This window comes from Bos javanicus, chromosome 13 (genome assembly GCF_032452875.1).
Source record: "Bos javanicus breed banteng chromosome 13, ARS-OSU_banteng_1.0, whole genome shotgun sequence".
NCBI lineage: Eukaryota > Metazoa > Chordata > Mammalia > Artiodactyla > Bovidae > Bos > Bos javanicus.
In genome coordinates, this window is record NC_083880.1 from 44,986,329 (window position 1) to 45,058,417 (window position 72,089).

The 72,089-nt window shown below is 46.8% G+C and overlaps 2 long non-coding RNA genes across 2 annotated transcripts; both read right to left on the bottom strand.

Moving 5' to 3' along the window:
- Positions 1–23,013: 23,013 nt before the first annotated feature.
- On the bottom strand, positions 23,014–32,724 carry LOC133259271 (uncharacterized). The gene is made up of 2 exons (XR_009740340.1): positions 31,974–32,724; positions 23,014–24,582 (listed from the first exon to the last, which is right to left on the bottom strand). It is a non-coding gene; the product is annotated as an uncharacterized LOC133259271 (long non-coding RNA).
- Positions 32,725–50,910: 18,186 nt separating this feature from the next.
- LOC133259272 (uncharacterized) lies at positions 50,911–58,187 on the bottom strand. Its single transcript, XR_009740341.1, has 4 exons — positions 56,559–58,187; positions 55,681–55,868; positions 54,487–54,661; positions 50,911–52,231 (listed from the first exon to the last, which is right to left on the bottom strand). It is a non-coding gene; the product is annotated as an uncharacterized LOC133259272 (long non-coding RNA).
- Between the last annotated feature and the right edge of the window lie 13,902 nt (positions 58,188–72,089).

The following is a 72,089-nucleotide window of genomic DNA, read 5'->3' on the forward strand; positions in this document are numbered from 1 at the left end:
ATGGAGCTTTCCCTCCTAAATGCCAGTGTTTCTCACAAGAGTGATCCTACTTCATTTTCAGAGTTTTCCCCACATATACTATTTCTTAGAAAATAACCAGCTTAAAATAATGAATGTGCCAAAGAGACACATTTTCAGGTGGCAGATTAGCTCCCAGAGACACACTGCAGCTCACATCCTTGTTTGTCTAGACGGATGCTTAGCTTAATTGAATGCAAGTGTTATTTCTCAGCTACCAAAACCTCAGTCCCCACCACTCTAGTTGGCCTCATTACGGGGGATAATTTGTCTTAAAATCAATCTATTTTAGAATTCCTAAGACTCAAGTGGCTCCTGTCTGGCAAGGGCATAATTTAATATGACCACCTGAACACGAACACCCAGTTCTTGGGGATCTACCGGTGTTGGTTTTATCAGCTGGACGACGTCAGTGTTCAGTTGAATAATAACATCTTCAGGGAGAGTGGGCCTTGCTCGTTTCTGTGAAATATGATCTAATCTGGGACCAAGTGCTGGTCTCACAAACAGTGTTTGTCCAAGCCCCTCAGGAACAGGATGTGATCAGCAAAGTGAGTGATTTCTCTTTAACACAGAGTAATCTGTTCGCTCTCGTGTAAACAGCATTCAATTTTTCTTGGCATAATGGCTTCCTCTTTAGATGAAATGGGCCTTTTGTACTTATGAAAAATGCGTATAATTTTGGCCACTGGCTGAGATAACTTAGCTTTCTGAATTCAGATATTTTTAGAGTGCATATAAAATAGCGACTAGTAATTAATAGACTATCGATTGGTTCACCCTCGTCTAATTACAGAGTGCATATAAATCATAAGGTGTTTTGCAATTAGGAAAACCCATATGAAATAACAAAATGTTATCTTAACTTTAACAAGCGTGGGCTAATGCATCACGGAATACTTGCTCTAGCATAGGTGTACCTGTGGGGAATGACTCTCCATTTATCACACGCAAGGCAGACTTCTTGTTTTTGTGGACACGGCTGCACTGGAAGAAGGTGCCTGGATGAAGGCAGGTGAAATCCTGCCCTGATATCCCCAAAATGTTTGTTTCTCCTCCAGGGATTTTCTGTGTCTTCTTCCTGTCCCCAAAACCGGCAGAGCCTCACTTTGTACCTCTACGCAGGCTCCGTTATTTCAGCAGTGCCAGCCAGGATCTCAGCATTTATGCAGCTTTCAGCACCCCCATCACACACACCTTATAAATGATCAGCTGCAAAGCAGATTTGAACCAGCTGAGGACAACGTTGGAATAAACAAACCTCAGCCTAAGAGTGGTTACTCTTTTTATGATGAGTTTTCCCCATTTATTTTTAAAATAAGTAGAACACTTTTATTTACACTTGCCATCTATTTCATAGAAAAAATATGGAAGAGAATTGTGCTACTCTTTTGTGGGGGGTGGGGCTTATATTGCTTCTACAATAATTAGATACTGGAAAGATTTTTTTATATTGGATGGCTATGCAGTTATTAGAGTTTTTCCTTTCATTACCTGCTCCCATTTGTGTGTATGTGAAGTTAAAAGGCTCTGAACTTTCATTATTTGGTTGAATGGTGTCTTTAAACATTTAGTTTAGAGCTGGAAGGGATTTTCAGGTCATTAAATCCAGTAGTCATTTGTGAAATGAGGGAAGTAAGCAGGAGATAAGTAGTTGAAGGGGTTCAGGACCTGTCACCCCAAAACGGGCCACTTTGTGTGTAACTGAAGGTGAGGTCGAGCTACTTGCTGCTCAAAAGCCTGTAAAGAGGCAAGGTTGGCAGAAAGGACAGTTTGCTTTCTTTCAGATGCCAGCAACAGGGGAGGGGTGGACTCCTGTCCAAAGGCCAGCTCCTCGCCACTGACAACCAGGAGGCTTTTATATATGCAGAGAGAGGGGGCTTCATGAAGAAACAGCAGTGTGTTCTGACAGTCAACTTGAAGTTGGTAATCAGTGGTCTGACCAGCATCATCTTGATTATTTTAAGCACAGTTAGCCTTCAGTTCCAGGGTCAGTTTGTTTCCATTTCTTGAGGCAAATTCTCAGAATTATGGCAGCTTATGTCATGGCTACAGTCTGGTCATCCTGTATTTAACTTCTCCATCTGGTGGGCATTTCAGTATCAGTAAGACCACTCATAGAATGTGGCTCCGAGTATTATCGACAGCCCTTGAGGAGGAACTAAAGGTCCTTGACTTTGTTCACTGACTAAGTTTTCTCCTGTTTGACTAGCTTCCCTTTGCTTCTGCGTGTTCTTACCTCTCTGATAAAACATATTCTTTGGTTAAAGTTTTTCTGAAGACAAAAGGCAGGTGGAGGACATGGCTAGGGGGTCGGGGGGGAGCCCTACAAGGACCATAGGGTCCTGCTCCGTTTCAGGTGTACTGACTATCTTGAGCTGGAGGCACCTTAAGGGCACAGATGCAGGGGGGCTTCCCCTGAACCCCCTCATCTGCCAGAATAGGGAGCCTTCACAGGAACTCGGGGTCACAGGTCCCTTCCTGGGAGCTTCACCATCGGAAAGAATGCCTCTTGTCTCAGGAGGATCCTAGAAGTGGCCCCACACCCAGACAGACCCTGCCACCAGCTGCCACCCTCCCTCCATCCTCCAAGGGCCCCTCACCTTCCCTGGAGACTCTGTGCTCTCAGAGGGGCCCGCCCCCACCCCTGTAAGGATGGTGTGCGAGCTCTCATAGTTTCCCACCATTTGGGTATTCACTTGTTCTTCTCTGTAATACACCCAAGCGTATAATACTAAACCAAGGGCATGTAACATTTCTCCAGTCAGTTAGTGTGTAGCCAGTTTATTCCATAAGACCCACAGGAGGGTAGAGGGAAGGCTTTCCTTCCCTACAAACTTCCCAAGATCATGAGCCTCCTAAGCTGCAGAGCTGAGGCTCAAATGCAGGACCCAGGGTCGAAGCCTGACACGTGCTGTGGCTCCCTACCAAGGTCACCCTCGGTGCCAGGCATGGGGTCCCACAGCCAGACAGAGACCTCAGACCCAGGTTCCATCTGTCCACAGCTCTGTGCCTGCTGCTGTCCTGCTGACTCAGGTGACGTGGCCCAGACCCACAAATGTGTGTGTGACTTCCAAAGGTATGGGGCGTCCCAGGATTCAGAGAATGGACTTCACTAGAAAATGTGGTCACTTCTGCCTTCTGATGAATAGAAATCCATGTGAATTTAAGGACTCGACCAGCTTCCCAGGTGGCTCAGTGGTAAAGAATCTGCCTGCCAATGCAGGAGGCATGGGTTCAATCCCTGGTTCAGAAAGGTCCCTGGAGGAGGAAATGGCTACCCACCCCAGTATTCTTGTCTAGAGAATCCCATGGACAACGGAGCCTGGCGAGCTACAGTCCATGGGGTCACAAAGAGTCGGACACAACTGAACGACTAAACAACAGTAACAAAAAGGACTTGATAGAAAACAAATCATTTAGGAACAGTTCAAATGACCTAAATCACTTTGAGTATGGAGGGTTTATGGGAAAAAAAAGTGCGTATGAAATATTCATTTTTATGTGCACTCCGGCACTATCCAAACATTTATTTTTTAAACTGGAAGATTAGGCAAAAATTTTATTCTCAACTTATAAAGACAGACTAAGAATTAGTAGGTTGACCTGTGAGTAACGGTTAATACACCAGTTATCTTAGTCCATTCGTGCTGCTACAGCAAACGCCACGGATAACGGCTTAAGTAGCAGACATTCTCCTGAGGCTGCGGTCTGCAATGCGGCACTGCCAGTGTCTGGTGAGACCCCTCCTGGCCCACGGACAGCGTCTCCCCTGTCTCCTCGCCTGGCAGACCGATAGGGAGCTCTGATACCCCTCTCCTTATAAGAGCATCATTCCCATCCGGTTGGCTTCCTCCCTGTGACCTCATCTAACCCTCATCACCTCCTGAGACCCCACCTCCAATTGTCATCCCACTGGGGGGCAGGGCTTCAACACGTGGGTTTGGGGGGGACACAAACCTTCAGTGCCCAGTCCCCATCAGCATTTCAAAGGGTGACACCCCCTGAAGAACATTCTTAACACCTCCGCCCACTCTGACTCCAGACCCCTGCTTCCCCAGCACCTCCAGGGTTCTTCAGGAAAAGCTCTCCTTGTCTGCGCTCTCTCTCTCTCTCCACACGCTCCCTTCTCCAGGGGTTCTGTTTACTTACATCTCCCACCTCTCAGATTTCTGCTCCTTTGTCCACCAGCCCTTTCTCCCCACCTGATAGGAGTATTTAGCATGTTTTATGTTTGTTGATTAAAGTGTGTTCCCTGGCCCTGAAGTTAAGAAGAACTGAGTTGGAAATTTCCTAGTCCTCCCAGACACTTTGGTTCTCAGAGGGTGCTGCCTGGACCAGCCTCACTGGAGAGATTTGGAACAGTCCTGGCTCAATGGATCTGGGTTGAGCCAGCATCTGCATTTCTAGCAAGCCGCCTATGGTGCTGATGTTGTTCTGAAAGTAGCCCTGGTCACAGAGAACACGCTGGTTTCCCCTTGGTTGAACCAATTGGTGGCTGTAAGGGAAAGAGTCCAAAGTAGCACCCTGTGCCCAAGGAAAGCCAGTTTGAGCATAAATGTGACTAAGAATAATGATCTCTGCATGGCTGGTGGTGATCTCTATATTGTCTTTCTCTCACTAATGACCAAAGGTGAGATGACCTCTGCTACTGCTTAGTCCCTTCACTCATGTCCGACTCTTAGCGACCCCATGGACTGCAGCCCACCAGGCTCCTCCGTCCATGGATTCTCCAGGTGAGAGCACTGGTGTGGGGTGCCGTCTTTCTAGGCAGCTGCACTGCTCACATGGTTTCCCTGCTTTCCTGGAATTTTCAGGTTTCATGAATGTGTGACTGTGGCCCAAATTCAGATTACCTGGAGTTGATTCTGAATCATTTCAGCCTGTGGCACATCTGAAACTCTTCTGAAAAGCTCCTCTCAGTTATGGAGCAGGGTGGATAAATAAGCCAATAATAGCAGCTAGGTCTGTGCATCAAGTTGTGTCTGACTCTTTGCAACCCCATGGACTATAGCCCGCCAGTCTCCTCTGTCCAAGTATTCTTCAGGCAAGGGTACTGGAGTGGGCCCCACTCCAGTACTCTTGCCTGGAAAATCCCATGGACGGAGGAGCCTGGAAGGCTGCAGTCCATGGGGTCGCAAAGAGTCGGACACGACTGAGCAACTTCACTTTCACTTTCATGCATTGGAGAAGGAAATTGCAACCGACTCCAGTGTTCTTGCCTGGAGAATCCCAGGGACAGGGGAGCCTGGTGGGCTGCCATCTCTGGGGTCGCACAGAGTTGGACATGACTGAAGCGACTTAGCAGCAGCAGCAGCAGTAGCCATTTCCTACTCCAAAGGATCTTTCTGACCCAGGGATCAAAACTGGATCTCCTGAGTCTCCTGCATGGGCAGGCGAATTCTTTACTGCAGAGCCACCTGGGAAGCCACATCAGCTAAGCACTCTCTGCTTAATCAAGAATCACTCTATCAAGTGCTGTTACTCAGATGTCAGTTTTGATGAATGAGAAAGGGCAAAGCAGTATAACTCCAAATAACAGCTTATACCATCCTGTGTGGTTCCCATGATGGAGTGAGAAAATAACTGTGAAGGCATTTACTAATGTTCCACATTCATCTGCATCCCGAGTCCCATAACTTACTCTATATCGTTTTATGACGGTCTCCATTATCTTCGTGCTGGGTTGATTCACTTTACCGCTCCTGTGTTACTGTACTGATGTGGCAGCTTATTATTTAGAGTATTAATATTATTTGCAAAGTTCTGTTTGTTTCTGGAAACAAATCTAGGAGAACGATTTGACTGTCATTTCCAACCTCTGGATCAGATTTGTTATGTCAGATGTGTTTTCTATAATTTATGCATAATTCAGCAGCATGAAAATGCTTCTTTATACAAATAATAAAGATGTTACAAATGCGTGCCGGCTACACTCAACTTTTGAAAGCAGTTTCATACCTATTGTCCTGTTTCATCTTCACGACGCCCTGTGAGATGAGTATTTTCATCCCAAAATAGCTGAAATGAACTGCAGCGGAGAACTTGAGATAATGCAGATATTTGGTGCCAGAACTGAGAGTAAAACCGGCTTCTCTGGCTCATTGTTCCTTATTTTTCTGGCAGGAGGGTCACAGCTTTTTTCTCCCACTGAGCTCAGAGACCAGCTAAACACAGTCCTCTGGACACTCAACCTGTCGAAGACTTACATCGTCTCTAATTAAGAATGTCAGTAAACTTGGCCATCTCAAATCTTAGATATTTTGAATTTGCCACTCAGAAGTAAAATCATAAATATACTAACAGAATCAAACCAAAGCTGTATAATCTTTCACAGCTCACTTTATTTAACTCTTTATGTTGTGTTGGAGTATAACCAATTAACAATGTTGCGACAGTTTCAGGTGAACAACAAAGAGACTCAGCCATGCATACACATGTATCCCTTCTCTCCCAACCCCCGCTCCGATCCTGGCTGCCAGATAACCTTGAGCAGAGTTCCCTGTGCTATACAGTAGGTCCTTATTGATTATCCATTTTAAACATAGCAATGTGTACATGTCCATCACAAGCTCCCTAACTATGCCTTCTCCCCAACCTTCCCCCTTGATAACCATAAATTCCTTCTCCAAGTCTTTGAGTCTGTGCTTTGTAGATAAGTTCATTTGTATCATTTCTTTTTAGATTCCACAAATAAGGTATGCCATCCAATGTTTCTCCTTCTCTGTCTGACTTACTTCACTCAATGTGACACTCTCTAAGGCCATCCGTGTTGCTGAAGATGGCATTAATTCATCTGCTGAGTAATATTCCCTTGTATGTATGTACACCTTCTTTATCCAGTCCTCTGTCTATAGACATTTAGGTTGCTTCCTTGTTTTGGCTATCATAAACAATGCTACAGTGAACATCGGGATGCATGTATCTATTCAAGCCATGTTTCTCACTGGATATGCCCAGGAGTGGAATTGCAGTGTCATATGGTAGGTCCATATTTACATTTTTATGGAACCTCCATACTGTTCTCTATATTGGCTGTACTAATTTCCATTCCCACCAACAGTGTAGGAAGGTTCCATTCTCTCCATATCTTCTCCAGTATGCATTATTTGTAGTTTTCTAATGATGGTCACTCTGGCTGGTATGAGGTGATACCTCTTTGTAGTTTTGATTTGCATTTCCCTAATGATAAGTGATACTGAGCTTCTTTCCATGCTTCACAGCTCATTTTAGTGAGCATGTATTGCGAATCTGCTCTGTACTATGCCAAGCACGTGGGGGCCACAAAAATGACCAAAGCGTGGTTTCTAGTTGCTGGACACTGGCAGTCTGGGTGCATGGGATGGGTTTGGGGCAAAAGAAGCCCTACTGCCGCTACTGCTAAGTCACTTCAGTCGCGTCCGACTCTGTGCAACCCCATAGACGGCAGCCCACCAGGCTCCCCCGTCCCTGGGATTCTCCAGGCAAGAACACTGGAGTCGGTTGCCATTTCTTTCTCCAATGCATGAAAGTGAAAAGTGAAAGGGAAGTTGCTCAGTCGTGTCCGACCCTCAGCAACCCCATAGACTGCAACCTTCCAGGCTCCTCCATCCATGGGATTTTCCAGGCAGGAGTACTGGAGTGGGGTGCCATTGCCTTCTCCAAAAGAAGCCCTGGCTTACCATTAAGTCGTAAATTTACATTCCTACTAATGAAAGTGCTTACAAAGTGGGTTATTCACTTAATTGAGTAAAAACAAGTTTTGTCCTTTTTCCCCAGGTTAAGGAATTAGAAGTTAAAGACCACTCCTGACATGATACAGAAGTGAGTGCTATCCATCATGCTGTCTCTCTCTGCTCCAGGATTTGTGCACCATGCATAGGACTCTCCAACACAATGGCAGTCACACCTGGGTGCTGGAGAAAGAGTTTTCCCCGCTAGAATTTCCTCAGGAACTCCCTGAGGGAGCAATAATTTCTGCAGCCCAGTCATCACCCTGTCAGGACCCAACAAGTAACTATGCACAGTAATTAAGTAAGCACAACAGGAAAATTCAGATCTCGAGAGTTTGGGCTTTAGGGTTACAGATGTTCTTCTCTGCTGAGTTGTTCAGCAGTTCCTTGGGTCATAAATGTTTAATTTTTAATCTGCTTTTTATCGGTTTTGTGTAATGCAGACTGCTGGTATAGCCAAAGATTTTTTTTTCACTAGTGTGTTTTATGTGCCGGAAGTTTTTGATAAAGGCTTTAGTGAGATAAAATGAGGTGTATTCCCTTAAGAAAATGAACATCGCCCTACCTGAAAACACAGGTGAACATTCTTCTCATAGGACATGGGCTGTTTGGATCTCAATATTGTTTGCAGACTTCACACGATCCCGGGAAGTCACACGACTTGCAGGTGTGTTTCTGAAGCTTACATCATCTGTTTGCCCTGGAAATGTCCTCTGAAATGATCCAGGGGATGGAAACAATGGTTGTTCCAGGATATATTTATCTTTTATGACTCAAACAGCTGTCCCACTTTTCAGGAGACCTTGTGATATAGGCCTTATGTGCCAATGAAAGGTGAACTGTTAAAACACCACAAACAAGAGCTGGCAGAATCACCGGTGACATCACGTGTTTACATATCTACTAGTAGTTAAACCTGAATGTTAGTTGCCCTGGAAACATAATAGTCATTTCAACATGTTCTGGGCATGAAGCTTTGAGGTGAAATCTTCTGTTGGGGGTTCAGCACACAACCCAGCACGGGATCTGACAGCTTAAGCACCATTCAGTGCCTCCCCTTTAGCTTGATGGAACCAAGACCCTCCTCACTCTCTCCTGTCAGTGGGACTGTCCATGCATCAAAGGACAGGGCAGGCTAGTCATCACCCTTCAGCAAAGCGGACTGATGGCCAGACAGGGGAGGAAGCCAGCCCTGCGGCCAGAGACAGTTGTAGCAAAGGGTCAAAGACTGTGAACTGCAACCCAAGGACAGGTGGGCCCGCCAGTGGGCCACGGCCGAGCTGCGCTGGTGCTGCGTCAGCGCCTGATTCTTCAGAGGCCCATGCCTGGGACCCCTGGGAAAGCAGAGACCGCGCCCTGGCCACCAGTCCTCCTGACAGGGGTCTGGGAGACCCAGAGTGTCCAGAGTGGGCTGTGGAACCATAAACGGAATAATTGAAAGTTGCTCAGTCGTGTCCGACTCTTTGTGACTGCATGGACTAATACAGTCCATGGAATTCTTCAGGCCAGAATACTGGAGTGGGTAGCCTTTCCCTTCTCTAGTGGGTCTTCCCAACCCAGGAATCGAACTGGGGTCTCCTGCATTGCAGGGAGATTGTTCACCAACTGAGCTATCAGGGAAGCCCTATAAACTGAATAATCTTGCCTCAGACCAACAAAGTCCCACTTTCCCCACTTTTCCTAAAACCAAGACATCATGCTTTCTGTTTCCACGTCCGGAGTTGGCTTTCTGCCCCGTGGGCTCTGCCGCCTGCAGTTGCCAGGCCGTGGCCGTGTCCCCCTGCAGGGCTGGCTTGGGCTCAGGCATGGGTCCTCCCTGCTCTGGGCTCTCACCCAGGGTCCCGTGTGCTGCCAGTGAGTTTAAAACACGGCCCTTCCCTGCAGAGTTCTTGAGAGGCTGCGCCTTCCCCTCTGGTGCACTCTTCCTGGTGGAATCTGTTTTAAACTGACGGGCCAGTAGGAATCTCTGAGGCACTGTCAATTGTAGCACTTAGCAGCTATGTCACAGCACTTTGTCTGCCTACAGTATACAGACTCTACCTGTAACTCCAGGAGGTAGGACTGAAACTCCGAGGTTCTGTCTTCCACATCCAGCTCTTCATGAGTTGGAAGAATCAGTCGAAGTTGCCTAGTGTCTTTCATGGTCTCTCTCCCAGAGTAATAGAGGGGGAGCGGGCCAGCTTAGAGGTGGCACTGGAGCAGCGGGGGACCCCTTGGACACATTCAGGGGGCCTGTCAGGCTGAAACTGCTTGTGTGATTAGCTCAGCACTACTGTGCCTTCTCCCTCTCGTCATCTTGTGGATGGATGGAGGAGCACCCCAGAGGCTGTGCAGGATGGATGGAGGAGCACCCCAGAGGCTGTGCATGATGGATGGAGGAGCACCCCAGAGGCTGTGCAGGACGGACGGAAGAGCACCCCAGAGGCTGTGCAGGATGGACAGAGGAGCACCCCAGAGGCTGTGCAGGATGGATGGAGGAGCACCCCAGAGGCTTTGCAGGACGGATGGAGGAACAATCCAGAGGCTGTGTCCTCTGACAGCCTGCACATGGAGCCATGAGGCAGGCCCTTTCGAGGTGGTCGGATGACCCAGGCAAGGTATATAACTCCAGGCGGTGCTGTGTTGGTGGAGGAAAGGAGGGTTTTCGCAGTGAGGAGAGGACACTGTGAGTGCTGGAGGAGGGAGGCTGGGCTCACGTTGCTCCCTGTGACCTGCCGTGTCCTCATGTCCATGTTGGCAGGATCTCCTGGGTCAGCTCGGTCTCTCGAGTTAGGGTTTGGGAGGAGCTGGTCCAGCGAGTTAGTCCGCTGACCCACAAGACACGATGACCCTGGGCAGCCTCTCAAGCAAATGCAGTGGAGGGAGCTGCCACCAGAGCCACTGGGGTCACCTCGTGTGGAAGGCTCTGTCCTTGCGGATATGTCTCCTGTGCAGGGGACCTCAGGAGACAAGATGGAAAGACTGCATTTGCTATGCTCCAGTTGTAAATATTCCTTTCGTGTGCTTCTAAAAGAAGCTGTTTTAAGCAAACCCTGTATTTAGAAAAGCTGATATCCTTGGAGTTAGCTTTCTGCTTCACTGACTCAAGTTTCCTAGACCGAGTGTGCATTCTACTGGGATGAGACGTCCATCAGAACATGCCTGGGTCATGAGTGAGTCCACTATGGATGTTGTGTTACAATGCAGAGCTTTCCACACTGCACTGGGAGGGTGCCTCTCACGGCGAACTCATGCATTGCACGCATTGCTGTGTGATTAGTCAACATAGTACCCTCTCCTAATCTCTAGTAATTTTTCAGTATCAAACTTTTAAAGAGCAAGATGCAAAGCATCAAGTTTATAAATGCTAGAAACACAGTCAACACAATGGCATTGATACTTGTCTGTCAGTGAACATGCAGAAAGGAACAAGGAAAGATGATTGTATGAATGTAACTGTTGTTCAATCGTTCAGTCATGTCTGACTCTGTGACCCCATGGACTGTAGCACACCAGGCTTCCCTGTCCTTCCCTGTCTCCCAGAGTTCGCTCAAACTCATGTCCATTGAGTTGATGATGCCGTCCAACTATCTCATCCTCTGTTGCCACCTTCTTTCTCCTCCTGCCTTCAATCTCACTCAGCATCAGAGTCTTTTCCAATGAGTCAGTTCTTCATACCATGTGGCCCAAGTATTGGAGCTTCAGCTTCAGCATCAGTCCTTCCAATGAATATTCAGGGTTGATTTCCTTTAGGATTGACTGTTTGATCTCCTTACAGTCCAAGGGACTCTCGAGAGTCTTCTCTAGCACCACAGTTAGAAAGCATCAATTCTCTGGCACTCAGCCTTCTTTACCGTCCAACTCTCAGGTCTGGGTATCAGGGCAATATTAAACTAGCAGAGCCGCCTCTGGAAAGATGGCACAAAGTCTGCTGTTGCATACTGCCCTGCCCTCATTTGGCCCCGTGTAAAGAAGTCGATTTGCAAAGCTGGAAGAAGCCAACAAATGACCAAAATAACCCCTAATTGTGAGTGAAATTAAATATAACTACAACACTGAGCCCATAAGCATGGCAGTAATATAAAATGAAGTGGAGGAAGCCCTGCCATAGTAACAACTTAGCATCCACCAGATTGTAAAGCAAATCTGGGAGGAACCATTGAATGTGCACAGAGATGATTATCACCCGACATAATCTGCAGTGAGATATATTCATGGGCACTGAGAGAACCCCACAGTCTGAACGGTGATGTCTGTGAATGATGGCCAGGCACTGGTGGTGCTAAATTCAATTCCCCGGAGCCGATGGGGCCTGGTTCTCATATGCCTTGTGTGGCGGGGACCTGACATGAGCTAACCAATTGCAGGAGATAGGCCCTGTTACCCTACCAGTGGGGTCACTGGGTGGCAGCACTGGGGAAGACAGTGGCTGAGTCAGCCTGGGTTTTGACAGGAGCCCTGCCTTTAGAAAGCCCTTTGATCCTGCAAGTAACAACGCCCTTCTTGTCTGTCAGAATGTGGTATTTCCATCTCTCAGAGGCCTGGGTGGGATTAAAGGACTTTTAAACTTTCTTCGCAGATGTTACTTCCATCCATGGCAGTCACGACTGGGGGTAGGATGCTAGCCCTGGCCTTGCCTAGACCATCACCACTGTCCTGGTTTCATGGGCCAGAAATGCCTCGAATCACCCTCATCGTATCTTAGAACACCCTCATAACATCCACAAGCACCTGGGGGTATGTAAGCTGCTCCTGTGCCCGCAGGAGAACCTTGTCACTGGGCCATCCTGAGTCCACAGAGCATCCGAGTCCTGACCCCGTGCTGCTTCACCACCCTCCTTGCTCTCCCACTGGTCCATTCAGAACTCACTCCAGGGGGATGCCCAGGGGTCTCTCTTGTCTCACCCCAGGGTACCTTGAAGTTCATGTCTACTTAGGGTTTTCCTTCCCCTGCTACAAGTATGTGTGCAGTTAGACATATACCCCCTCTGTGGAGAAGGAAAACCTGAAAGCAACAGAGAAAACGCTCGAGGAGGGCACTGGGACCCTCCCGCTGGGGTGGGTGTCTGCACGACGTGGCGCCATCTCCAGGTTTCGGCAGTACAGAGGACACCATGATGGCCAGAGTATGAGGAACAAAAATAGAACCTCTGCTTTTAGCAGCGTTCACCATAAGTTGGAAGGACTGGCACTTTTATGCAAAAAGCAGCATCACCTTGCACCCTCTGAGGAGGAGTCACCCGATAAAGAACAGTTCCTGACACTGAGGGGCACAGCCGATGCAGGGCAGTCACCCTGGACCAGATGGCCTGGAATCTGGTTTGCACCATACATGCTGGCCACACCTCCTAAACTTCCAGTTGCATGGGCCTCAGACATTCCTCTTCCAAAATACACTTAAGCAGAAACCTGCCCAGAGAGCAGGCTTGGTACCCTGGGTGCTGCATCACATCCCTACTTGCACTCTGAGGCCCCTGGGAGCTACACCAGGGTCTCTGCCTGGTCTCTCCCGGGTCTCTGCCCATCTCTGGCATTCCATCACAGCAGCCTGAGCGGAGGAAGTCAGTGCCCTTCCCATCGTACCATGTCTTGTCTTCCCGAGATGAGCATCCCAGACCTTCTGTCTTCAGCCTGCTGCTGAGACCCACCCAGCTCCCAAAATGCTCTAACAGCCAAATCCCTGCCTTTAAGAGCACAGCCAAGAAGCAGAGCCAAACACTGGCGCAGCAGCTCGAGCCCCAGCCACTGCGATGAGGGCGAGGACACAGGAGCCAGACACAGGCTCAAGTTTTAAGGAACCCGCCCCGCTCCATGTCTTTGCTCCAGCCTGTTACTCATATCCTCCCAGAATGGCCTTCTGAAAGCTCTTCAGCACTGGCTCCACCTTGTAGTTCCTTTCCACATGAACTCAAATCCTGTCTTGTTTATGAGGCCTTTTCTGAGGCAGTCATAATTAGTCCCTCTCTCCTGTCATCTCCCAGGATACTGTGGCCATTCTGTTTTGTATGAAAGAAAATTGCAAAAAGTTTACCTTCCTTTTCGTAACACAAATTTCTAGAGATGAGAGCTGGATTTAATTAATTAGTCAAAGTACCTAGCCATGGGCCTCACATTCATTCACTTACCCATCCACTGGATTTTTTTCTTTTCTAATGAAACATTTACTAAGAGTCTACCATTTTTTATGTGCTTAAGAAACAGAAAATTCCTAAAGACATGTGGAAAATTCTTAAAGAGATGGGAATACCAGATCACCTTACCTGCCTCCTGAGAAATCTGTATCCTAGGTCAAGAAGCAACAGTTAGAACTGGACATGCAACAACAGACTGGTTCCAAATTGGGAAAGTAGTACATCAAGGCTGTATATTGTCACCTTGTTTATTTAACTTACATGCAGAGTACATCATGCGAAGTGCCAGGCTGGATGAAGCATAGGCTGGAATCCCGATTGCCGGGAGAAATATCAATAACCTCAGATACACAGATGACGCCACCCTTATGGCAGAAAGTGAAGAAGGACTAAAGAGCCTCTTGATGAAAGTGAAAGAGGAGAGTGAAAAAGTTGACATAAACTCAACATTCAGAAAACGAAGATCATGGCATCCAGTCCCATCACTTCATGGCAAATAGATGGGGAAACAATGGAAACAGTGACAGACTTTATTTGGGGGGGCTCCAAAATCACTGCAGATGGTGACTGCAAACATGAAATTAAAAGATGCTTGCTCCTTGGAAGAAGAGCTATGACCAACCTAGACAGCATATTAAAAAGCAGAGACATTACTTTGCCAACAAAGGTCCATCTAGTCAAAGCTATGGTTTTTCCAGTAGTCATGAATGGATGTGAGAGTTGGACCATAAAGAAAGTTGAGCAATGAAGAATTGATGCTTTTGAACTGTGGTATCTGAGAAGACTCTTGAGAATCCCAGAGGACTGTAAGGATATCCAACCAGTCCATCCTAAAGGAAATCAGTCCTGAATATTCATTAGAAGGACTGATGCTGAAGCTGAAACTCAGCTTTGGCCACCTGATGCAAAGAACTGACTCATTGGAAAAGACCCTGATGCTGGGAAAGATTGAAGACAGGAGGAGAAGGGGACGACAGAGGATGAGATGGTTGGATGGCATCACCAGCTCGATGAATGTGAGTTTGAGCAAGCTCCAGGCGTTGGTGATGGACAGGGAAGGCTGGTGTGCTGTAGTCCATGGGATCGCAAAGAGTCAGACATGAATGAGTGACTGAACTGAATTGAACTTAAGAAAAAAACCCAAAACAAAACACCTAATTGCTTTTTCAACTTCAGCATGTGATTTCCTCAATTCACAGACCCATAGCTGGACCTGGAGGAGTGGATGAGAGAGTCTCATTTTTATTTTAGAGTTGTCGATCCTCTCATATTTCTACCTATGATGCTGAATTATGCATAAAATAAGTACTGGCAGCATGTAAGAGATGAGGGAGAGGTTTGAACTGGAGTTGCTGAAGATCCCAAGAAGGTAGAATGTTTGCCTGGAGTGTGGACTGATCCTTGAATGATGAGTAAGCCTGAAGAAGTCATTCAAAGGGAGAATGAGGAGATTGAAAGCCCCAAGCCCTCAGACGTGCTCAGCAAGAAGGAGGAAACCAGAAGACAGGAGAGGCCTGTGGGGCAAACACACAAAGTTAGCACAAGGGGATAAGAGCCAGACTTTAAGACTTTGAAAGACAAGACTCTTTTTTATTTTTTTTTTAATGTAAGTATAGGTGATTCACAGTATTATGTCACTATCAGTATTCAGTTAGTGATTCAGAACTTTTGTAGATTATATTTCATTGTAGGTTATTATAGGCTATTAGGGGCTTCCCCAGTGTCTAAGAGAGTAAAGAATCTGCCTGTGATACAAAAGACCCAGGTTCAGTCCCTGGGTTGGGAAGATCCCCTGGAGAAGGGAATGGCTACCCACTCCAGTATTCTTGCCTGGAGAATCCCATGGACAGAGGTTGCCAAAAATCAGACATGACTCAGCAACTAACACACACACACACACACAGAGGCTATTAGAAGATATTGAGTATAATTCCCTGTGCTATATGATATATCCTTATCTATGTTATGTATAGTCATTTGTATCTGTTAATCCCATGCCCCTAATTCGTCCCTTCCCCATCCCTCTTCCTTTTGTTAACTGTAAGTTTTTTTTTTCTTCTGTATCTGTGAGTCTGTTTTGCATATATATCCATTTGTGTTATTTTTAGATTCCACATATAAGTGATACAAAAAATATTTGCCTTTGTCATCTGACTTATTTCACTAAACATAGTGTTCTCAAGATCTATCCATGTTGCTACAAATGGCATTATTTCATTCTTCTTATGGCTGAGTACTATTTCATTGTGTGTGTGTGTATATATATCACATCTTCTTAATCCAGTTGGCTATTGATGGACACTTGGTTTGCTTTCATGTCTTGGCTATTGTGAGTAGTGCTACAACAAACACTGGGGTTAGGATTCATGTATCTTTTTGAATTAGTGCTTTCGTTTTCTCTGGATGTAAACCCAGGAGTGGTATTGCTGGATCATATGATAGTTCTACTTTTAGTTTTTTAGGGAACTTCCATACTGTTCTCCATAGTGACTGCCCCAGTTGATATTCCCACCAACAGTGTAGGAGGTTTCCCTTTTCTCCACATCCCCACGAACACCTGATATCTGTAGACTTTTTGATGCTGGCCATTCAGGCAGGTGTGCAGTGATACCTCACTGTGGTTCTGATTTGCATTTCTCTAATAATTAGTGATATTGATCACCTTTTAATGTGCTAGCTGGACATCTGCATGCCCTCTTTGGAGAAATGTCTGTTGAAGTCTTCAGGCAGCTTTTGATTGGATTGTTTGGGGTTTTGATACTAGTTTGCATGAGCTGTTTATGTATTTTGGATATAACCCCTTCTTGGTCTCATCATTTGCAAATATTTACTCTCATTCCATGGGTTATCTTTTCATTTTGTCAATAGTTTTCTTTGCTGTGCAAAAGGTTTTAAGCTTAATTAAGTTCTATTTGTTCATTTTTGCTTTTATTTCTTTTGCTTTAGGAGACTGAGCCAAAAAATATTGCTACAATTTATGTCAAAGATCAAACCCTAAGCTAAGGTGTTGAGTCTCTAAAAATGGGAAATCAGGCATTGACTCTATTTAGTCTCCATCCTGGGAAGTTCACCCTGGCCCCAGAAGAATCCCTGTCTCCCCTGGGCTCTTCTCATGTCTGAGCCTCCTTGCAGGCCTCTGCAAGTTCCTGGAGTGACTGGTTGATCCCACTGACTCCTTACTGCCTCAGCACCCTCCTAATTTCAATATGTCTCATGGTGGGTGTGTGTTTTAGGGGTAGGGGTGGAGGAGTGAAGGATCAGAGAGGTAGGAGAAGGATATTTTCAGTTTATAGTGGTTTTGTGTTCATTCCCTCTTTCCTAAGCTCACACAAATCTATCTTCAGGTTTTCCCTCCCTAGAAATCTCTTATTTGGGGGGCTTCCCTGGTGGCTCAGTGGTGAAGAATCCACCTGCCAATGGAGGAGATGTGGGTTCCATCCTTGGGTCAGGACGATCCCCTGGAGAAGGAAATGGCAACCCATTCCAGGATTCTTGGGTGGAAAATTCCATGGGCAGAAAAGCCTGGTGGGTTACAGTCCATGGGGTCCTTAGAAATCTGCGTGCCACCAGTAGACACCTCAAGAAGACTCTGAGCTGGCCGTGTTATGCTCATCACACAGGTGGGGAAGCTAGTAGGCAGATGAAGCCATGAGCCCAACTTACATGGCAGACTGGCAGCTCATGCACCTCACGCCCACAGGGGTGTGGTGGGGGTGACTCCCGCTGGCCGGAACCACCCCCAGCGCGCTCCCTCTCACTGTTGCTACCCAAAGCCCACTTCCCCTCTGCAGACACAGTTTGTTTGAACCCATTAAAGGTGACGGAAAGGGTGCTCTCCAAACCCCTGCGGATACGGAGTTCCTTCTTCCTCTCTTCCTCACCTGCCTTTCCAAAACACCAGTGAGAAAAGGAGATCGGTGTAAGAATTGGAAACAGAAAAGAGTTATGGTCCCCAGGGTTAGGAGAAGGGAAGATTTGGGGGTTTTCTCAAATTATTTGAAATAATAAAAGAATGGGATTCAGGGAGCTGTGTTTTCTTTTTGTTCCAAAGCGTTTACTTACAGTGGAAGTGCTGAGATTCGGCCCTAAAGAGAAATGAAGTTACAAGATGTAAGGTTTACAGTGTCCGTGCCTTATAGTATAACATAGGTATTTTTAAAGTAAGTTACAATTTCCTTGATTGAAAAAATGTTGTCAGAATCTTTGTGTAGGTGGTGATTTGGAAATCTATTGATGTTTGGATAATGTGCAACAGTTGTTTTCATCATTTTAAAAAAATAACATTTCCAAAACTTGCTGTACAGACTTTTTGTAACATATTTGTGATTATTTTGCCAAGTCTATAAAGAATATACATATATTCATTAGATAACTTTTGCTTAGATGTACTTTGATGATTTTCTTGCCTGTCACTGACTTTTTTTTTATTGGCGTATAGCTGCTTTGTGTTAGTTTCTGCTGTACAACAAAGTGAATCAACCGCACATACGCATATATCCCCTCATGCTTGGGTTTTCTTCCCATTTAGGTCACCAGAGGGCACTGAGTGAATCCCTGTGCTATACAGTAGGTTCTCATTAGTTATCTGCTTTATTGATACATAGTATCAATAGTATGTATATGTCAATCCCAGTCTCCCAGTTCATCCCACCACCATCGCTTCTTGGTGTGCATACATTTGTTCTCTACATGTGTGTCACCATCTCTGCAGATAAGTTAATCTGTTCCATTTTTCTAGACTCCACATACATATGTTACTATATGTATGTATACATATACAATACTTGTTTTTTTTTTCTCACTCACCTTAATCTGTATGACTGTTTTCTAGGTCCATATGCACCTCTGCAAATGGCACAATTTATTTTTATGGCTGGGTAATATTCCATTGTATATAGGTACCACAGCTTACTTATCAGTTCCTCTGTTGATGGCTATTTAGCTTGCTTCCCTGTCTTGGCTACTGTAAATAGTGCTGCTATGCACATTGAAGTGCCTGTATCTTTGTGAATTGCGGTTTTCTCCCGGTGTATGCCCAGAAGTGGGATTGCTGGGTCATATGGTAGCCCTATTTTTAGTTTTTTAAGGAATCCATACTGTTCTCCATGGTGTCTACACCAATTTACATCCCAACCAACAGTGCAAGAGGGTTCCCTTTTCTGCACACCCTCTCCAGGATTTATTGTTTGTCGGTTTTTGGTGATGGCCATTCTGACTGGTGTGAGGTGACACCTCATTGTGGTTTCAATTTACATTTCTCTAATAATCAGTGATGCTGAACATCTTTTCATGTGTTTGTTGGCCATCTTTATGTCTTCTTTGGAGACGTGTCTGTTTTCCACCCATTTTTGATTGGGTTGTTTACGTTTTTGATATTGAGCTACATGAGCAATTTGTATATTTTGGAGATTAATCCTTTGTCAGTTGCTTCATTTGCAAATATTTTCTTCTCTTCTGAGGCCTGTCTTTTCATTTTATGGTTTCCTTTGCTGTGCCAAAGCTTGCTGTAATGTATGTCTCAGAGTGTTTTGCCTACATCTTCCTCTAAGACTTTTATAGTTTCCTGCCTTACAGTTAGGTGTTGAATTTATTTTGAGTTAATTTTTGTGTCGGGTGTAGGGAGTATTCTGATTTCATTCTTTTACATGTAGCTATTCAGTTTTCCCAGCACCACTTACTGAAGAGAATGTCTTTTCTCTGTTGCATATTTTTGTTTCCTTTGTCATAGATTAGGCGACCATACAGAGAAGGCAATGGCACCCCACTCCAGTACTCTTGCCTGGAAAATCCCATGGGCGGACGAGCCTGGTAGGCTGCAGTCCATGGGGTCGCTAAGAGTCGGACACAACTGAGCGACTTCACTTTCAATTTTCACTTTTCACTTTCATGCATTGGAGAAGGAAATGGCAACCCACTCCAGTGTTCTTGCCTGGAGAATCCCAGGGATGGGGGAGCCTGGTAGGCTGCCGTCTATGGGGTCGCACAGAGTCGGACACGACTGAAGCGACTTAGCAGCAGCAGCAGCAGGTGACCATAGGTGCATGGGTTTATCTTTTGGTTTCCTATCCTGCCCTGTTGTTCTGTGTTTCTGTTTTTCTTTGCCTGGCACTGTCTTGAGAAAGCATTTCATATTGCTTAAGAAAAAAAAATGTAATAGTGCATAGTTACATTCACTGAGACTTTTCACCTTAATCCTACTTTAAAATTTGTATTACTAAAGCAGAGCCTACCAGTAAAAGACTAGACTACTACATTACAGAGTATATTTCTATTTTAAGAAACACTTCCTGCATTCTGAACTGTTAATGGGATTATGTTTGAATTTCATAGGATTCAGATACTAGGAGTAGACTTTTCGATGCCATATGAATCTAGTTCCCCGCTTTCAAATATCAAGTGACTTCCTTCACCCTTGTTATCCCTTGAGGTGCTTTCACACAGTGGTGCTGTAGCAATAAAATTTAACCGTAGCCATTATATGTGAAAGGAAGCAAGGGGAAAAAATCAGCCTTGAGTTTGTGAGGACTCTGCAGGTCTCTGCTTTCACTGCTTGTCTCAGAGCTTCGTCTGTCTGAACGCCAGTTCTCCAGTAATGGCAGGGTTTCCACTTGGCGATGCTGGGCATGTGTGACAGACCTACACTCACTACATCTCTCCAAGAATGATGCTCATAAAATAAACACCCAACCATAGGAAAATAAATTGTGTGTCTTTGTTAATATGAATTCATAGGAACTTAAATATATTCCTGACACATAAAATGGACACTTTTTTTCCGTTTATGGATCTCAATTTGAACCTCCCAACTGAAAAACTTCTTGGCTGAAAAACTGGGAGCCCATAATATTCGAGGCATTTTAGGAAAGGAGAACAAATCAAAATAGCGCAGTGGAGCACCCGTCATAGAAACACGTGAGGACTGTTGGTGTGTATTCCAGTTAGCCTGCTGACAGCAGCTACAAGGTTGGCCCCAGGTTTAATGAATGTTGTTTATGTCAGATATACCCAAATCCATGGGATTACCCAAGTCTCTGTTGATCTAAAGCACCTGGGATTTCTCCTGTCTGTATGTTTTCATTTAAGGGCCAATTTACTCCAGAAAAGCTCAAAGGAGCATTCCAAAATATATTGCAGCAACGTTAAATTTAACCAATTGTCTTGAATTTAAGCAGCGTATGGACATTGTACATGATATGTGTAAAGCTGTTACTCGCGGTGTCAGCTGTTGACAAATCAAATGTGATTCTGGTGTGGCAGGAAGCCCAGCATGTGCTGCAGGACTGCCCTGGGGCAGGGGGAGGGGAAGCGCGGCCTTCCAGGGCTGGGTCAATGGGCGCCGCAGAAAGGACCTGATTTAAATAACACTGGAACCCATGAATATCCGCTGGGCTCCCAGGCTGCCCGGATTTGATTCCTAAGCTGCAAAGAAACCTTCCTACTGGGTTGAGGGTGGCTCCAGGCCCCTCTGGGCGCTACACTTTCATGTCTTAGAGACCAGATGAGGGCAAGGCCTTGTGGGGCTGTGGCTGGCATCCGACCAGCGGTCCATAGGCCTCTTTCTTGGTCTCAAGCAATGTGGCGACAATGGCTCTATTATGGCATCCGTGCTTACGTCCTCACACTTCACATGCTAGATCGACGGGAGCATAACGAATGGAGCCATCAAAGAGACCGGCTCAAAGTCTGGGTTTGAAAACACCCATAGATCGCACAGTCCCCAGCCGGGCTTTCCCAGGGGAAAGGGCCTGGAAGGCGGATGGGAGGCAGCCAGAGGCTGCCGCCTGCTCTGTGCCAGGCTGCCCTCTCTGCGTTCATCCTGCAGAGTCACGGGGATTCCCAGGGAGATCGAGGGAGGCTGGGGTGTCAAGGCTTCTCACGAATGCCAGTGAGCATGTGATGGGGGCGCCTGGGCTCTGTGTCCTCCAGGAGCAAGCAGGAGACATTCACATGCCTGTGGTACCCAGGCGAGGGGCGAGGATGCAGCAGACCCAACAGGATGGGTGTGGGACCAGGTGAAAAGATGCTCGATTGCAGCTGAGGCACCAGCACACCATTCTGTCTGAGCACCAGACCCCCACCCCGGTGCAAGTGCTAGAATCAGCTACGGAAGAATGGAGCCATAACCATGGCACTGATAGGAACCTTAAAAATCTGGTCTGAGAAAACCACATCTGGAAAGTGTTCTCGAAAACACAGTGGTCCATTTAGCCAGGCGGACGGTCTCACAGAACCCCTCAGGGGTCTGAGCAAGAGGCACGAGTGTTAAAATCCACTTTTAACAAGAGCCATTCAGGTCACAATGGACCAAGAAAAATCCATCACTTACGGACTCATGGAAAATCACTTTTTAAAAAGACATGGTTTTATCACTTTGCTGCAATTTCTTACACATGATTTGAGTCTTGATGACAGACCAACCCATTAACAAGCTTCTGGGTTTCTTAGGTAGGCTCTGCTAGACAATAAACCAACCGCACTTGGTTAAATCAAGTGGATTCAACAGTCTTCTGCATAAGCCACAAGAAGCAGATGACCTCCACCTCACTAGGTGGCAATTCCAAGTAGCCCCGCTTTGCTGTGGTCTTGTTTGTTGTTTCCCTGCATAGTGGTACAGTATCTCAAAATGTGAAGTGGGGACAGCTCATGTTGCCTTCTTGGGTTTGTCTCATTTTGTTTTCACCGTCTTTGTTGTTTCGTCACTCAATCATGTCCGACTCTTTGCAGCCCCACGGACCCTCCAGGTGCCTCCGGTCCATGGGATTTCCCGTAGGAATACTGGAGTGGGTTGCCATTTCCTTCTCCATGGGGATCTTCCCAGATCGGGGATCAAACCTACATGTCCTGAACTGGCAGGCAAATTCTTTACCACTGAGCCACCAGGAAAGCCTCATATTGTCTTTAAAGTAAAGGGTAGGGAGAGGGACCAAGATACTGTTTTGAACCTTCCATCTGCCTCCTCCTGCCAGTCTGGACCAGCTCTGGGACTTGTCATGGGTGTTACTGGTCTCCCCGTGAGTATGGCAGCTACACTGAGTGTCCCCATCAATCCAGGCCACCTCAAGACCAGGATGCAGCAGGACGAAACCAAGACCTCCACGTGGTTAGTTCCAAACACTGGAAAATGCAAGCTTCGTATCAGACACAAAAAGAACCAACTATGCCATTTTCCTGGAGAATAGGAAAGACTACTTCTTCTTTATTGGTTACAGCTTTAGTCCTGCTATCGTCTGCTCTGCTTCCAGGTAAGATTTGTGAAACCCCAGGCATAAAATGATCCCTGCCCCATGACGGCACCCAGTCCAGAATGGACGTCACATCCTTCAACCATCCCCAAAATCACCTACCACAAGCCCAGTCCCAGGAGTCCTTCTGATACCCTCTTGCTCAGATACCCCCACCCCCAGAGGCCACAGGGTGTCCTGGTGATGTTCATCTGGGAGGTGTGGGCACCACCCTCCTCCACAGACACAGTTGGCCACGTGCATCACTGCAGCTCTCCAGGGGACAGCTCTTGGGGGTCCGTTTCTCATCTCGGCCTCTTTGTTGGCTTGTACTTGGGCTTCAGATGCCTGTTAAATATCCCCAGATACCTCCTTGCTCAAAGTCCAGATTCAGTGTGTCCCAAGCTAAATCATCATGGTTTTCCCTCAGTATCTTCTCTCCTTCCTGCAGCTCCTGGCTCACATAGATCTCTGGGTACAAAAGGAAGCCTGCAGAAGAGCTGAACATTTCCAGGCAACATGTTAGGACCCAGTGTGAGGTTCTACTTGAGTATCATCCAGAAACTTGCTCTCTGACACTTGCTGAATGTGGTAAAGAAGACCACTGACGTGAGGTTCTCCATTAGAGAAGTTGGGCCCACCTCCAGTAAAAGAGGCACATAGGGAGTTCTGGGCCGGAGGTTCTTGCTAGAACAACTCAACAGGAATCTTGCACAAGGCCGGCAGTGGTTGGTAACGAGGGCGGTAACACATCCAGGGTGGAGGATGAGGAATTCAATCACATGTCGATGGTGGGACATTTTCACTAAACTGACCCATCAGGACTCTTCCCGAAACTGATCTGAGCAGCCCAGGGTCAGAGTGGCATCTGGGCCTGGTCCAGAAGAGGTCTCAGAGGAGTCCAACTCAGGTTCAGTCAGGGAGACAGACTGTCAGTATGTATAGCATCACTGTTCTTAACTTTATTTCCTTACAGTTTCAAACAAAAGTAACAGAACAGACAGTCCTTAAAGTTCAGGAATATGGCAGCACAAGGTGGTCATGTTCTCCGTCTGTGAAGATTTGATTTGGGGGGAAAATTGCCCAAAACAGCTGTTTTCTTTCCAGATGTTTCTGTTCACCACCCTGGGAAATTGTAGCATGGTAAAATTCAGACTGACCTGTCCCACCATCTGAATGATCCTTCCCCCAGTGTAAGTGGAGAAAGAGGCCACTTGCTGAAACGTGAGCCACAGCGAGAACACTGCTCTTCTCCTGTGTGCACTGCTCTGCCCAGGTGTGCAGCTCAGAGATGTGTGCCCTCCCGCTCTGTCTTCAGCGAGGACATGGATAGCAGGCTTGACAGTAGTCTTGTCATCTGAACGGATAGTTTCTGAGGCTGGATTTCCATCAGAATCTCTGGAGAAGTGCTTTTTCTTTCATTCCATTCCTTTCTCTTAAGAAACACATATTCCCAGGTCCCCACAGCGTGCACCACCCCCAGATTCTGATTCAGAAGATATGGGACACGAGAGGTAGAATCTGTAGATGAAAAACACAAAACAAAATGAGAAGTTCTCCCAGGCAATACTGATGACAAGCAAGACTTAGAAATGGCTTATTGATTAAACAAAATGGCTTACATTCTGGACATTGTCGTCAGGTCAGTCCAGTACATTCTAACTTACTACCCTTTGTCGGCCACATACATCACTGCAGCTCTCCAGGGGACAACTCTTGACTGACAACATGGAAATAAAATATTCCTTTTTTATATAAAAGTTAAAGACTACATAAAGCAAAATATTTAGAATGCTTTCTGTTAATGTTTAAAAATAAATAAAATCCAGTGTATATTCTTTTCAGTTTTTACCAAGGTTTTTCACTCATAATATTAAACAAATTTTCTCTTAAATATAATTTTTCTTAAAGTAAGTCTTTGAGGGTATCCCTGGTGGCTCAGATGGTAAAGAATTTGCTTGCCAAGCAGGAGATACAGTTTCAATCCCTGGGTTGGGAAGATCCTCTGGAGAAGGAAATGTCAATCTACTTCATGACAAGTAGATGGGGAAACAATGGAAACAGTAACACATTTTATTTTCTTAGGCTCCAAAATCACTGCAGATGTTGACTGTAGCCATGAAAGTAAAAGACACTTGCTCCTTGGAAGAAAAGCTATGACAAACCTAGACAGTATATCAAAAAACAGAGACATTACTTTGGCGACAAAATTCCATCTAGACAAAGCTATGGTTTTTCCAGTAGTCATGCACGGATGAGAGAGTTGGACAATAAAAAAGGTTGAGCACCACAGAACTGATGTCTTTGAACTGTGATGTTGGAGAAAACTTTTGAGAATCCCTTAGATGACAAGGAGATCCAGCCAGTCCATCCTAAAGGAAATCAGTACTGAATATTCATTGGAAGGACTGAAGCTGAAGCCAAAACTCCAATACTTTGGCCACCTGATGTGAAGAACTGACTCATTTGAAAAGACCCTGATGCTGGGAATGATTGGGAGAGAAGGGGACAGCAGAGTGTGAGATGGTTGGATGGCATCACCAACTTGATGGACATGAGTTTGAGTAAGCTCCAGGAGTTGATGATGGACAGGGAAGCCTAGTGTGCTGCAGTCCATGGGGTTGCAAAGAGTCAGACATGACTGAGCGACTGAATTGAACTGAACTGGACCCACTCCAATATTCTTGCCTAGAGAATTAAATGGACAGAGGAGCCTGGCAGGCTGCAGTCCATGGAGATGAAAAAGAGTCAGCTTAGAAGACCTTCCAAAATCTTGCTTCTGTTCCTGAGCTTCAGGGTAGCCCTGACGAATAGTTTTTAAAAAAAAAAAAAAAAAAAAACAAAGATAGGTAAGCTTTCTCTTGTCACATCTGTTCTGCTTTTACCGAGGGCAGCTGGTTTGCCATCTCCTCCCCATCCTGTGCTCATCTCCAGTAACCAGTTAAAAAGGTATAATTTGCTTTCATCAGATGGTAGGGTTCTTAGGGGCAAAATAACATCCTTTGCTGTGTCCCCACCACGTTTAACAGCGTCAACTCCTTGTTAAAGGTGTGAACGTACAGATTCACAGTCAAGTAAATGGACCTGATCTTCATGTGCACAGCACAGATCATGACTCTCCTAATGGGAATTAAGTCATTTGTCCTCTGAAAAGTAAGAAAATGTACCTGACCCCTCATATGAAGTCTCTGAGATCAGCTGTAATTTGAAAAGTGTGTGACAGTGCTCTCTACACAAATATGAGATCATGGGATGTCAGTACTTATTGGATCACTGGTCACATACATGTCTGGCTGCCCTGGAAAAGGTAGTATGATGAAAAGAGACAGGCAGTTGCGAGAAGCTGGGTTCTCCTCTTGGCTATTGTATATAACACTGCCTTGAAGATAGGTGTTCAGAAATCTGTTCAAATCCCTGCTTTCAGTTCTTTTGGTTGAAACCCCACAAGTGGAGTTGCTCCATCATGAGATAATCCTGTGGAGAACCTTCACGCTGGCATCCACAGAGGGTGCACCAGTTTACATCCCAGCAACAGCACACAGGAGTCCAGTTTCTCCATGTCATTGTCAACACTTGTACTTTCTGGTCTTTTGATGGTTAGCTTCCTGGTGAGTGTGGATGGCTGTCTCATTGTGGTTTTGATTTGCATTTCCCTAACGGTTAGTGCAGAGAAGGCAATGGCACCCCACTCCAGTACTCTTGCCTGGAAAATCCCATGGACAGAGGAGCCTGGTGGGCTGCAGTGCATGGGGTCACCAAGAGTCAGACACGACTGAGCAACTTCACTTTCACTTTTCACTTTCATGCATTGGAGAAGGAAATGGCAACCCACTCCAGTGTTCTTGCCTGGAGAATCCCAGGGACAGGGGAGCCTGGTGGGCTGCCATCTATGGGGTCGCGCAGAGTCGGACACAACTGAAGCAACTTAGCAGCAGCAGCAGCAAGGATTAATGATGGTGAGCATCTCCAGATGTGCTTATTGGCTGCTGGTAATACTTTATTTTTTCACTAAGGCATTTATGGCAATCAGCCCTACACACGGGTGTCTGAACTTCTTCATCAAACATCAAACTCCAAACTTTGGCCACAAAGATGAGAAGATCTTGTTGGAAAAGACCCTGATGCTGGGAAAGATTGAAGGTGGGAAGAGAAGGGGATGACAGAAGATGAGATGTTTGGATGGCATCACCGACTCAATGGACATGAGTCTGAGTAAACTCTGGGTGTTGGTGATGGACAGGGAGGCCTGGTGTGCTGCGGTCCACGGGGTCACAAAGAGCCAGATATGATGAGCGACTAAACTGATCAAACAACTTAGCTGTTGTATTACCGCCCTGGATGGTTTGTTACTCTCACGGGTTTATGTGTTGACCAGTTGTCAGTCTTGTGCCTGGAGCTTTGTGTCTGTCACTTCATTTGATTCTCACCCAGACTGGGAGTGGCAAGAGCTGGTGTCCCCATTCTATAGACAAGGGTGACACAAGCTAAGTGAGTTCTCTAAGCCCGAGTGACCAGTTCCCAGCCCTGCTGGAAATAAACTCTGGGCATCTGACACCAAGATCGTTTGGGGAAACAAGCTGTGTCCACTGTAATGACAGGCCTTGCAAGCACTGCCCACTGGGGGAGAGCACCACTCCCCAGCCACATGATTGCTCTTCCCTACCTAGAGCACCTGGGTCAGAGAGACCCTGTGGAGCCACATGTGTCATCTCAGGACATCTTCACCCGACTGGTACCTGGGCCCGTCACTTCTGCTGACACACAGTCTAAAGACAGTCTTTATATTTTAATACAGATGGTCCTTCAACTTCATTAATGCTATTAAATAAAATGCTGTTACGCATACAGAAAAAAATAAATAGAAGGACCTAGCTAAGCGTTTTTCTTTATTAGCCTTAGGGCAAGTTCATTAACCATGTTGGAATTGTTTTGTGTAATTTATGCGTTGTGTGCAGGTACACGTAGTGTCAGATAAAATAGATCATTGACTCAATTAATAATCGCAGTGCCAACCCCCACCCTCACTGGGTTTAGGATCCATCTATCAGAGTTCTTGATAGATCTGAGCTTCTGCAGCTTCTGCACAGAGCGGCCTTCTGTCAAGAAACATATATTTGGGCTTGAAAAGGTCGAAGTGCCCTTTTAAGCAGAAAATGACTGAATCAGGATCATTAGCAACTGAGTCATCCTATTATTCAATCTTCCCCTCACGCCCCTCCCACCATATGAGACCAGTTTCTTCTTTTTCCACTGGTTTAGCAGCCTCATTGTATTTCCTCTGGGTCAAGGAGCATTTTTGGCTATTGAAGTACAATTGATTTACAACACCGCGTTTCAGGTGTAGAGCAAAGTGGTTCGGTAATATACATACATATATACAAAGAGCTTTTTAAAAATAATTGTACTTATTTATGGCCATGCTGGGTCTTTGTTACTGGGCAGGCTTTTCTCTAATTGCAGTGAGTGGGGGCTACTCTTGGTTGTGGTACATCAATTTCTCATGGTAATGGCTTCTCTCATCAGGGGGCACAGGCTCTAGGCCCACGGGCTCTGGAGCATGAATGGGTTCAGTTGGTCCACAGCATGTTGGATCTTCCTGGACCAGGAGGTGAATCTGTGTCTTCTGCATTGGCAGGCAGATTCCTTACCACTGAGCCACCAGAGGAGCCCCCACGAGGAGTACTTTTAGAAAAGGAAACTATTAGCAAGGTGAAAAGACAGCCTTCAGAATGGGAGAAAATAATAGCAAATGAAGCAACCGACAAACAACTAATCTCAAAAATATACAAGCAACTCCTACAGCTCAACTCCAGAAAAATAAACGACCCAATCAAAAAATGGGCCAAAGAACTAAATAGACATTTCTCCAAAGAAGACATACAGATGGCTAACAAACACATGAAAAGATGCTCAACATCACTCATTATCAGAGAAATGCAAATCAAAACCACTATGAGGTACCATTTCACATCAGTCAGAATGGCTGCGATCCAAAAGTCTACAAATAATAAATGCTGGAGAGGGTGTGGAGAAAAGGGAACCCTCTTACACTGTTGGTGGGAATGCAAACTAGTACAGCCACTATGGAGAACAGTGTGGAGATTCCTTAAAAAAACTGGAAATAGAACTGCCTTATGATCCAGCAATCCCACTGCTGGGCATACACACTGAGGAAACCAGAAGGGAAAGAGACACGTGTACCCCAGTGTTCATCGCAGCACTGTTTATAATAGCCAGGACATGGAAGCAACCTAGATGTCCATCAGCATATGAATGGATAAGAAAGCTGTGGTACATATACACAATGGAGTATTACTCAGCCATTAAAAAGAATACATTTGAATCAGTTCTAATGAGGTGGATGAAACTGGAGCCTATTATACAGAGTGAAGTAAGCCACAAGGAAAAACATAAATACAGTATACTAACGCATATATGTGGAATTTAGAAAGATGGTAACAATAACCCGGTGTACGAGACAGCAAAAGAGACACTGATGTATAGAACAGTCTTATGGACTCTGTGGGAGAGGGAGAGGGTGGGAAGATTTGGGAGAATGGCATTGAAACATGTAAAATATCATGTAGGAAACGAGTTGCCAGTCCAGGTTCGATGCACGATGCTGGATGCTTGGGGCTGGTGCACTGGGACGGCCCAGAGGGATGGTATGGGGAGGGAGGAGGGAGGAGGGTTTGGGATGGGGAACACATGTATACCTGTGGCGGATTCATTTTGATATTTGGCAAAACTAATACAATTATGTAAAGTTTAAAAATAAAATAAAATTAGAAAAAAAAAAAAAAGAACAGATACAGAACAAGAAAAAAAAAAGAAAAGACTCTCAAGTTTCCAGAGGGTTCTGGCCTGTGAGGTTTCTCCTACTGGGGAAACCTTGGTCACACTCAGATCTCTGGATCTGTGAAGTGAGTCTCTCCATGACTTTTTCTTTAATTACGCTGGATTCATCTGCTTAGAAAGCAGCCCATAGCTATAGGGATGTCATGCTCATAGTATAAACCTTCCTCCATGATGTGCGTTGTCTGCTGGGCCCAGGTGGAGCTGGTCATCCTCAGGCCTGGAGGAGGAGTGCCCCTGTCCTTCCATACTGGGTGCCCATGGTGCGGTGTCCGCACTTCATGCCGGGTGCATCCTTATAAGGGAACTCAACATCTGAGCAAGGGCCTGGGCCTCCTGTTGCAGCTCCTGATGGCCCGGTGGGGACCTGCAGGGAGCAAGGAAGTTTGATGGAAAGGACCGCTCCTTGGGAACCACACAGCTGCCGAGGGCAACACAGAAAGCCAGGTTTCTCAGCAAAGTGGTTGATGCCTGAAGAGCAAAGGGAACTGCAGGATGGGATCAGATGGATTCTGAGTTCTGACTTCATAAATTCCAGCGTGGCATGGCTTCCTTGAGACAAGCTCAGTGCACTGGAGGGTCTCATGAAGCACAGGTAGTTTTCCAAATCAAAGCGGATGAGTGTGTCGGGAATGGCTGAGATTGCTCAAGTCAATCACATGTGTGAAGCAGTGGGCATTAAACAGTAGGTTTACCCAATGAAGGGCCGCCATGCCCCACAGGGTCAATGTGAACCATGGCTAATCCAGATGGAGATGGGCCTGGAGCAAAGATGGACACCGCATTTCTTAGTATGAAAATGGTGTAAATTAATGTTTTATAATATTGATTACATGTTGAGGAGTTAAGATTCTGGGTTAAACATGTTATTAAAGTCATTTTACTCATTCCTCTTTTTTATTTTTTTCAAGGTGATTTCAAGGAAATCCTGAATGGTGTTTGTGAACCCCGTTGTCTCTGGGCAGTGTCTGGGATGTGCTAACTGCCTCACGTGTGCCTAGAAGACAGGTCGCCCCACACTTTCCTTCCCTAACTTGACCTCAAAGCTCCACTTGGTAGAACACTTACAAATCTTCCTTGAAACACTGATTTTCCACAGTAAACTGCTTCAGGAACCAGTCATAATAACGTTTTCCTCTTTGGGTCAGTCTCACAGAGACCCAGCTACCTGCCACTCTGCATCCTCTGACAAATCTACAAGGATGCTGCGTATCCCCGACATGCTTGTCAGCTGAGGGCTGAGCTGCGCCAGTGAGGCAGGCCATGCATTTTACATATTCAGTTAATTAACCTTATGAACCTTATAATCTACTAAATAATCCAGGGTCCTTAAATAGTACACCCACATTTAAACACTCAGAACAAACTTATCCAATTCACTAAAATGTAACTAAAACCATGGGTCTGTTCTTTAAAATTATCATTTAATCATCTTAAAACACCAGAAAAAAAATGTACAAAATTGCAAATGAATTCCAGGAGTCATTGTTAGAAACCCGTAGTTCCATTGGTCTCACAAGTCCTGATACTTTCACTAACCTTGAGACAGGGGGTGCAATTATACAGATATTGGGGGGATTTGGAGAGTATATCTGGAAAGCAGGGGGATGAGGCCCATCTTGGGGAGGCAACTCTGAGACTGCTCTATCCAACGATGGGTTACAGAGCCCAAATGTCACATAACTTCAGCAAAAGATGTAAGGAAAGGCGATGTATTAACTTCCTTAGGATATTAACATAAATATTGTGCACCATAAAATATCTAAGGAGAATTTTATGTGTGATTTGCAGCAAAAAAAAAAAAAAGCTCAGAACATTAGGACATTTATAGTAACAGCAACTGACAAACGATACTGATGAATATGTGGATTACATTACATTTCTCTTTAAATAAACGTGGCTTTCAGCCTAAAAGTGAAAAAGCCATTGGCACAAAAGGCTTTGGATTTTCCTGAGCCTAAAATATTTGGAAAGCACTTGAAGGAGTTTTCTGCACCTCCTGCTGCCCTCAGTAATCCCCACCTAAGCTCCTCTTGAGTAAACGGAGAATGACTCACCCTCTGCTCAAGCACTCGTCTCCTTTCCAAGCACCAGCCCTTTCACCATGCCAGCTGCAGCCACGACGCCAGGAAGCTCTGATCTAGCCCTGAACTCGTTCTGGATCGTGAAGGCCGGTCCAGCAGAGACCGGGACTGACACTGAGCTGGCTGGGGCCGGGTCTGCTCCGGGGTCAGTTTCCTCCATCTTGCAGAGGTCCTCATGAGCCGCTGAGATGAGAAGGCTGGGCTTTGAGGCCAGACGGCTGGGTGCAAAGCTGGCACCTTCTCTTTCTTGCCGTGAAAAACTCCCCAGAGTTGTGGGGCTCAGAGCAAAGTGGAAATGGAGGCTCCTTTGTTTACAAAGCGTTGAGAACCTCCAGACGTGAGGGCAGAGTGCTGCACCCAGGCTGGGCGGTATTGTCTCTGAGCGTCCTGTATCTTTGGCGCTGGGGTTTCTGCCTCGGCTCTGGATCTTTGCCCATGTGATTCCCCGTGACCTATCTGCTGGGCCATGGAATTAGGACAGTGAAGACAGCTTTCAGTTACTGAACTCAAACAAGCCACAGTTTCTACCTGAGCTTTCTACCTGCCCTGTGTTTAATTTCTACTCAACGCCCCCCTCCAGGTCTCACATGCAGATATGAAGTGCAGTCCTGAGTCACAGGCCCACCATCAGCAGCTCACGTTTAGCAGCGACAGGGCAGGACTGGAGCCTGGTTCCTTCTGCACCCAGCTCTGTTCACCATCACCTGCCCTGCCCTCAAGAAAAGCACAGGCACAGCCCAGCCCCAATTCCTTGGCCCAGTGCTTTTTTTTAATACATTGATTCACCTTGGAGACATTTGTCAGATGTTTTTGTAAGGAAAGCAAGCATGCAGAAGCAGCCGTGGTCACCTCATCTGCAGGGGATGGAGGTGGGGCAGGGGTGGCCCTGGTCTCCTGAGGCCAGTTTCCTAGAATCTAGTCAGAGGAGCCCAGGGCCATCCTTCCAGCTGGGAGTACCCCGTTCCTCCTTCTCCCGCTCTTATTAAAACAGGAAACTTTGTTATATATACAACGCCTTCGTTCTCTAAGCTGGGTTGATCCCAGGTAACCATCCTTTTAATTATTCATTAATGTTTATTGCTTTTTCTTATGAAAAAAATGGTGGCACATATAAGAATTCTTATTTTTTTTCCTCTGAAGCAAATCATTGATCCTTCTCTCCACCTCCCTGCTTCCTGCATTTTAGCTGTTTGTGAAGTTGGATTCCTGGGAGTGGGGCTCCTGAGGCCCGAGGACAGTCACTCGAGGAGCCAGTCCGGACTCAGCCGGGCTTCTGAAACTGCTCTCTGCACAGGGGCTTATGGCTTGTGTGCTTCTGTGGGCACAGAAATCTCCCTGTTCAAGTGGCCAAATAAAGTAAGATAAGGCCCCTTTGATTTTTTTAAACAGCCTTTTAGAAAAAGAAAATCATTAACCATAACTAGGTTTATTTAAGCTGCCTGTTTACCTGGTTCGGTTCAGTTCAGTTCAGTGGCTCAGTCATGTCTGACTCTTTGCGACCCCATGGACTGCAGCACGCCAGGCTTCCCTATCCATCACCAACTCCCGGGGTTTATTCAAACTCATGTCCATCAAGTCAGTGATGCCATCCAACCATCTCATCCTCTGTCATCCAACCATCTCATCCTCTGTCATCCCCTTCTCCTCCCACCTTTAATCTTTCCCAAGGTCTTCTCAAATGAGTCAGTTCTGATGACTGACTCTCAAATGAGTCATCAGGTGGCCAAGGTATTGGAATTTCAGCTTCAGCATCAGTCCTTCCAATGAATATTCAGGACTGATCTCCTTCAGAATGGACTGGTTGGATCTCCTTGCAGTCCAAGGGACTCTCAAGAGTCTTCTCCAACACCACAGTTCAAAAGCATTAATTCTTCAGCGCTCAGCTTTCTCTTAGTCCAACTCTCACATCCATACATGACTACTGGAATAACCATAGCTTTGACTGGATGGACCTTTGTTGGCAATGTAATGTCTCTGCTTTTTAATATGCTATCTAGGTTGGTCATAGCTTTTCTTCCAAGGAGCAAGCATCTTGTAATCCATGGCTGCAGTCACCACCTGCAGTGATTTAGGAAACAAAAATAAAGTCTGTCAAAAAATAAAAAACAAAGTCTGTCACTGTTTCCATTGTTTCTCCATCTATTTACCTGGTAGATTTATTTACAACGTTATTTGTTTAGGAGTGGCATCTCCACTACACACCTCTGTGTGCAGACAACCCATGTCCTTAAACTGGGTCCATGTCTGCGGACAGCCCTCGTCTATATTTCATCCAAAGAGCAATGCAACATCCTTGTTCTTCCTTATGCATTAACCCAAGTCATAATGTCCTGCTCTTAACCACATTTCCACCCCCTGCCTCCCAGTCAGAGACTCACAGTGCTGAGTTGCAAGGCAGTGACTCCAGCAATAGGGCCGCAGGTCTGATGAAGACTTTCTCGTTGAGTTTTGGGGGGTTTTGTTTTAGTTTCTTGCCTCACCACAGGCCTTGTGGGGTCTCAGTGCCCCAACCAAGTATCAAACCCAGGCAACAGCAAGGACAGTGCCAAACCCTAACCACCAGGCCACCAGGAACTCCCTCTCATTGAGACCCGCAGGTGCACTGTGTACTTTTTCCCTTCAGACCAGAGTAAGGGCTTCTGTCTTTTATTTTTATCTCTGAGATTGTCAGCTAATAACCTAGTTGTTCCAGTTATAGGTACAACCTGAAACTATAACTGAGTCACTGAACCCCTTAGAGAAGAGAAGGCAGAGTGTCCAGGACAGACTGGCTTCTTTCCGACCCACTGGGAATTACCCCTCAGAACTGTCACTCCCGAGCACAGACCCTCCAGCTTCCCCTGGCTCCACGCACATGAGGTCCCAGAGTTGTCAGACTCCTAGAGACAGAAGATGGGATTGTGACTGCCAGGGGCAGGGAGGTGGAGGAGATGCGGAGCCCTTGTATCACAGGCCCAGAGTTTCCATTTAGGAAGATGAGAAGTCCCAGGGTTTTATGGCGGTAATGGCCACACATCAGTGCAAATGGACTCAATGCCACTGACGTGTGTGCTTAAAAATGGCTAAGACAGCATCTTTTATGTTATGTGGTTTTTACCATAATTTTAAAAATTGTACTGGAACATATACATAGGGAAAAAAACAAAACCTCGGCCTGAATCTCACATTATGCAAAGATTTAGCCCAAAATGAGTCAAAGATTCAAATAAAAATACAAAAGCATAAGACTTAGGGAGAAAAAATAGAAGACGATTGTCAAGATCTAAGGCCAAGCAGAGACTTCTGAGACCTATAATGGCATGAGCCATAAACAGAAAAAACTAATAAAGTGAATGTCATCAACCTTAAAAACATTTATGTCGTGACACTCCCTGTTAGGAGGATGAGAAGATGAACCACAGGCTGAGAGATACTATCTGCAAAATGTCTTTGAAAGGACTTGTAGCTGGAAGACAGGCAGAGAAAAACATGTCTCAGGGAAAAAAAACACCCATTTGGGACGTGGGCAAAGATGTGGACAGACGTGTGCTTAAGGAGAGACCTGGACACAGACAGGCGCGTGGAAGATTCAGCACCATCAGCCATCAGGGACATGAGAGTTAAAAAGCAGAGTGAGGTTACTACACCCAGTAGGATGCCTGGGTTGATGGAGTCATAGCGCCAGATGCCAGTGAGGATGCAGAGAAACTGAATTCCCATTCATCCCAGATGGGAATAGATGTGGCATGGCTACCTCGGAAAACTGGTTGGCCATCTCTTGGAATGCTAGCCTGTGCTTTCCCTAAAACCCAGCAGTTGTCCTCTTGGGCATTTATCCCAGAGAAGTCAGAACAGACATGCTCAAAAATGCCACACGTGAATGTTCACAGCTGGTTTCTCTGTAGGAGCCAAAAATGTGGAAGCAAACCGAGCTCCCTGCAGTGGATGAGGGTTATCCACTGGGGTCATCTGTGGAATGAGACGCAGCGTGCCGGTGAAAGGGGCAGACCTGATACACGCGGCCCCCTGGATGGACCCCAGGGGCATCCTGCTTGGTGAGCAGCCTGACAGCTTCCGGAAATGGCCTCAGAAATGGCGAGCAGGGCAGAGGTTGCCAGAGGCCAGGGATGCGGGTGAGGGTGCAGGTATACGGGGCCACTGGAGGGGCTGCCCTGTGACTGTGATTGTGGTGTTTGTTACAGAGATTGTTGGTGGGAGAAGATGACATGGGACACACACACACACAGCAGCTCTGTGAGGTGACGGCTGTGTTGATTGCCGTGACCGTGGCAACCACGTCACAATATACACCTGCATCAAAATTGTTCTACACTGTAAATACGTACAACTTTCATATGTCAATGATATCTGAATAAAGCTGTTAAATAACATAATTTAAAAGCGTTATTTACAAACCACAGAAGTTGCACAGGTAACTTTTGTTTTTAGGAGAGGAAACCAGTCCACACACAGCTCCACCACCCACAGCCCCGATGTGGCCCCCAAGTACAGCGCCCTGGCTTCAGGCAGCTCCTACTAACATATTTAAAGTGACCCATTGGAAAGAAACATTCTGGTCATTGATTCTGATTTTCCACTTTCTGCTGTACGCTAACGGAGAAGGCAATGGCACCCCACTCCAGTACTCTTGCCTGGAAAATCCCATGGACAGAGGAGCCTAGTAGGCTGCAGACTATGAGGTCGTGAAGAGTCAGACACGACTGAGCAACTTCACTTTCACTTTTCACTTTCATGCATTGGAGAAGGAAATGGCACCCCACTCCAGTGTTCTTGCCTGGAGAATCCCAGGGACAGGGGAGCCTGGTGCGCTGCTGTCTATGGGGTCGCATAGAGTCGGACACGACTGAAGTGACTTAGCAGCAACAGCAGCAGCAGCAGCAGCTGTACGCTAAGGCTTCTTCAAGAGCAGACTAAACTCCCCGCTAACGTCCTGAGCCTCTCTCGGGCGTGTCCTTTTCAAAGCCAGATTCTCCACCTGGGACATCTCTGGGGGGCCGGGGAATGGATGCTCCACAGGACAGCTGAGTGTGGGCCAGGGATGGTCCCCAGGGCCCCGAGACTGAGTGGGGACCCCAGAGCAGCGGAAGAGGTGCCCCTTTCCCTCTGCCGGGGGCCGCTCCTTCCAGCCCCTCCTCTCTCTGCTCCTCCAGGGTACCAGACAGGCCAGGGGCCACCAGGGCCACCCCCTCAGCAGTCCCCGTGCCCTCCCTCGGCTCCGGCAGCATCCCACGTTGTACCGGCAGCCACAGGCAATTTGAGCAGGTGAATAAATAGCCTTCAGATTCAGGAATGTGACACACTTGGCGAGGGGCAGACGGTGCGTGTCTCACTAAGTGTGGAAATACTGTCAGGGCCTCAGATATTTTTTGAGTGGAGACAAGTTGCAGAAAATTGGCATAGAAATGTCACCCAGAGAACTTCCTGGAAAATGCTTTCTGAAGACCAGCTATTACGTCTGCACATGGCTCTGAAAAATGCACTGCTCTTGCTATCACTATGAAACTCGTCTGAGAGGTAACCAGGGAAATGTCACCACGTGGGTTACTCTGCCAAGAGAGATCCAGGGATAGAAACAGGAAGGAAAGCTCTGTCTGGTGGAGGAGGATTCCCTTTCTTTTGGAAGAAAAGGGATGCAAGGAGAAGTGTCTTAGGTCTAAATTTTTGTCTCCCAAGCTGGTTTTGGGGAGGTAAGCCTCTATGATCCTTGTGGGGTGATAAAGCAGACGGGCTCTGAGCGGCGGGGGCCGCGGCCGGGCCCACACAAAGCCTGCAGGCACAGCGTGCCAGGGCACCGTCACCGTCTGTGCGAGCGCGCCCCTGGGAATCCAGTTGACGCCGAGCAGGGAGCACCCCCAGACAGCCATCTGGCGCTCCCTCTCCCACGGCGGTATTTTTATTCAGAAGTGACAGCGCAGTCCCTGGCTTTTGGCTGCCGGATTCCTGAATCTGCCTTGTGAGGTCTCCTTGCCACCGTGCATCTCAAGAGCTGGCTTTGGATACGGGGGAAAAATGATTCATAATTGAACCAAAGAGATTCTTTTAATGAACTTGCCCCAGGGGATATCAAGCCCTTTTTATGAGTGAGTTTAATGAATCATAATGAAATTCATCCTATGAAACAGCGTGGATCCACCATAAAGCAGACAGGAGGCACGGTGGCCTGCACTCCATGAGAAGGAGCACAGGGAGTTATCAGAATCCACGGCTGTGCACAGAGCAAGAAGAGAGCGTGTCCACGCGGAGCTTAGACACTGAGAAGGGCTAGAGGAGTACAACACAATGACCTTTAAAGTAATTTCAGCGGAAAAAAAGGTATTCTAGGCACATATCATTATTGATACTTCTCTGTAAGGACTCTTAAAGCTTGTTTTCCAACTTAGTCTTTAAGAGAAAAGCATTCCTTCCCTGTCAGGCTCTGTTCAGACTTTGGCTCTGTGCTATAATCCTTTCCAGCACCCCCTTCCTGAGATATCAGCACCCCCTTCAGATATCAGGGCTCCCCAGCCCTGAGCCCTTGGCTCTGCAGGCGCAGTCAGTCTGATGGCACTGCCTCTGCCCCCATCAGAGGAGCCCCCATCTGTCAGAAGCCCCCATCCCCTGGAGGAACCTGAGCCCAGGAGGAGCCCCACAAGTAAGCAATCACACAATACATTTGCAAGTTGTGATGGAAGAAGTGTGGGGAGAGCATTTGCCACCTGTGGAAGTGCGGCAGGGCAGGCTTTATGGAGACGGTGTGCATGTGTATGCACGTGTGCTTGCGTGTGTGTGTGTGTGTGTGTGTTCAGTTGCTCAGTTGCGTCCGACTCTTGTGACCCCATGAACTATAGCTCCCCAGGCTCCTCTGTCCTTGAGATTTCTGGGCAAGAATAGTGGACTGGGCTGTCATTTCCTACTCCAGGGGATCTTCCCAACCCAGGGATTGAACTCATATCTCTTGCAATGCAGATGGATTCTTTCCTTCTGAACTACCAGGGAAGCCTTATAGAAACTATACTTGATGTGAAACGTGGTTGGGGGTGCCTGCCCACCAGAAGTCCTTCTCCAGATCCTTCTCCCTTCTTCTTGGTGCCCCAGGAAGCCGCAATAACAGCCTCCCTGGGTCTGGAGGAGCCCCTGGTGGGAGACGACAGCGGGAGACGTGGGGGTGGGAGGTACTGACGTCCCTGCCTCCCCACAGTGCTGGCCCCAATGCTTGCCCCCTGCTGGCACCTCGGTATGTGGCCCCTCCATTAAACATCCTAGTTACGCAGCTCTGATGGGTCCAGGTTTCCAGAGGTGGATGAGAAGGAGCAGGTGAGAAATGTGGTGCCAGGCAGTGGGCAGAGCTCGACGGAGAGTGCCCAGACTCTGGTGAGGCGTCCAGTGATTCAATCGCCTGGGACACGGAGTAGAAGACTAGGGAGCTGGTGACATACTTGCGGGCATCCTGGGTGCCCTGCTGAGGAGCCAGGAGCTTATCCTGAAGGTGGATTAAGAGTGGACCCGGGGACAGTCGCTCAGGGACAGTCTCTGAAATAAGCTGGGGAGACGCTGCTGGGCCCGCTTTCTTTTCTTTTCCCACATTACACATGTTGATGCTGCTGCTCATGAGGCAGCTGCGACCTTGATGGAAATGTGGTTTAGCAAATGTCCTTGACCCCCGCTCAGCCAGGGCAGACCAAGGCTTGGGAGGCATCTTTGTGATTCTGGAATCCAGGTTTTGGATTTTCAGTACAACTGCAGGATATGCCAAAAATAAAAATTTGAAAAAGACACTAAAGGAAGATAACAAAAGATTTGTTTGAAACAGGGACACTGCAAAAACGAAAGACCATTCTATATAAGATGATTATTTTGTTAATATTTAGAGCATCTAGTAAAACCCTCATTGTCTACAGAGCAGGCGATAATCTTTGTCAACTCTTTGTTAACAGGGCTTCTTTCTCCCTCATTAAATAAATGTTGAAAACAAGTCTTAAAGAAAGTGGATTTGAGGGCTGCCAGGTTACGGGCTTAAATGTGGCACTTGTATGTCTCAGGCTGGTCCTGCTAAATGATAAAGGGAACTTATCAGAGTGTTCTAGGAAACGGGTTGACCAGATCCCCTTCCATTTTAGGAAGACTGCGTGCCTCCCTGAGGAAAGTGGTTTGGGTTTGGATGCGCTGATGAGGACCCAGGACCCGGGCAGGTAGGGGGCTGTGGTCTTCATCCTGCTGGTGACCAGCCACAGTGGCAGCAGTGGAGAAGTGACGAGGACTTAGAGGGAAGGCCGTGAGGGCCCCAAGTCCCAGTCTGAGCACCTGGGCAGCATCAGTGCTGATTCCAAGGGCGTCAGGGCCCCCGACACCAAACATCTGGCAGTTTGGATGCTCAAACGTACAGGAAAAAACAGGAAGGGGAAGTGTCTTTATTTAGATATCCCAGCCACAAACACCTTGGCCCCCTGGATGTGTTAATTCTGTCTGGACATTTAAGAATCGTGTGGCTATTTTTATGTTGTGTCTGCTTTCCCATGGTTTCGTACCTTGAAGAGATGAAAGCCGCTGGCACTTGGGCTACATACCTTCCCTGGAAAAGAAGGAAAACGCTGTGGAGTTTAGAAGCCCTGGAATAATGGGGTTACAGGTGGGAAGCTGTGTTGACAGGGGTGAAATAAAGAACAATGGCACAGAGATGAAAACAGGAACCGTCTGGAGGAGGCAGGGGCTGCAGGCAGGGCAGGTGGGCCTGGGGCAGCCAGGCGGGGGTGGGCTTGGGGCACAGCATGTGCAGCTGCAGAACCGCAGGTGGGACTAGGGTCCTGCCCTCCTGCCCTTGCTGTCCCAGGATCCAGGGGACTCCAGAGGATTCCAGGTGGGGAGGCAGGCGGTTCTTCCTACTAGCTATGAGCAAACGTTTGTTTCCGAGATTTTTATACACAGTATGCAGCTTGAGGGTTGGGATGAGATGCAAAAGGGCCTGAGTTATTGCTCTTGAGTTCTGTTTTTCTCTTGGGAAGAGAGACTACTTTATTTTTAAAAAATTGGTGGAAGAAAGCATATGATGTAAAATCTACCATCTTAATCTTTCTAAGTGAGCAGTGAGGCAATGTCACCTAAATGCACGCGTTGTACAGATCTTCAGAACCTTTACATCTTGAAAACCTGAAACTCTGAGGCTGCTAGGCAACTTCCCATCCTCCACCCCCTCCCCCAGCCCCCAGAAATCACCACACTGCTGTTGCTGCCATGAACTTGACTATTTTAGGACCCTGCATAAGTGGAATCATGCTGCATTTCTCTCTTTGTGTCTGGCTTATTTCACTCAGCTTTATGTCCTCAAGGCTCCTCCATGCTGTAGCCTGTGTCAGAACGTCTTTCCTTTTCTTTGGTAAATGTAGTTGAAGTACAATATTTTACAAGTTATAGGTATACATATAGCAAGTTACAATTTTTAAAGATTATACCCCATTTGCAGTTATTGTAAATACTGTGTTCCCTGTGTTGTACGATCCACCCTCGGTCAATTTATCTTGTCCCTAGCAGTTTGCCCCTCTAATCCCTACCCTGTCTCACCCAGCTCTTCCTCTCCCCACTCGTAACCACTCATTTGTTCTCTACATCTAGCATTTCTTTCCTTTTTAAGGCTGAATAATATTCCATTTTATGGATAGGCTATATTTCCTCACAATGTTAGCATCTACATAACCACATTCCATTTATCAAAGCTAAGAAATTAACATTTCTTAAACTGAAGATTTGGGGACTTCCTCATTTTCCCATTTTTATCCCTTTGACGCTCCAGAGACCAGCCCAGGTACCACACACTCAGCAGTAACGTGTGCCCTACTGTCTGTGATGATTTCTCTCTTTCTTTCTTTTTAAATATTTATTTATTTGGCTGCACTGGGTCTTCACTGTGGCATGCACCATTTTTAGCTGTGGCAGGTGGGATCTGATTCCCTGACCAGGGATTGGGAGTGCAGGGTCGTGGCCACTGGACTCCCAGGGAAGTCCTCTATCTGCGATGACAGTTTCTCATCAGACTTCCCTTGTGTTTGGTGACTGTGACAATGTGGGGGGCCCTGTCCAGGGGGTCTGTGGAGTGCCTCTCAGCCTGGGTCTCTCTGACAGGCTCGGGTGCAGGGGTGAGGTGCCATTTCCTGCCTAGCTCCTCACTAGAGTCTGGGTGAGCCACCTGCACTGACCGGGAGCTTTCGGAAATTCATGCAGGGTGTGGGGACGCATGGTGATAACCCTGGTACTGAATGAGCGTCCAGAGGAGACCCCGAGGCTGTGTGCCTACTGAGAGGCCTCCTGCTACACAGGTGCCCACGGCCTGGTGGGAGGAGCCCATGGGCACAGGGGCGCAGTGGGCACTGGGGTGCCCATGGAGCAGAGCCCCTGCTGCAGCTCCCCAGGCCCAGTGGTCAGAGGGCTCAGGCAGCCTCCTCGGCTGGCGCGCCTTCTTCCCAGTGAACCCCGGGGGGATTAGCCGCCCCCCGGAGGGGCGCCATCACGAGTGTTGAGCACCCTGGATGCCGCAGGTGGATGGGGCAGGGGGGGCGGTGTTTGTGTGGCTGTAATTGCTGGCTTCCTGTCCCCGTTGGGCTCAACCTGAGAGGCTGGGGCTGCTTTAGTTTCCCCGAAATGAGGGCGGAAAGCAGGGAGCAGGGACAGTGGGCTGGTTGGGGACAGGCCCCATTGCAGTGGGCTAGTGCCCCTCACCCACTCCCCCGCAGACAGTGACAGAACTGGGTCTGTCTGGGAGCCCAGCCCCAGCCCCTGGTCCTGCAGGGTCGGGCCCACACCGCAGCGCTGGGCTATTTCCAGGCTCAGTCCGCGCCTCTCTGGAGGCACAAGCTGGCTTCTTCTCAGGCTTATTAAGAGGTACCGCACTGCACAATTCATTCCTCGCAGACCCTTCTCCCTTTAAGGGTCTGGCCTCCTTAGAAGCAGACGCTATTTTTACCAGCTATTTGGAGCTACAGCAGCGCTGTGCAGACACCGCCCTGCATCAGGGGAGAGCAGGCATGCTCACTCATGAGCTCTCACAACCTGAAGGTGGTAGAGGTAAGTGCTCACCCAGCTGGATGAGGAGGGTGCATGGTCTCCTGTCTCCCAGCCCCTCCTGACCCCCCACCCCACCTCACTGTCCACCACAGACCCAGCACGGCTTCCAGCCTGTGTCACCCCACCCGGTGCTACTTCAGGAGAAAACCATGCACCCCGCCTTCCCTGGCTACTGTACACCCCATCAGCCTGTGTTTGTGGGCACAGTTGCTCTGTTCTGTCCTCCTGCTCATCACAGAAGCCATCACAGAACCCCTCAGTCTGCACCTTGTCCCAGACCTCCCACTGTGTGGGGCTCAGACCTTCCCCTGTGGGGGACCCAGACCTCCAGCTGTGGGGGACCCAGACCTCATGCTGTGGGGAAACAGCTCCCCACCCCCCACAGCATCTAGCCCAAACTCCATCAAGGGCACCCTTTCCTCACTCCCCACCTTGGCTTCTCCTCCTGGCCTCACCTTCCTCTGGGCTACTGACTCTTTCCTACTGCACTTAAATTCACTCCCCTCCCCCCGGCATCTGATCTCTGCAGCCACTCCCCTGCCCACATGCCCTGCCTACATCCACATACATTCAGAGCATCTCGTGCACTTGCTCCTTGGCTTCCTCACCCTCTGCTTACTTTCCGCACGTGGCAGCTGACCATCATCCTACCCCACCTGCCCCCAGGTCCCCCAAAGCTGACACCAAGACCCCTGAGCCACCGCCCCTTCAGTTACCTCCCCAGATCCAGCGTCCAGCACTGGGCCTGGGGCTGAGCAAGGCTCCAGGAAGGGCATGACTATGCCCTCATCCTTGAAGAGGAGCGAGTATTGAGAGCAGGGTATCTTTAATGGGCAGTTTCCAGTGTCTTCCCATAGAAAGGTTAGGTTGATATTGGGTTGGCCAAGAAGTTAATTTTGATTTTCTGTACTATCTTATGGAAAAACCCAAATGAACTTTGTGGACACTCCTACCTCTGTTCATGCCTGCGTCCTTCTGTCACTCACCCGACACTGACCAGCTCTGAACAGGTTAGCCTCTGCTTAGAAAATGAAGAAAGACTGTGAGTCAGCCCACCAGAAGCATGTTCACAGGTCATGTAAGACACTGTGCTAGGTCTGGCAAGTTATCCTGAAGTACTTTCTGCCCCCGCATGCTGGTAGGTGAATGGGGAAGATGCAGGTGATGGGGGTTCTGAAAGAGCAATTTCTAAGGAACCAGGCTATCGGGGTTGTCACCCTTCCTGCAAAAAGATGGAAGCCTTGGAGGCCCTGGTCACGTATCACATTCTCAAAGGGGTAGAAAAACACTCCTTATAAACGTCTGACTCCATGAGCCTTGTGTGTTCTGAGTTGTTCGAGTCCAGTCCAGTATTTGATACTAGTCCTCAACGTAAAACAGGACAAACAGGAAGTTTCAACATTTGCCACTGAAAATTGCGCCTATGCCAACCTAAACTCTGCAATCCAATCTCTCTGTGGTCTCTTTTTTCCTTCTTGTCACCCATAATCAAACTGTCATATTCTGCAGTGACTTTCTTTTCCTTAAAATAAAAACTGGTGTCAAAATAAGAAAAATTGTTTACCAAGGATGCCAACATTTGTCATGATTGGGTTTGACACTTAGTCGTAAAGTTGAGAATCTATCAATTTAGCGGTTTAACCATGTCTAAACAAGCCAGAACAATCACAGAATATCTTCTGACACCTCAAACTTCTTTTTTGTGTTCACACCTAGAGTGGAATTTCAGTTTTCAGTCCTGTCAGACTCTTTGCAACCCCATGGACTGCAGCCCGGCAGGCTCCCCTGTCTGAGGAATTCTCCAGGCAAGAGGCTAGAGTGGGTTGCCATTTCCTTTTCCAGGGGTCATTGCTTGAGCAGGTAGCAAAGCTTGAGTTGAAGTTAACCCTTGGTTAAAACTCAGATGAGTCTGGGGGTTCGTTAGCAGGCTGGGTGGCCAGGCCATCCAGAAGCCCAGCAACATGAAGGGCTCGGCGGGCTGCTAGGAGGAGCTCACCCCACAGACAAGGAGCCAGGGAATGAGCAGCTATGCTGGAACCAAACCTCCTGCGTCAGTAAGGCAGGGCCTCGCCAATGTCAGCTGGGTCTCTATTCATGCCAACTGCCACCCTGTGAGGGTTGGGGCTCCATGCGGAGACTCAGAAAGCTGTTTCTACAAGCACGGTCAACCCTGCAGATTATCCAGGCCTCCTCAGCCTCTGGATGCTAGTGAGGGTGATGTAACAATCATGACTTCTGCTGGCTTGACCTAAGCTTCCAGACCGCTTCAAGTTACCTCGAGGTGGGGTGCTTCACCTAAACCTGCCTGCTTCCCTTTCATTCCCTTCTGTCCATGCTGGAAATCCTTGGTCTCCCGGGGCAAGGGAGACACCACCATGTCAGGAAGGCAGGTGTCCACTTGTCTACGGCCTTTCAGGGAAGAGATGCCCAGCGTGAGTTGGTCGTGCTGGCAGGGCACTTCCTAGTGAAAGAGCTTGCCATAAACAGTAAAGAAACAGCAGGTGCCCTGAAGCAGCTGGCCGGGACTGCTGATGGGTGCATGTCTGACCAGCCAGAAATGCATGGGGCTCACTTCAGAGGGTGTCAAGTTCCTCTGTGAGAATGTGGTTCCAGGCGCCAGTGAAATTGGACATGGAGACAACGAGACCTTGGAAAACATGGAAATACTGTTGTTTCTGCACATTTCAAAGTCACTCACTAACCATTGGAAAAGTGAGAAAGATGCTTACCAGGTTTTCCTACTTTCCTGGATCATTTGAGAAATTAATAAAACACTCATTTATTTATTCTCAGCCCTTTATGGTTGTTGAATAAAATAAACACATAGAAAAATGGCAATAGTAAGAATTGTATGTGCCAAGGTTTTTGTTAATTGAAAACAGGCAGATGAAATTCCAAAAAAATTAAAATTCTGTAGTTTACTTAAAGGAAAATACAACTAACTCCTCAAAAATCATGTTTACACAGACATTGGAGACACAGAAGCTCTAATCAGTAAAACTTGATATGGACAAAAATTGATCAACGAATCAAACTTTAATAAACATTTACATGGAAAAAAAGATACTAGCAAATAGAAAAACAAACATTTTTATTTAATGCTATACAATGTTTAGAAATTAATTAGACTGCCTCAAAGGAATTCATTTTCTCTATGCAAATTTGTCAATCTTGCCAAAAATGTAATTGAAATATGTTTTTACATAGATGGAATGTGTATGAATACGGAAAATCTGAGAGTTTATATACACAGAGATTATAATGATTTTTTCCTTTAAACAGTATTTTTGGCTTTTGCATACACATGCTGTACATACAAACACAAGTTGTTTTATTAATGTAATTGAATGACTTAAGGGTGATAAGATTAAAATTCCTTTGCATTTCAACTAAGAAACTTCTCCCTTACTGAATTGTGTGTCTCCCTTCCCAACAAAATTATGTATTGAAAAATTGTGTTGAAACCATAACTTCCTGGACCTCAGGATGTGACTGTATTTGGGGACAGGGTCTTGAAAGAGGAGGTTAAACCGGTCCTAATCCAACATGGTGTCTTTAGAAGTATGGAAATTTGGACACAGAGAGACCTCAGGAGTGCACATGCATGGAAAAAAAACCATGTGACGACACAGTGAGAAGGGGGCCCTTTGCACACTGAGGAGAGACCCCAGGAGGAACAGCGAGGTCCGTTCTTTTTAGAGAAATAAAGCATCATCTTGGGCATCAGATTAGATTTAATTTTTTACATACAATTTCTAGCACTCAATTAAAATTAATAGGACACATAACAAAAAGCCAATGTTAAGACAATGGGCAAAAGAAAAAGAGGTTTCAGGTGAAGGCATTATCAGATATGATTAATATGTGTAAGGAACCATAAGAAAAAAGAACCAGAAAGTATCAAGAAAGAACCAAAGGGAGATTTAGAACAACAAAAACAGGGCACAATAGCTACAGTTAAGAACTGAACTAGAGAGTTTAACAGCCTCTGAGGAGAGGTGAAAGAAAATTAGTGAGCTGGCAGACAGATCAGGAAAAAAAACATGCAGAGTGCAGCGCAAAGAGGCAAGAGTGCAAGTCAAGTTGCAGTAAGAAAGACAAGAGAAGGGGAGAGAAAACTTTCTGAAAATTTTTCAAAACTGACAAAAGCATCAAGGTACAGAGTCATAGTTAGGCAGGACTCAACCAGGCAAAATCTAAACAAAACGCACCTTAGTGCAGCACGGCTCCCAGAACCTTCCCGACATGAGAGGCATTTATCCACCACTAGGTGAGGAAGTGAGTCCCTCTGCTGTCTGGTCTGCAATGGCATGGGACTGCTGAGCCCCCAGGATGCTGGAGAAGATGCTGAAGCAAAGAGGAAAGGCCTGCAGCCCATGCTCAGGTGGGACACTGTCACCGCAGGGGAGCTTGTTTGACCAGGGTACCACAGTGGACTCAGAATCACAGACGGGCCAACGAGATGCAATGTGAGAACCTGGCGTGTTTGCTACATAACTCGTTAAAGAGTGTTACCTAAGAAGAACTGCTGGTGTCACCGTAGCCCTCTGTGTACAGTTGACCTCACAAAGTCAGGACCTCCATCTGTTTTGGAGAGCAGGTCTGTCTCTAAAGATCAGCGATAACGTCCATTGCCCACGTAATGAGTGTTCTGTGTTAGAGGAGTATCCGAACACCCTAGACAGGACTGGGGAGCATCAGGAAGGTAATCTGAATGATTCTCTTTACCACGAACAAACCTGTCCCTGCAGGAGCTCTGGGGGCCTGGGAGTTGTGCTAATTAGCATCAAAGTCCGTTTCCTGAACTTTTGAAGGAACAGCTGACAGCCTCGCTCCTACCCACTGGGTGCTTAGGGTCGGTGACTCAAACTCTTCCCATTTGTTTGGCTACTGACTGTTTCTCTGACTTTTGCCAAATTTATCTCAGTGCAAAGGGATCGAAAAAGTTGACTTCCAAGCATTTTTAAAATAGCCAGGGGAAAAAAATAACCTGAGCAGGAAACATCAAAGCAGCTGAACTGCCTGTCCACCTGCTGTGGAAGGTGACATCTTCAGACCAAGACTTCAGTCCATCAGAAACCTGGCAGGAACCCAGAACCACCTGCGATTTCTCCTTTCTTGTACAGCCAGCCACACGGATTCTAAATGAGCAGCGAAATGCAAGGTCTGCACCCAGGCACCCCTGGCAGACATTCCTCCAGCCCACTCTCATTTTGTACTTCTATGCTGCTCCCCAGAACTTTCTTTGGGATGCTAGTTGCCATGTGTGTCATATTTATGAAGAGAGAAATTGGGGAAAGTCAGTTATTTGGGAATAGATTTTGCTCAGGAGAAGGGCTGTCATATAAAGTCTGCTTATATCAAAGATGAGTCCTGTTCAGTCACTGGCCACCTTTGCTGTGGGAGACCACGGCTGGTCGGGTGCTGTGTGAGCCCCTCTTGTTGGCTGCCTGCCACTTCTTCATCTTACTAATGCTTAGCTCACAGGAAGCTCCTTCTATGTTATGAACTGTTTCAAGCCTCGCAAAAAATATAGAGAACAATAAGATGAAGACTCATAACGTCGCATCATTGAAAACAGTATTTTGCATCATTACCTCAGTTCTTATTATTTTAAAGAGATTGATCACTATAATTACAGTTTATATGCTTTTCCAATTCTTTCTGTCTGATCCTTTCTGAAAGATAATGCTTATCACTGTCTTGGTGTTTAATTAGCCCCAACACTGTTTTGATGATTTTGCATTAGGTGAGGGTACATATTCACAAATAACGTATTAAAATTTATATATATGGCATGATACTGTGTCATTCTACATTGTATAAGAAGATTTCTTATCCAGTATTTTCTGTGATGTATCTATTTTGATGTTTTAGTTCTAAATGGCTCATTTTAACAACTGAGAAAACTCCACTGAGTGAATCACCAAACTGTGAGGATCCATCCTCTTGCCCATGGACACCTAAGGTTATTCCAGCTTCTCTCCAGGACAAGAAAGGCTGCAGCCGGTGTCCTCATACACATCGTGTGCGTGTGCGGGTGAGCGCTTCTCTGGGGAGCACTCCTGCAAGCCCAGCACCTTCAAGCATGTGCAGCATCTCCAGATTGCCTCCCGGAGCTGCGATCTGACTTCCCGGATGCTCTCAGGAGCCTGACTAGGTGCGTCCAAGACAGGCAGGCACTCCAGATCGTAGCTTAATCAGTAATTTCTGCAGCAGAGTGCGCTGACCTGCACCCACAAGAGATCTTGCTGTGGTGCTGGGAGAGGATCAGATCCTGTGTGATGAGATGTTTAATCCCCATTCAGATCACAGTCAATCCTAAAGGAAATCAGTCCTGAATATTCATTGGAAGGACTGATACTGAAGCTGAAGCTCCAATACTTTGGCCACCTGATGGGAAGACTTGACTCATTGGAAAAGACCCTGATGCTATGAAAGATTGAAGGCAGGAGGAGAAGGGGACAACAGAGGATGAGATGGTTGGATGACATCCCTGACACGATGGACATGAGTTTGAGCAAGCTCCAGGAGTTGGTGATGGACAGGGAGGCCTGGCATGCTGCAGTCCATGGGGTTGCAAAAAGTCGGACGCAACTGAGCGACTGAACTGATGTGACCTGGTGGCAGGTGATCAGCCAGCTGATGTCTGTCCAAAACTCATCTTGTCTGAAGTCAGCCCACCTTGTCACATAATTGAACTATGTTCATGCTACATGTTTAATTAGATTGTCACTGGCCAGCTCCTAGAGTTTTATTAATTTAATAGCATCCAAATTACATGATCCTGTTCTCATTGTGAAAATACTTCTAGTTGTCTTTACAAGATCACTTGAGCTCTCGAGTGTGGCCCAGGGAGACCTGCCTTACTGTTCCCGAACTTCCAGGGGCAAGAAGTCATGGAAATTGCAAGTGAAGATGCTCGGAGGGAGAGAGGAGAGTGGGCAGGTGGGACTCAGACCCCTGATGGTCAGCTCAGAGTTCGTGACAGATCGGCCTGTGCTGTACTGGCCGCACAGCTGGGACCCCCACATCTGCCGCAGCCTGGAGCAGGTCTGGACCCCTGGCCCAGCCCCCTCCTCTGTGAAGTGAGGATGTGGTGATGCTGGCCTCAGGGTGCTCTGAGAGAGCTGATGACAAGGCGCCCACAGGGCACCTGGCCTATGCTGAGCGCACTGCAGCCAGCTCGCATGTCCCCTGCACATTGTGGGGAGGTGAAGCGCCCCACAGCCAAGCCCCCTCTGCTGTGGGTGGAGTGAATACCTTGGTCGTGGCTTCCTCCTCTGTGGACCAGGCTGGCAGCACGTCAGCAGCATCAGTGCCCAGAGGCCCTCAGTGCTCCTTTCCTCCAAATTTTGTTCTGCCTCCACTGTCTCCATGCGGCAATGGCAAGAAGCAGAACCACCCCTAATCCCAGAACTGTGATGGGGAGCAGGTGGAGCTCACAGAGTGAACCCCGTTTTCCTGCCAGAGGGGTGGAAACGTGGGTCTGCTTGGCCGATTCCTCCTGGAACTCAGCGGTTCCCAGATGCACACACAGGCCCTGAGGTTTCCCTAAACTGGGGGAAGCTGCGCCTCACTCAGGACCCAGGAAATAAGAGGGCCCTTTTTCTACTTGCGGTCTGATAGTTACAGCATTGGAGCCCCTCAGATCTTCTTTAGAGGAAGGCATCTCAACAAACTTCTGTCCTGCCCTCACTTCTGCTGTCTGGGGGAGTGGCATTCTGATTTCAAGGAGGGGATGTATTGACTGTATTTTTCATTTTCTGTGTTCTGGGATCTTCTGATATCCTATAGAAGCTCCCTGGCTGGGAGACAGCACTCCTGGGATGACTTAGTTCTCAGAGATGCCCAGGGCCCAGCGGGAGAAGCCTGAAATGCCGATGAGGCACCCAGACTTCCTTTCCCTGCCCATGTACCTGGGGGTAAGGGGACAGCCTTCCTCTGCCTGCATCATCCTGGCCAGGGGCCCGGCAACCAGGGACCATGCCTGTAGCCCAGAGACCCCAGATTATCCAAGCTGGCCAGCCCTCCACTGTTTCCCTGCCTGCCTTCCAGAAACCCCAGGAAAGCCTGCGGCTGTAGCTCCCCTCCTCCCGTCCTCTGCCTGCAGACCAGCCCGGGGCTCCCCCGTGTGGCCCTGCATGGCGGCCCTGCCTGCCGCCCCTTCTGCGACCGCTCCCACCCTGGAGCTTGTGTGATGGCTGTTTACTGTCAGGCACTTTAATCAAGTGCTAACTTTTAATTATTGCTACACCGTGTTGTTGGCATATTGTAGAGTCTGTTTAGACCCTGATGCTGGGAAAGATTGAAAGTGGGAGGAGAAGGGGACAACAGAGGATGAGATGGTTGGATGGCATCACTGACTCAATGGACATGAGTCTAAGTAAGCTCTGGGAGTTGGTGACAGACAGGGAAGCCTGGCGTGCAGCAGTCCGTGGGGTCGCAAAGAGTCGGACATGACTGAGCGGCTGAACTGAACTGAGAGTCCGTTTCTGTGTCAAAACGCTGTGTTTTCTGTTTGCCTTTACATAGTGAAAATTCTTCCTGCTTCTTTCCCACCCATGGAGGAAAAAAAGACAGAAAGCATTTTGAACAACATATATCATCATCACAATAATCAATATTTGTCCTGTTTGATGATGGTGGTGATCACGTAATTCTCTCACTTCACGCAGGGTATGCCTCTGGGGGATTAAACTCAGCTCCAGCCCTCCCTGCACACGGCCCAACCAGTGAGAGACAGCATTTACCCTCTCCCTCCTGAAGAGGGAGACGGTGAACCCTAAAGACTGAACTCATATGCTGAGAACAGGGGGTAATAATGTGGTTGAAAGTGAAAGTCGCTCAGTCACATCTGACTCTCTGCAACCCTATGGATTATACAGTCCATGGAATTCTCCAGGCCAGAATACTGGAGTAGGTAGCTGTTCCCTTCAGGGGCTCCTCCCAACCCACAGACTGCAGGTGGATTCTTTACCAGCTAAGCTACCATGTAATATGGTTGGGTAGGGTTTAAAGTGACTTCCAGCCTTAGGCTCTGCTTTTCTTTTTTAGATTATGGTTTAATGCTTTATCAGGAATATAGTTGCATTGAATAGGGGCTTCCTGGAGAAAAAAGGCAAAAATGGCATCATAGTTGAAATGTCTGTCTTGGCGGCAAGCTGGTGAGACTGGTAGCTCAGCAGTCAAGAATCTACCTGCAATGCAAGAGACCAGGGTTCAATCCGTGGGTCGAGAAGATCCCCTGGAAAAGAGCATGACTACCCACTCCACTGTTTTTGCCCGGAGAATCCCATGGACAGAAGAGCCTGGTGGGCTACAGTCCAAGGGGCCGCAAAGAGTCAGACATGACTGAGTGACTAGCAGTCACTTTCAGTGGGACTGATGTCCCATCCGAAGCCCGGACCCAGCAGGGCTTTCACTGCGTCTCGTGGATCAGTCAACCCCTCCGGCCCTTAGTCTCCTCACCTGCTTACTTAGCAGGTTAGCATGAGGACAGAGGCGTCCCTGTGTGTGGACTTGTGAGCCTTTGTTCAATTGGTGCCCCAGAAACGTGTTTCTCCCTGCCTGCCCCACCGTGGGCTTCCTGTCTGCCCTCGTCCTGTCCCCCTTTCTGGGTCAGGAAGGTGAGCTGAGCTCCAGGGACCATCCTTCCTGGCCAGGCTGCCTGAGCGTCTAGAGCGAAGCACGTTCTGGCCTCTCCTCCCTTCCTTCCTACCACGAAGGGGAAATGCACACAGTTACCCTCCTCCCTCCCATCCTCTCTCCAGAACCCAGTGCCCTCCACTCTGCTTCCTGCTGGAGTTCTTCTCCTTAGTCACCAGCAGCAGGCTTGCGGGTTTCAGGTTCACTTTGGCTTGTGAAGCCACCCTTTTAAATGCCCTCAGCTTTCATTCAGTCACATGGACGGCGTTCACATCCACGTAAGACAAGTGCGTAATGGAAATGGAGGTTATTGTCACTGTGTAAGCAGTTTTCTTCACAAGTCCAACTGGAGCACCCCCACATCCAGAACTTGGGTTCCAGCCTGGCAGTTGGCCTCAGAGCTGCCTCCGTGCTGGAAGAAGGTGGGGCTGAAGAACATTGACATCTGTCCTTTCTTATCAGCTATATCAGGATATAACTGACAGAGGAATTGCATATTTTTAAGGTGAACCACTTGATGTTTTGATATGCAGATCTGTTGTGAAATGGTCCCCAGAAGGAGGAGGTAAGGAGAGAGCTGGTAGTTAAAGTATCCAGGATTTCTGTTCGAAGTGAGTGTAACGCACACCTCTGAATTCACCAGCACCCACTGGATTGTGTGCTTTCAATGAGTGCACTTCATGGTATTTGAGTTGTGTTTTCATCAACTTGATTTATTTGAAATGAACGAGAATGTTGGGGGCTCCGGCTCCGTGCTCGGAGACCATGGGCGAGTTTGTGCTGGAGGTGGAGGGCGGAAGTTTATACATGCCCCTTGTCCACAATGGCTGAGGGCTTTCGAGGCAGGAGCCAACCCCACATAGGTCTGGACTTTCCAGCCTCCCACCTCCCCCTGGGGCATGAATGACCACGTCTCAGCTGCACTTGGGCCTCAGAGGCAGCTCAGCTCCGGCCTCTCTGATTCTCAAGTCTATGCGGGTTGGGGGAAGGGGGAGTGTACTTCCTTTCTTGCTCTGCTTTTCTCAGCTGGGTCCTTTCCTGCACACCCACCAGGGAGCTGTCACACGTCCCCACATCCCCAAGGCATCTGAGGATGAGGAAGGGATTTTCTCGGTCAGTTCTTTCAGATTCTTCAGTGAGGAACTCACCATGAAAGGAACAGACTTCCATGTGTTGCTAAGGTTACACAAACCTCACTGATCTGTGAGAACTGTGAGAACGATCTGTGTTCTGTTTGTGGGACTGGGACTTTCTGGGTTAGCCGCATCCTGATGGCGGGCTCCACTGTCATCTAGGATCTTCTGCTGCTACTTAGTCACTTCCATCATGTCCGACTCTTTGAGACACCATGGATTGAAGCCAGCCAGGCTCCTCTTTCCATGGGCTTTCCCAGGCAAGAATACTGGAGTGGGTTGCCATTTCCTTCTCCAGGGGATCTTCCCAACACAGAGATTAAACCCACATCTTCTGCATTGCAGGCAAATTCTTTACTGCTGAGCCACCAAGGAAGCCCTGTCCAGGGTACTCTTCTCCTTTACATGAGCTCATCATGAGTGGAAGGCGAGGCCCACGCATCTCCCAGGTTCAGACAAGGCCCTTAAAAATGGATGCTGCACTCAGGAAAAGACACCCACCCGGGGAAGGTGGAGGACAGGCCCCCAGGTTTTCCAGAGGGTCAGGGTGCAGCTCTGAGGAGGACAAGGGCCTTGTCTTTCCTTGGAGGTAGGGCAGGGCCCCTTCGCCACCACCCCTGAAGCACACCTGTTCCCCAGACACTGTTCAGAGCACAGCACGCACTGACTCTTACCCTCCCGATGGCCCCATGAGATGGGCACCGGGCCCTTAGAGCCAGGGGTCCTTGGGGAATGGAATCAGCTTGTTTGTGGCTGCACCGCCGGTAGTGAAGAGGCCAGGATGTGACCGTGGGGGTTGGACTCTCAGATCGGCCTTCCTCACCACATGCTGCACAGACCTGCCATTCTCTGTATTATCAAGAAAAGTCAGAATAGTTTGCATTGTTGGGTATGGAAACTTCCAAGTTGCCTTGTAATAACTTGAATTCATTCATTCCTTGTGACATTTCATCAAAGGAAAAATGGGATTTTACTCTGTTCTTGTTTTAGAAAAGGAAAAAACTGTTTTAAAAAATGAAGTCATTTGCCCACAATAACAACTCTGGGATTAAATCTATGGTCTCTGGTGCTTTGTTTGCTGACTGTTCCAGTGGCCACCTAAGTGGTCACTTAAGAGCCATTTTACTCTAAGGGAAGAAGACAGAGAATCAGGACTTCAGATGCAGGGCCCCCAGGGGCACCAGCTGCCCTGTCTTCTGCCTAGACGATGACTCCCAGCAGCAGAACTGTCTCCATCGGCATTGAGTCAGGAGTTCTGGCTCTTGGAGGAGGCAGAGGGTGGAAACAGGAGGCGAGGCTTGCACAGCTGTGGGAAAGACCATCCTGGGGTCTAGGAAAGCCTTCGGAACTCTGGAACCCAAAGACCCCAGGAACACGTGTTCATGCTCAGGAACGGCCATGGCCTTGAGACTCACTCACTAACCATGGTGAGTCTGAAGACTGTGGGATGAGTTGGGGGCGGCTGGACATGGGTGAGAAAGGAAACAGTTGAGCTGACCCCGGAGGGGGCTGGCCTTCTGGGCAGGGAGCATGTGTGCAGAAGGGCCTGTGCTTAGCTTCAGGCTCCACTGTGTCATCTTGGAATCTTTAGTTGTTTTTAAACATGAGGCTGTATTAGTCAGCTCAGGCTGCTGTAACAAAGCGCCCAGACTGGGACCTGGAACAGCAGATGCTGCCTGTCTTCAGCTCTGCAGGTGGGAAGCCTGTGATCAAGGCCCCTCTCCTGGTGCACAGACACCATCCTCTCCCTGGGTCCTCACGTGGCCATCCTCCAGGTGTCGATGCCCCCTCTTGTAAGGACCCCAGTCCTCCGGGGTTAGGGCCCCCTCTGCAGTGACCACCTCTTGCCTTAACCCCCACGTAGTTACCTGTCTCTGGGCACACTTGCACTCTCATTTCCTGCTCAGGGTTTAAGCTTCAGCACATGCATCTGGGGCTGCGATCCACCCCTCCTCGTGTTCCCTCTGCTCCAGGGTTTCTGGCTCGAGCAGCTGGCAGCTGTGGAGTTGGGGGTTCGGAGGCCAGCCCTCTTGGATGAAGGAGAGATTGTCTGAGTCTGAAACAGAAAACCAAAGTCATCAAGCAGGCAGGTGATGCACAGTGTGCTGTGCTGTTCAGGGCAGGGGTGTGCTGTGGGTAAACGAGGAAGCGGCCAAACGGAAGTTTTAGGTGGCATCCCTCAGATGCCAGGCCAGGGCCACCTGAGTCTCAGAATAGAGCCTGGACGGCCCAGCCCATAGGGAGAATCCATTGAAACCAGGGGGCGAGTCTCCATGCGGAGGGTGGGTGGTGCGAAGGAGCAGGGACCATGCAGAGGGACCATGAGGAGAGGAGACAGGACAGGAAATTCCACCAGACTTGGTGCTGGTGCAGCCCTGTGACCCAGGGGAGAGCACCCTGGGGCTCGGGGGGAGAAGAAGGCAGGGGAGGGGTGGAGGGGCTGCCCACTACCTCAGGCAGCCACCTACAGTCCCAGGTTTAAAGATCTGTGGCCACTGGGTTCTGAGCATGACCTCTGAGCTGCAGAGGGCCCAACCTGACGGGAGCCCTGCCCAGTGACCAAGCAGAAGATGCTCACTGGAGTGCCCGGTGAGCTCTGGGTTCTGGAGTGTGTCTGAAGGGGACACTATGGTTGTTGCTGCATTTTCCTGCTTTTTAAAAATCACAGTGTTTTCGAGTTTACTAAAGTTTTGAACACTCAGAACGAAAGGAAGCATGAAATAAAAAGTGCCAGCTATCCAATCACCTTTTCTCCTTTGGCTGTGCCGGTGTCTTGGTCACTGCTCGCACAGCTTTCTCCAGTTGAAGCAAGCGAGAGCTGCTCTCTAATAGCAGTGCACGGGCTTCTCTTTGCAGTGGATTCTCTTGTTGTGAAACACGGACTCTAGGCATGTGGGCTTCAGTAGTTGTAGCTCCCGGGCTTAGTTGCTCTATGGCACGTGCAATCTTCCTGGACAGGGATCAAACCCATGTCCCCTACATTGGCAGGTGGATTCTCAACCACTGGACCACCAGGGAAGCCCTATCCAATCACTCTTGAAATACGTACTCTCAAGATTATGGCAACCCACTCCAGTATTCCTGCCTGGAGAATCCCATGGACAAAGGAGCCTGGAGGGCTACAGTCCATGGGGTCACAAAGAGTTGGACACAGCTGAGTCATTTGGCATGCAGACACGCATTCTCAAAATCAAGGTGTCTATTTTTCTCAGTATCTTCATACGAGTACCTGTTTGTGTTTTTCCATAGTTAAGATGACACTGAGTTTGCAATTCAGATGTCTTCTTTCTTTGCATTCAACACTACACAGCAAACTTTTTCCCATAGTGGAAAATACTTCTAAAATTACATATTTTAATGGCTGTATTGGTGATCAGCATATGTATCATAGTGTATTTAGATCTACCCTTTCTATGAATGTCTAAGTAGCTTTCAGATTGGAATTATTATGAACTATCCTTAAATAAATGCAAACAGTTTCTAAAAGGTGAGATTATTGGGTCCAAGATAAATTCTCCGTGCTCTTGGTAAACATTGCCAAAGTGACCTCCCAAAAGCCATTGGTGCTGTAAGGCCAACAGTGTGGTAGAACACATAATGTTAGCATTTAGAACATATTTTCCAGCTTAATCAGTGCACATTGACATCTTATCTTCCTTTAAATTTCAGTATCTTTGATCATTATTGAGGTTAAACATGTTTCCGTCGGTTGGTTGGCCATTGCAGTTCTTTCACTAATTTACTCTCATGGTAACTGTTGACAGTTTTTTCCAATATCTGTTGAAATGTTCTGTTCTTCCCCTTGGCTTGGCAATAGCCCTTCATGCTGTGTGTTAATTCTTGCCCTATCCCCTCACTCTAACTTTGACTGCCGTGGCACCTGGGCTGTCTTGGAATTTCCAAATAAAGTCAGGAAGGACCAGAGTCCAAGGGAGGAAACTTACAGGACATCTGATCTCTTCATTATATAAGTTATTTCATTTTAGAGACTTCACATAATTTCTTCAAAATCTGAGAGCCAAGTAATGATGACCTGGGACTAGAACTCAGAACTCTGGGAACCAAACCTATTTTCTTTTCACCAAGTCACGCTGCTTGCCACCACACGAAGCAGGTCGTTTCACTTACGGCTGTCCAACTGACAGCCAGAGCCCAAGCTTCCCAGGCGTGGGATGATGAAGGGGGTTTGGGTTGGAGGGAGCATAGCAAAGGCTCCAGGTTAAAGGTCAGTTTCTAGGTCTCCAGGAACTGGGGACCTCCCCCGGCCCCTCCCCATCTCAGGCCCCCAACCGATGCTTGAACCCTCCCTCCTCCCCGCCCCCATCTCTAACGCCCCACCCCCGCCCACCCTCAGAGGAGCGGTGCCCCCCTCCGCCCGCCCCCCCCTCCGCCCCCCGGCCTGTTTGGACTTCCTGTTAATGACCCAAGGGCAATTTCCCACAATCCAAGTAGCCAAGTGTTCTAAGTTTTCCTAACCAACAAGCCTTTCTCTCTCTAAAGACCTCGGCTGACAATTCTTAATGCTAACATTTTTTTTTCCCTCCTTTAAGACCACACGATTCAAATTTCCTCTTCTAATCCATAAATAACATCCTTAGTAATACACCCTGAGTGCTGATTACTTGCTGGGCACCATGCAAAGCAATTACGCTGAGCGCCACCTCATTCAGCTCTGAAAATAGCCGTGTGAGATAGGTATTATTATTCCTATTCTACAGGCACCATAAATAAATCGCCCTTCGTTTCCCAGACAGTAAATCACAGAAGCATTTAATTGCCAGCGTGTCTCATGCTAAGCCCCTTACTCTTAGCAAAAACTCTCAAGAATGTTTAGAGGACTCCAAGAAGTTAAATAATCTCTTTGTATCTGTAACCTTCAGTCTTCTCATCTAAAAAAAAAACAACATAAAAAATAATAATGAAGCTCCTTCCTCTGAACAAGGCCTGTGATGGAAGAGGGGGTGGTGCGTGGAGGTGGATGTGCGTATGTCTGCAGAGACCCCCGCCTCCCTCCAGGGTAGGGTCTGTTTTCCTTCCCCCCAAATCACCTTGCTACTTGGTTTGACAACATGATGTGGTGGAAGTGATGCTATGACTTGGGGGGTAAGCTCCCAGGCGATTGATATTCACTCTCTGGGAGCCCTGTGCACTGTGGCAAGAAGCCTGCTGATCTCCTGGAGACAGCAGTCCAGTTGGGGGGAACCCAGGAGCCCCGAGCCCAGCCTAGAAAGGGGACCTCCTTGGGCCTTCCAGCCCAGCCCCCCACTGTCCACCAAACACAGACTCGAGAGTGATGCCCACAGGACCCCCACTTGCCAATGAGGGTGGGACACTCTTGCTCAGTCCTTATGTGTGTGTGAGAGACACATGTCTGTAGGTGTTTGGCCTGGTGGACAAGAGCAGGTGTCCAGTGAGTGGACGTGTCCTTCTGTCCCTTCTCTCCCATCTCCCATCCTTAGAACAGATTGGAGCTCACTGGGCCTGCGGGGAGGGAGGGTGCTGATTCCCCGCGATCGTACCCAGTGTCAGCGCTGCACGTGGCGTCAGAAGATGTTTGAGCTCTCTGTGAACAGGACGAAGCCTCAACATCTGCTTTAGTTTTCAGACTGGCCTCCAATCAGCTCAAATGTGAGCAGTAGTGGCCACACAGCAGATTTGTGTACACACCTTTAAGTATAGTGTGTCCACTAATTGCACTCTAAATGCAGTGTGAAATTTTACATGTTGCTCACCACAAATATTTTTATTTGAACTAATTGAAAGCTACTCTAAAGCAAAACCCTAGCCCAAGCTCTACCCCTCTGGTGTCAAATAGACTCTTCTGTATCACTTTGTCAATCCTGTGCTTTCTTGCATCAGCTCTGGTGTTATTTGGAAGCTTTTGTGTTTTCCACCTAAATGCTCTCATGTTCATGAAGGGCTGACTCCTTGAGGACCAGGACGAGCATCGTGATTTCTCAACACCCATTGTAACACATAGCAGAAGCCTTGGCACGTAGAAGCAGCTCAGTCCACGTGTTAAGAGCCAGAGGAGTCTTAAAAAATGTTTCCTGATGATCACAAGTCAGCACAAGTTATTTCAAAACAGACAAAGGTGCATAAGATTTGCCCTACACTGGCTGCCATCTATGGGGTCACACAAGAGTTGGACACGACTAAAGTGACTTAGCAGCAACAGCAGCATGAAAGGAAAATATTTCTAAAAAGAAAAAGGAGCAAATTCGCTCCTCTTGCAATAAATGGAGAGCAGATGTGTGTGTCTGTGTTTGTGTATCTGAGTGTGTGTGTGTGTGTGTGTGTGTGAGTGTTTGCCTCTCTGATGGTATTACTTATGAACATGTGTGTGACCTTAGGCTGGAATTGGGTGGTTGAGAATTGCCAACAGTGAAAGACAGCAACAGCAATGAAGTTTTTCTGTAGAATGTTGCCTTTTCCTTTACTGCAGGCTAAGCCAACTATCCTTATTATGCTCCATAAACAATAGCAACAAAAAAAAAGTGCCCTATAAAAATTAGATTGTGAAACCTAAATTATTTATGTGATTTCATTTGTTGGATGCATTTTGTGCCATTGAGCCTCACTTCTTTCCAATGTCATGAGACTATTAGGAACTGTAATAATCTTCAGGGCATGTGAGATTTATCAGCCCTTGCAGCATGGGCTAGGAGCCAGGGAAGGAGATTAAGGGCACTGGTGAAATTAATCGAGCTTCTGTCTGTGCTGGCCAAAAGAATGCACGGGTTACTGTTCAAGCATGTTACACAGTAGGAGCACAGTTTGACCACGACCATATGTTGAATTTAGAATTACGTGTTAGCCTTTTCCAAAAGCAATCCCATAAAAATGTCAATACTTCCATCAACTAATAGGTCTGTCCACTAAAAAGGGGATTTTACATACAGAGAGGGAAAGAATATTGGTATTCACTAGCTCCCTGGGACATCTCCCAGGGCACCTTTTCATCCTGCTGCAGAAGCCAGGCCAGCTGATCTGTAGAACAGGAAGACTGACAGAGAGACAGGGTGAGGAGATGCTGCTCCATCACTGTTTCCTTGACCGAAAAGGGAGCTGGCGCGTGTTCCCTCATGACGTGTAGATGGGCTGCAGTCAGTGGCCTTGAAATGTAAGCGTTTCCTGTTCACTTGAGGCAATGCTGAAGTTTTCTGGAATAGAAAGAAGCCATCATTTCAGTCCTAGTACAAAATGAAAGCGGCATTGTGGGAGCAGTTTTGAAAATGTATGAACTTCATAAACTGTCCCATTTTCCACATGGTGAGTCTGGCTGCACTATCAGATCATCAGAGCTCAGGAAAAACGCCCATTGAGGCTCCAACCCTTTATTTGTATGACACTAATAAAGAATAAGGTATTTGCCATATTGCTTATTGATCGGTAATGAGACAGGAAATAAGCACATGGCCTTCCGTGCCATCCAAAACCAGGGAAGAGGCAGCCAGAAATTTCAGCGTCTCTCTCAGTAAAGCTATTATACATTTATGGCTGAAACCATGTCTTCAATTTCCACGTGATGAGGCTTCGAAAGAGTCTTCATTAGGTTCACATTGAAAGTGACTGCCTCGTCACATGAGGGAAAAAGTTGGAATATAAGTCTGCTGGTTGTCATTTTCCTTCTAGATTGAATCAGTGGCTCCAGTTCATTCCAAAAGAATGTAACTGCTGGAAATAAACCAACCCAATAACATATTGTGAGCACACTGACCTGCCTTTTTTTCAGATCCAAATAGCTAGTGGCTTTAGAGGGAAACCGGATTTTAAGAATGACTTTCAGGGTCACCAAAAATAGCAGGAACCTTAGATTTTTCCCTCTGACAGAGCCAGGAGAATCCTAGTGGTTCTCAGTCAAGGGCACATCTCAGTGTTCTGTTCTTGCTAGGTCCACCCACTGGCCAGATGTTGAAAGAAATCAAGTACATGATAGGCAAGTGGAAAACCATGAAAATGCTCTACTTTTGTGAAGCAGTTTGGAATTTTCCTCCAGCCAGTGTTCACCATTTCCTCACCTGCTGTGTGTTTTTCCAACCGAAGGAGCTGTCATCTTCTACAGAGAAACCCAGATACCCAGAACTCAAGTCAGCCCTCAGATAACACAGACGTGGGGTGTTGAGTTTGTACATGGGGTGTGTGTGCATGAGTGTGTCTCCCACACAGCAAAGGCTATGTAAACCTAATTCAGCCAGTGGGTGCAGGAAGAGAGGAGAGGTAGAAGAGAGATGGTTTTTGTTTACTTTTTAAAAACCGAATACTTTATTTTTAAGGCAGTTTTATACTGACAGCAAACTCGAAAGGGGTGTTCTGAGATTTCCCACGTACACCCTCACCGCACATGCCCACAACCTCCCCACCATCAACATCGCCCAGCCGATGCTGCCTTTGTTACAACTGACGAACCTGCACTGGCGCATCATCGTCATGAAGTCTGTGGTTTACAGTGGGGTTACCCTTGATGTTGTACGTTCTGTGGGTTTGGACAAATAGATAACTGCTGCATCCATCAACACAGTATGGTACAGAATATGCTCACTGACCCCTCTGCCTCTTCATCCCTATGTCTTCCCCAAGCCCCTGGCAAACTTTGAGCTTTTTACTGTCTCCACAGTTTTGCCTTTTCCAGAAAGTCATAGAGCTGGAAATATACAGGATATAATCTTTACAAATTGGCTTCTTTCACTTAGTAATAGGTACTTATGTTTCCTCTATGTCTTTTCACAGCGGATTGCTCATGTCTTTTTAGTGCTGAATAGTATTCTAACATCTGGATATACCACAGTATTTATCCACCCGCCTACTGAAGGATGTCTTGGCTGCCTCCAGGTTTGGGGCAATTACAAATAAAGCTGCTATAAGCATACATGTGTAGTTTTGTCATGTTGACTTGTTTAAATTCTTATTTTGAAAAGTTGTAGATTCATAGGAAGTTGCAAAGATAAGCAGGAAGGTCCTCTGGATCCTCCACCTAATTTCCTCTCAGGGTTGCCCCTTACATAATTATGTACAAGTTCAAAGCCAGGAAACTGATGCAGATACAATGCCCGTGCCTAACTTTGTGTCACTTAGTCATTTGTGCATATTAGTGTAACCACGGCGGTAATGGATACACAGGGTATTCCACCACCACTTCAGTGGTGCTGCCCTGTTGATTCATGTCCTCCAAAATGAGGTGTTCAAGTCTGCCCCCCAGTACCTGTGAACATGACCTTATTTGATAACAGGGTCTTTGCAGATGTAATCAAGAGGAGATGAAGTATTCTGAATTAGCCCCAAACCCCATGACTGGCATCCTTATAAGAAGAGAACAGGAAGACTTACACACACCGCTGAGAAGACTGCATGAAGATGGAATGAGGCACCACGAACCAAGGAAAGACAGCCATCAGCAGCAGCTCCAGGAGCTAGAAGAGACAGAGAAGGAGCCAAATTCTCCCACTGTGTTGGACTCCTAGACTCCAGAACTGCAAAAGAACAAGTTTCTATTAAGCCACTTAGTTTGTGATCATTTGTTATCAACTCCCTAGAAAAGTAGCGCACACCTCTTCATAGTCAAACGTGTCAGTCCCTTGTCCATCCCACCACCCCGAGCCCCCCACAACCAACATCTGCTTGCATTTCTCTCATTTGGTCATTTTCGTGATGTTATATTAGTGGCAGTGCAGATCAGTGACCTGTTAAGATCGGCTTCTTGTACTCAACACAGTGACCCTGAGATGCATCCCTGTTGCGGCTATCCACAGTTTGCTTTTTAGCTGAGTAATAGTCCATGGTATGGACATGCCACAGTCTGTTGAACAATCCGTCTGCTGAGGGACATTCTGTTAGAAGTCAAGTTGCTACATTTCATGTTGATGCTATTTAGCTGATATAATAGGTGTGTAATGCAACCTATTTTTTTTCCCCTAGTTAATCATCTATTTATTTATTTTTGGCTGCGCAGGCTTTTTCTAGTTGCAGTGTGCAGCCTTCTCCTTGTGGTGGCTTCTCTTGGGGAGCACAGATTCTAGGGTGCGTGGGTCAGTACTTGTGGCCCTTGGCTTAGCTGCCCCATGGCATGTGGAGTTCTCCTGGGTCAGCAATGGAACCAATGTCCTGCACATTGGCAGGCAGATTCTCAACCACTGGACCACGAAGGAAGTCCACCCGTATGGTTCCTAAACCAGCATCTCCCTAATAGCTGGTGATGTTGAACATTTTTCCATGTGCTTTTTTGCCATCGCATACCCTTTTCAGTGAAATGCCCCTTACTGTCTTTTGCCCATTTTCTTTTTTTTTTTTTTCTGATGTGTTATGGCTGGAGTTTAATTTACTATTTTTTTTAAATTTTTTTAATTTTATTTTTTAACTTTACAATATTGTATTGGTTTTGCCATATATCAAAATGAATCTGCCACAGGTATACCTGTGTTCCCCATCCTGAACCCTCCTCCCTCCTCACTCCCCATACCATCCCTCTGGGTCGTCCCAGTGCACCAGCCCCAAGCATCCATGCCCATTTTCTAATTGAGCTTTTTTTAATGTTGAGTTTAAGAATTTTTAATAATCTAGATACTAGATACATAATTTAGATACTAGTCTTTGATCAGATATATGGTTTGCAGATATTTTCTCCCATCTGTAGCTTGTTAACTGGATCTTTCTCTGAACAGAGTCTTTAGGCTTTTCATGGAGTGAAAGTTTTTCACTTGATGTCCAATTTATCAAGTTTTTCTTTTATGGGTTGTGTTATTGGTGTGATATCTCAGAACTCTTCACCAAATCCTAGGTCCTGAAGATTTGTTCCTGTGTTGGTTTCTAAACATTATGTAGTCTTACGTTTTACATTTAAATCTATGATATATTTTCACTCAGTTTTTGTAAAAGGTGTGATACTGAAACTTTTTTTCCTACAAGTAATTTTTCCATGGCTTTATTTATATCCTTTTGCTCTAAAATTAAAGTACATCTCTTTTTCCAGTTATTCCTCATTTTTTCTCATCTTTGAGAGATGTATAATATCTCCTATGACATTAAATATAGGAGCTAGTGAAAATTAGTGTCCAAGAAATAAGCATCTGTGTGGAGATTCTGATTATTTTTATTATTTATTTATTTTTGTGTGTGTGGGGGCCACTATGAGGCTACTTTTTTTTAATTTATTTATTTTAATTGGAGGCTTTACAATATTGTGGTGGTTTTTGCCACACATTGACATAAATTAGTCATGGGTATACATGTGTCCCCCCATCCTGAACCTCCCTCCCTCCCCATCCCATCCCTCAGGATCATCCCAGTGCACCTGTCTCATGCACTGAACCTGGACTGGTGATCTGTTTTACATATGGTAATATACATATTTTAATGCTATTCTCTCAAATCATCCCACTCTAGCCTTCTCCCACAAAGTCCAAAAGTCTGTTCTTTACATCTGTGTCTCTTGCTGTCTTTTATATAGGGTCATTGTTACTATCTTTCTAAATTCCATATATATGCATTAATATACTATATTGGTGTTTTTCTTTCTGACTTACTTCACTTTATACAATAGGCTCCAGTTTTATCCACCTCATTAGAACTGATTCAAATGCATTCTTTTTAATAGCTGAGTAATATTCCATTGTGTATATGTACTACAGCTTTCTTATCCATTCATCTGCTGATGGACATCTAGGTTGCTTCCATGTCCTAGCTATTGTAAACAGTGCCGTGATGAACTTTGGGGTGCACGTGTCTCTTTCAATTCTGGTTTCCTCAGTGTGTATGCCCAGCAGTGGGATTGCTGGGTTGTATGGAAGTTCTATTTCCAGTTTTTTAAGGACTCTCCACACTGTTCTCCATGGTAGCTGTACTGTGTTGGTTTCTGCATTCCCACCAACAGTGTAAGAGGGTTCTCTTTTCTCCACACCCTCTCCAGCATTTATTGTTTGTAGACTTTTTGATAGCAGCCATTCTGACTGGTGTGAAATGGTACCTCATTGTGGTTTTAATTTGCATTTCTCTGATAATGGTAATGTTGAGAACCTTTCCATGTGTTTGTTAGCCATCTGTGTGTCTTCTTTGGAGAAATGTCTGTTTAGTTCTTTGGCCCATTTTTTGGTTGACTATACTACAAAGCTACAGTCATTAAGACAGTATGGTCCTGGCACAAAGACAAAAATATAGGTCAATGGAACAAAGTATAAAGCCCAGAGATAAATCCACGCACCTATGGACACCTTATCTTTGACAAAGGAGGCAAGAATATACAATAGAGAAAAGACAATCTCTTTAACAAGTGGTGCTGGGAAAACTGGTCAACCACTTGTAAAAGAATGAAACTAGAACACTGTCTAACACCATACACAAAAATAAACTCAAAATGGATTAAAGATCTAAATGTAAGACCAGAAACTATAAAACTCCTAGAGGAAAGCATAGGCAAAACACTCTGACATAAATCACAACAGGATCCTCTATGACCCACCTCCCAGAGTAATGGAAAAAAAGCAAAAATAAACAAATGGGACCTAATTAAACTTAAAAGCTTTTGTACAATGAAGGAAACTATAAGCAAGGTGAAAAGATTTTGATTATTTTTAACTTTTATTGACCGGCCAACGTAGCTTTAGAAACACACATGGATCTGGCGATGTGCTAATGACTGAGGTCCATCTCCAGACAATGACCTGATGCCCCCAGGAGGCTGGTGCCCTCAGCAGAGCAGGCGTCCATGCATCCAGACCATCGTGTTTGTTTTCATTATCAGACAGCTGTGTGTGAGACAGAGCAGCACAGAAGAAAAAGAAGCCCTCTGAAGGGATAGGAAGCTGCCAGGACATCCAGGAAGCCATTAGAGCTGAGTTGAGAGTGCTCAGAGCAGCAGGGTGGGCACAGGGCCACATGTCCCAGGGACCTTTCTCCCTGAGGGAGCCTGGCCAAGCCCTGAGGGCAGCGACAGTCACCTCTGAGGACGAAGCCCTTGTCTCCACTGGGTTCCCAGATGTCTTCCGGGTGTCTGCGGGAGCCTCCTCTCAGAATTGCCTTCAGTCATGTAAGAAAGCATTTCCTAATAATTTCCATCCTTTAGAGTCAAGTCCCTGCATTCGCACAGGCATATACACGCCATTATCCAAAACGTTGACATGCCAACTGGATATTTCTTATTCCCTGTACCTGACTGAATCTAACTTTTGGCTGTGTTGTGAAAATCAATGTCACTTTCATAGGATGTACTGCTAAGGTTAATTTTTTTTAAATTAAACTCTAAGAGAAAGAGAGAGAGACAAAGAAAGGGGAAGAAAAGAGAAGAAGGAAGAAGGAAAGAAAAAAAGTAAGTCCAAAAATACGTTGTGTAACCCAGGCTGCCTCATTTGGGAAATATGCCTCTTTCCTAAGGGATTATCCTGAGGGAAGCAACCACTTTTCAGTTACACCTCTGAGTATGTTTCTTTAAAATCCATAAACATTGCTTTATTTTGTTTTTCTTGAAAAGTGGTAACATGTAGTTAAACATACCTGGGGAAATTTCCCCGGCTAATTTCTTCTTACCAAAAAATGTTTCTTTCCAGATTTCAGTTCAGTGGACTTCCCCCACCCCCACCCCCATATTATTTTTGGAGTCCCATAGGTTTTCCTTGGCCAGGGAAGAACACTGTGGTACAGCGGAAAAATGTGGGCAGGACTTTTCTAGAAAGGGAGTGGATAACACACATTCATTTTGGCCCTTTTTTGAACTCCCACTATAAAATATGGGAAAAAAAGATTCTTTGAAAGATATAAACTCACAAATTTTCTTTTAGAGAGGATAGGAAAGAAAAGCTACATGTTGGAAGCTAAGCAGAGAAATTTCTGTTTCCAGAAATAAGACCCTTCAGCATATTTAGATCATCTTCCCTTTTGCAAGTGAGAAAATAACGATTCAACTCTAAAGAAGCTTATTGACCAACTGACAGGGTAAGTAATTATCAGGATGGACAATAAGCCTGTAACCGGAGGGTCTAGCCAGGCACTGACTGCTCTTGCCCTGCAGGCACCAGCTCAGCCAAGCAGAAATAAAACTCCATGGGCTCTTAAAGTTTGGAGACTTACAAAGTAGGGGGCTTCAACAGGACAGACATGACCACAAGGTGCTGGTATCAGAAGAGTCCGCTGTCTCAGAAGAGTGAATCTGAGACAAACCCCACCTGACACACAGAATCAACTCGTGTACCTGGAGGAAAAGGGAATGTCCTAAATTTGACGGGAGGCAGAACAAAACGAAGTGAGACAGAACAAAGAACAAAATCCTACATGTTGTTAAATGTTGAAATCTGCCCCTTCCAGATCAGGAGCCAGACAAGAACAATGCTCTCCACTCATCTCCCCAGTATCTCAGAGGTATCCGCCTGCCGAGGAAGGTCTAAGACTAACAAGCATGAGGATTGGGAAAGAAAAAACAAAACTGTCTCCTTGGAACCAAGCAGGGTCCTGTGGGGCTCCTGGATGTGGAAGCATTTCTGCCCCCCATTTCTTGTTCGTAGGGCACAGGCTCCAGCCTCTGTGACCTTTCCCAAGTTCCAAAAGGCTGATTCCAACAGTTGCTAATCAAAAGAGGAGCAGTCTAGAAAACCACTGCTTTTTCATACTGTTCATGGGGTTCAAGAAACATCAACCCTGAAAATTCACTGCTGAAGCTCCAATATTCTGGCTATCTGATGCAAAGAGCCAACTCATTGGAAAAGACCATGATGCTGAGAAAGATCGAGGGCAAGAAGAGAAAGGGGAGACTGAGGATGAGATGGTTGGATGGCATCACTGACTCAAAGGATGTGAGTTTGAGCAAGCTCTGGGAGATAATGAAGAACAGGAAACAAAGAGTCGGACATGACTTCGCGACTGAACAACAGCCAAGAAAACACCTAAGGCAAAATTAAAAGAACTAGAGAAGCTCGTGAAGAAGGTGACCTGAGACTAGATGAGAGGAACGCAGGCCCTGCACACCCCCTGATCTTGTCAGCCACCCCCTCCACTTGAACCCTGGCTATAAAATTTCTCACCATATCCTCCTGCGTGGGGACGCATAGTTTTGGGGGGCAGGAACTCGCTGTGGCCCCCTTTGCCTGGCAAAGCATTAAAGCTTTCTTTTCTACTTCACCCACCTCTGTCTCCGACCTTTGATTCAGCACGCTGCAAAGAGGCTGAGTTTTCGGCATCACTCTAAGAAGACAAAGTGAGGATGCCCCACCAGCCACTGTCCAGCCTGGCCCCACTGTGGACTCAGGCTGTGACCTTGGGTAGCTTCTCCTTGGACTTCACTTCCCTCTCCTGTGAATCAGGATTAACAAAGCCCTAAACCATGTTAACTGGTTGTAAAACCAAACTGAACTAAGAACAAACAAAAGGAGAACTGCAAAGATCAGGCACTGTACAGAGATAGAATACTGTGCATATTATTAATACTGTCTTCCCTGGTATAGCTTTGTGTTTAGAGGTTCACCGTAGTTGTTTGGTTGCTAAGCCATGTCTAAGTCTTTGGAGACTCCATGGACTATCGCCCACCAGGCTTCTCTGTCAATGGGATTTACCAGGCAAGAATACTGGAGTGGGTTGCCATTTCCTTCTCCAGGGCATCTTCCCAACCCAGGAATTGAACCTGCATTTCCAGCATTAGCAGGCAGATTCTTTACCTTTAAGCCACTAGGGAAGCCCTTAGAGAATTCATAGAGCAAGTGAAGCAATGTGACAGATTTTGCAGCAATCATTGACTCACCCATGTAATTTATTCACTAGGGCAGTTTTGTCCTTTGTATTCATTGGAAATAAAAGGCCTGCTGTAAAACCAAGTGTTTTCATGGGAGAGTTGATGCAAAAGTGTTCTCCTAAATGTTTTAGTAAAAGGCCAATTCCAAAGAGAACCGAGAAAATACATTCTTAAAAATAAGAGTGTGAAGGATGCAAAAGAATGTATTTCTTTGTGTACTTATCTGTGGAGAGTCGCATCTTCTTTATGCATTAGTAAAAATGAAGAGCCTTCAGGTGTCTGCAAATGGAGGGAGATAACGCAGGTGTGCCTGAGAAACACTGCAGATAAACACAGACACTGCAGAAAGACGGTGTGAGGCAAAATTTTGTTTAGGTTGAAGGACCCTGACAAAAGAGATTTAATCAGTGAAGCGCCAAAGAATCTTACCACACTGAGATCACCCCCCAAGGCCAACTAGAAGCAAAAGACTTTATAGAAGCTTTATATCAAAGAAAAGCTTTTATCAGCTTTAGATAGCTTGAATTTAACTTGCCATAACGATCAGATTCGTCTCCAACCCTGGGGTTTTTCTTCCTTGTACAAGAGAGGAGAGAAGAAGGAGGGTGGGTTGGGTGATCGACATGTAACAGAGTTGAGACTTAAGGAATGTTTTATTTTATAAGTTTTTTACAATAATATTATTTGAGTTGTATCTCATGCCTGTTTTAACAATAATTCTTTTAAGTGGGAATTTATTACAAGCAAATACTATCCTCATAACTATTCTTCAGATATCATATACACATTAAGCTAAAAGCATCCATTAATAATTCAAAAGTCTTTCATTCCCTTTCATCCTATTGTCTAATACTTAAGATGTTAATGTGAAGAGAGGAGAAGTGCAAATGGCATTCTTCCGTTACAATATTAAAACAATGGAAGGATACAGGCTCTCAACCCTTTTACGAAAGTCATGAGCAGTCAAGCAGGAGATGCCAGTCATAGGAGAGTAAGCCCTCTGACTAATTTTGGCCTCTTACCAAGTGTTCACTTTTGCACAAAGTGGTCCTTTCTAGCATGTGCTTTCTTTCTCCCTTCCTTTCTGCAGCCTGTCCCCAGATGCTCGCAAACAGTTGCGCCTGCAAGATAGCCAAGAAGCCTTCTCGGAAACATTGCAAAGGGTGCCACAGCCGGCCCTGATTCACCCACAAGTGCCAGAAGCACTTCTGCTTCTTCCAGTCATCAATGAAACTTGTGTGATACGTGGCAACAAAGAACCGCGACAAGGAATCGTCTGATTTACAGGATAGTTCACATGCCAGGAAGGCTCTGTATCTCTTCTTATGCTGCAAAATCATTAGTGGTTGTCACCCAAAGGGGCTGCTTGCCATTCAAAGGCCGGTAAGAGGCCAGGTTGGTGGATTGGAAAGTTCACTCTATTTTGAATGCCGGCAACCTGCCTGTCCAAAGGCTGACACCCTCTACCCACCCGACCAACAGTCAATGAGCAAGAGCTTTTAGACAGAGGGAGGGGGCTCCATACAGAAACAGCACAGTCTGCTCAGACAGTCAATTTGAAGTTGGTCATCAGTGGTCTGACCAGTGTCATCGTGATTGCTCTATGTACAGTCAGTCTTCAGTTCCAGGATCAGTTTGTTTCCATTTCTTTGAGGCAAATTCTCGGAACTGTGGCAGCTCGTATTGTGATTGCAGTCCAGTCACTGTGTAGTTAACTCCTTCTGCCTGGTGGGGGTTTCAGTGGCTATAAGACAGCTCACAGAATGTGGCTCAAGACTATTATCTATAGCCCTTGAATAGAAACTAAAGGTCCTTTATTGTGCTTAATTATTATTCAGTCTCCTTTGACTGTTTTCCTTTCTTTCTGCATCTTGTCACTTCTCTGATTAAACTTATTCTTTGGCTAAAGTTTGTCCACAGACAAAGGCAGGGTGAGGTCACAGAGGGGTGGGCAGGCAAACACCGTAGAGTCCTGCTCTGTTTCAGCAGTATGAAGGGTCACTAGCACGTAGAAGCACTGCCACATGAAAAAATCTGCTCTGCTTGTGTAAATGACAGCCCCCCGACCACCTCAGACCTTGGGCTGTAGCCTGGTGCATCCTGTTCCTTCACTCTTTGAGTGCAATCTGATGGGTTTACAGATGGGTTTGCTTATCGTTCACCATGGCCCATGGGGGCTTGGCATGTCAATCCTCATGGATGGAATGGCAACATTTCACAGCGCACCCCTTGAAAAGTCTCTGCTTTTATGCAAATAAGACACTCCATGTCACCCATCAGTTCAGTTCAGTTCAGTTGCTCAGTCACTTGCTTCTCCAGGCTAGGCTTCCCTGATAGCTCAGTTGGTAAAAAATCTGCCTGCAATACAAGAGACCCCGATTCAATTCCTGGGTCATGAAGATCCGCTGGAGAAGGATAGGCTACCCACTCCAGTGTTCTTGGGTTTCCCTTGTGGCTCAGCTAGTAAAGAATCTGCCTGCAATGTGGGAGACCTGGGTTCGATCCCTGGGTTGGGAAGATCCCCTGGAGAAGGGAAAAGCTACCCATTCCAGTATTCTGGTCTGGAGAATT